The 72,089-nt window shown below is 41.3% G+C and overlaps 1 protein-coding gene and 1 pseudogene across 1 annotated transcript; one reads left to right on the plus strand and one right to left on the minus strand.

The window, feature by feature from the left end:
- Window positions 1-1,669: 1,669 nt before the first annotated feature.
- LOC148031366 (uncharacterized protein At1g03900-like) lies at window positions 1,670-51,444 on the minus strand. The gene is made up of 3 exons (XM_087684892.1): window positions 50,817-51,444; window positions 2,188-2,490; window positions 1,670-2,096 (listed from the first exon to the last, which is right to left on the minus strand). Exons 1-3 carry the CDS (start codon window positions 51,288-51,290, stop codon window positions 2,022-2,024), a joined length of 852 nt encoding a protein of 283 aa, XP_087541018.1. The 5' UTR covers window positions 51,291-51,444; the 3' UTR covers window positions 1,670-2,021.
- Window positions 35,497-37,781, plus strand: LOC148031367 (uncharacterized; annotated as a pseudogene).
- Window positions 51,445-72,089: the final 20,645 nt, after the last annotated feature.

Genomic DNA, 72,089 nt, shown 5'->3' on the forward strand with positions numbered 1-72,089 from the left:
GTGAATAGCGCACACATCTTGTATCTTAGCAAACTCTCATGAGGAATGTAGCCCATGATAACTTGTGATAAGAGAAGATATCATAGCTTCTTGCAAGCCATCCATGATTTGTAAGAGTTGCAATCATAGTTGCAACCCCATGTCTCGAATGATCCTCGGTGAGAATCTTATAGGAGCACCACCAAAGCCATCCATGAAATATCTATTGGAAATCTAAAAACCAAAAATCTTCTATTCATACTCACACAATCTCATCTTTCATGGCCATATCCACAAAAAGCCCATGCAACTTCATATGGACATCATTCTTTTTTCAAGTAACAAAGCCCAAGTCCATCAAAATATGATCTCCCACACCACATCCACACACAATTTATCTCCACAAGCATATGACAAAACAAGAATGTGGAACTACATAAGTAAACTAATCTTTTCCTAAAACATGTCACCTACCAAGCCATTGTTCATAATGAGCATCGCACATAACAAAGTATTGTACAATTAATCAATGCAAACCCTTGAACATTTTACGTGCAAAACTTTGATTTCTTCAAATACATTTTTCACTTTCTAGCCTTTCTTCCTTGGCTAGTCCATTTGAAGCCCTCATCAATGATCTTTGGCTTCCTCTCTCTTTCACGAGGGATGACTGCTCTAGTCCTATGTAAGTCATGCAGGATGGAGTGCTCTAGCCTATTTGTGTCAAATTGATATACAATGTCTTACATATAGCATACACATATACCCACAATGACATCTTACAACAAAGGAGTTTTAATATTAAATCAAAATAATTGTACTAATTATTAAAATGGTTGAGATTATGAGAAATAATCAAAGAAACAATGCAGCTGTGCTGTTGCAATTATGGTGATTCATAATCTCGATGTTACCATAGAATGAGCTACAACCATAGGATGATGATTATGATTATTTATTTTAAAGATGGGTCAATCATCTCATCCAATAACATGCTTGATATTGTAAATGTTAATGTGAACAATATAACATAATCACTTCTTGAAAAGGTGGCCTTAGTATTTCCTTTTTACATGTAACCCTGTGTCTTTTGAGCAAAGCTTTTATAGTGTTAACCTTTGTACTTCACAGTAGACTTTCACCTCCTTGGGGGTTCCCCATGTGGTATACCATCGCAAATTTATTGTGTTCACCTTTGTACTTCACAGTGGACTTTCACCTCATTGAGGATTACCCATGTGGTGTTCGGTCACAATTAGAACAAAGGAGGATCTCATAATTCAACTACTCTAGATTGCACACTCATGCTGCAAAGATTGTGAGTGTTAACTCCGTAGAGCCAGCCTAGAGCATCAAACCTTCTAGAGACATCTTGTAACTGATTGGTATCCGAAAGCATGTATCACTTGGAATGATGACAGAACAATACAGTCCACATTGGATAATGAGATATGGCTAGAACATACATGGCAATTTGACCTCTTATAAGGGGCAATCAGACATAAAAACTAGAACTTGGGCTAGGTGAAGAAAGAAGTATTTTATACAATACCAGAAGGTAAGAAACACACGTAACTTGAACAGGTATTGCCACAAACCACAGAATGACATGGGGAGACTCCAATGGATTATAGAAATTCACTGCATTACGCGTACCTCCAACAAGAGGACATTGAAGAACACTGAAAGAGATAATCAATGGATCACATTCAAATTCGAATTAAAACCCGCATATGCACACATAAACATCACCGATCAAAGTTATTTATGGTTTGCAAATCAGTTCTATTCACTATCCCAGGTCTCACAAATCCTGGAACACGACCAAACTCTCAAGCAATCATATACTTCAAAGGCAGCCACCTGTTTCATATTTCAAGTGGAAGCATGTCTTTGTTATCCCAAGCCTTAATTTACAGCCACCAAAGTGTAACCAGCATTAACCACCAAAGGGTGTTTCACTTGCAAATACAAGCCACAATCACCCAGTAGTAATCCTGTCAAACCATCATCAGGTGTAAGAATTTCACATAAGCTGCCTATTAAAATGCTGCCCACCCTGTATGACTGGTCTTGTTTGCAGATGCACTCGTGTTGTAAGAGGGTGGAAGGTTTGCCTGTAAAACCAATACAAAAAATACACAAATAAAATGCCCCTTCATACAAAAGGCCAAATAATGAGTCGCACACATACTGCAAATCACATACCTCTAGCTGAGAAAGATCTGCAAATGGATCACCAGGCCTACCACTTGCAGTGTCCAGTTTACTGGTTGTAGCAGATGCTGCAGAAATCCTTGTGAGAGGAGTTGAATTCGATACCCGATGATGTTTGATATCATTAGGTGGAGGAGGAAGGGGTGTACGCAGCCGACCACCTCCAGGTGGAGGAGCTAAAGGAGCTGCCATGTGCCCAGTGCTTAACAAACTACTTTTGCCACTTGCGTGTGACAGCATCCCTGTATTGGAAGAGGGTTTGTTCTTAACATTTATCCTGATGGTTTCTCCTTCCTGTCAAGATCAGATATGCAAAAGATCACATGTTACACTTAAAATGTAATAGCCCACATCACAAAAGAATGAACCACCTCAGTCGTGCTTGCTAAAAAGACAGAATTGTAAGTTGTGGCCAAAACTCTCTCTAGCTACTTCCTTTTTGCCAAAATTTGAGTTCTTTAAGATCAACCAGCAAACGGCTCAAATTAGCGGTCTTCAATCACCAAATGCAGTATAGCTTGGGGTCCAAATTCCAATGATTAATGAGGGACCCTTAATGAATAGTAGATGTACCACAGATGTGAAACACCCTGCAGCAAAACAAAAAAAGCACCTATACACCAAAATGCCTTATCAGAGAATGCAAACAAAGAAAAAGCATCACAACTCCTAGGAGGTGGTCATAGAATCAACTCTCAAGTTTGATTCCACTGAATGGAATCCAGCTCCTCGTGCATGGTACACCAAGTGTCATGTGTCCTCAGTGGAAGCAAGTGAACAGACACATCCCTGTCCCTGGTAATCATGCTGAAACCTTAAGATCTCCAAAGACCACCTATGCAAGGCTCTAGGACAGAGTGAGCCTCAAACTTGCTCATTAGAGTCCTAAACCACCATGGAACTGAAAAAACAGACTACTAAGGAGGCTCACGAGCCTCTAGCTCCTTGCGATTCACTCCAACCCCCTTTCACTCTATCATAGCTAGACATTTGAACCTCTAATTGAAGGAGACGAGCCAGCTGGTGGGAGTGGGGGTGGGGGTGGAGTGGCTAACATATTGTAAAGAGAGAAGCAAAGGTGGCAATCTGTTAGCATTACTTCTGTTTCATGCTGGTTGTTTCCTGTTTGTGAACTCCATCAAAGTCTGATGGAGACATTAGAACTCTGGCAACCCATGCATTTTTGTTTCAGCCTTACAGTTCTGTTTGTGTGTTTGAGTTCACACTGCCAAACTGTGATCCGGTCCCAGTGCATTTCAGTTTTGTGGCAATTACTGTCTGCATTCACATTGAAACAGGCTGGCAGCAGCAGTTTGACCAGGTCGAGGACTGCAATTAATGCAGCCACTCAAGCTGGTCGGCCACCTTGGGCCTGGTCAACCTGTTTTCAGGTTGGTTGCTGTTTAAAGCAGTCCCCCCTATTGCCACTACTGTAGGGACCGGTTAGGCACAGAGATCGATACAAAATGTCGCTGTGCGTAGTGAGAGACACATAGCAGAGTAGAGAGTGAGCCTGTTTTCAGGTACAATGACGAGTGTGTACCTTTAGGTTTTTAGATAGATATATATGTGTAAGTACAAGTGCTAAGGGTGTGTTCACACCCGAACACATTTAAAAGGCACGAGGCCTTTATTCCTAACAACCTCCCACCTAAAGGCAATGTGCCTTAAGAGGGGAAAAGAATCAGCTAAGTCTAGGTATGTACAAAGCTGAAATACATATATCTATCCGACTCCCATCATCTATCGGCAATGAGCAAACCGCTCTGTTGGAAGACCCTTCGTGAGAAGGTCTGCAAGGTTATCATCTATATGCACTTTGACAAGCTCAATGCTCTTATTGTCAAGTACATCTCTAATGAAGTGGTACTTCACCTATATGTGCTTTGTCTTTGCATGAAAGACAGGATTCCGTGCTAGCATGATAGCACTCTGACTATCACAATGGAGAACATGTAACTTTGTGATGCCAAGCTCTCCCACCAAACGTGAAAGCCATAAAGTCTCCTTGCATGCCTCAGTGGTAGCCACATACTCTGCCTCTGTAGTAGACAATGCAACACACTTTTGTGGCCTAGAGATCCAAGAGACTGCTCCTCCTGTGAAAGGAAACGCATACCCAGAAGTGGACTTCCTGCAATCCCCATGACCAGCATAGCCTGCATCCGTAAAGCAAACAACATATGCCTTCTGCTTTCCAAAGTAGATGCACAACTCCTTTGTGCCTTTGAGGTATCTCATAATACCTTTCACTGCATCCCAATGCTTCTTGCCAGGGGTTGCCATGTATCTACTAACCACTCCCACTGCAAAGGCAATGTCAGGACGTGTAACAACCATAGCATACATCAAACTGCCAACAGCTGAAGCATATGGTATCTTGGCCATTTCAGCCTTCTCATCATCAGATGTAGGGCTGTCCTCTGTGCACTAAGTTTCACATATGGAAGCAATGGAACCCCAATTGTTTTCCCTCCTCCATACTGAAACGCTGCAAAACTTTGGAGATATACTCCTGCTGAGATAGTTAGAGTAAGCCTTTCGATCTATCTCTGAGTGTTCGCATGCCAAGAGTGTAATTTGCATCACCCAGATCCTTCATGTCAAAGCTGCCATGAAGACTTTGCTTCAATGAATCCAAGGCGTAAGTATCCCTGCCAGCAATCAGCATGTCATCAACATACAAAACCAAGATAATCAAGCTGCCATCTACTGCCTTCTTGGTGTACAAACAGTGATCCACTTGACTTCTATGAAAGCCTTGGAATTGCATGAATGTATCAAACTTAAGATACCATTCTCTTGGTGCTTGTTTCAGCCCATACAAACTCCTTTTGAGTTTATATACCATATTTTCCTTCCCTTGTTCAACAAACCCTTCAGGCTGCTGCATATATATGTCTTCATGCAGATCACCATGTAAAAACGCAGTCTTTACATCCATCTGTATGAGCTCCATATCCTCAACTGCAACGATGCTCAAAATGGTTCTCAATGTAGTCATCTTGACTATAGGAGAAAAAATCTCATCAAAGTCAATTCCATGCTCCTGCTTGTACCCCTTTGCAACTAATTTTGCTTTGTACTTTGGTGAGAAACCAGAAGTGACCTTCATCTTGTAAACCCATTTGCATGGAAGGGTTTTATGCCCTTTAGGCAACTGCACCAAGTCCCAAGTGCCATTTTTTTCAAGAGATTCCATCTCTGACAACATGGCTTTATACCATTTCTTGTTGTCCTGTCTGTCCATTGCTTCCTTGAAGCAAGACGGTTCACCACAGTCTCTCAACATGACATAATCAGCCACATTTACTGCACCAAGAACAAACCTGTCAGGTTGTCTATTAGCCCTAGACGATCTCCTAACCGAATGGTCATTGTTTGCTGGCTGTTCCTGCAAATTTCCATTTTCAGCATGTTGTCCTGGCAATTCAGCCTGCAAATCAGCATTAACAGCTTACTGTCCTGGCTGTTCCTGCACATGTAATGGCTCATTTTCATGGGCAATAGCTGGCTGATCATTTCCAACATCATTTCCTACATTTACAAGTTCATTTGCAGCAAGTATTTGCTGCTGTACAACACGCACATTTTGCTGTCCAAAAGGTATTTCTTCCCGGAATACAACCCTACGGACCTCCTCGGTCTTTTTGGGCTGTTTGTGCATGCGATCTTCTCGGAAGATAACGGCATTGCTGTGTACTACTTTCCTTTTCTTGGAATCCCACAATCTATACCCTATTTCACCCTCGTCACCATATCCTAGGAAAATGCATTTATAAGACTTTGGCTCAAGTTTGCTACGTTTTTCTTTAGGAATGTGCACAAAAGCCTCGTAGCCAAACACTTTCAGATGAGCATATAAAGGTGGCTTGCCCGACCACGCTTCTTGGGGAACTCCCCCCTCCCCAAAAGACCTGTTTGGTGACCGATTAATTAAGTGAACGGCTGTCATAAAAGCCTCTGCCTGAAAACCATGGGATAATGCAGCATGAGACAGCATCGTACGAACCTTATCCTATATGGTCCAATTCATACGCTCTGCAACTTCATTTTGGAGCAGATTATCAGGGGCAATGAGCTCCCTCTTTATCCCTTTGCTGTCACAAAATGCCTGAAAGGCCTTGGACACATATTTCCCACCATTATCAAAGCGAAGACACTTAAGTGTCTTATCTGTTTGATTTTCAGCCAATGCCAAGAATTTTTTAAACTTGTCAAGTACTTCATCCTTGCTACGAATAGGATAAACCTATACTTTCCGTGTAGCATCATCGACAAAGGTGACAAAATATTTCTTTCTCCCTAAAGATAATCCTGGCATTTGACATACATCTGAATGTACTAACTCTAGAGGAGAAAATTTCAAAGAAAGAGACTTTTTATGAGACGTCTATGCATGTTTGCCATAAATACAATGATCACAGTGCTCAAAATCAGCATAACGAAAACAAGGCAAGTAACCCAAACGAGAAAGCACTTTCATTCCTATTTGACTCATATGTCCCAACCAGCCATGCCACAAAGAAACGCTTGGCTGCTCGGTCATGGCAACAACATGGTCACGCACACTAGATATATGAAGTGAATACAAAGTATCACTCTTGCAACCTCTGGCAATAACCCTAGATCCCTTACAGATCTTCCATTTTCCATCACCAAAGGTGGTATGAAAACCATCATCATCTGGCTGCCCTGTGCTAATCAAGCTCTTCTTGAGCTCAGGTAAATGCCGTACATGCTGAAGTGTAAAGACAGCCATGTTGAAACTGTAACTACACACTGCCAATACCTACAATCTCACATGCATAGTTATCCCCAGGATGGACAACACCATGCCGACCCCCTGTAGAGGCGAAGAACTACTTACGATGAGGGGTGACATGAAAGAAAGCACCTGAATCAAGAATCCTGGTATGCATGTCATCATCTGTATCTGCAAGTAAAGCAGTGCACCAAAGTGTGAAGAGACAAAGAGTACGTCACTCCCACTGTCACTGTCATGAGTGACTACATTCACCTCTTCAATTTTTACACTACTCTTCTTAGGCTAACTATCCTTCTTCTCTTCCTTGCTATCATCTATCTTCTTGCCTTTTCCTTTCTCTTTCTTCCATTTGTAGCAATCACATTTAAAGTGACCCTTTTTGCCACAATGATGACATTCAACATCTTTGCCACGTGATTTACTACGCCCCTTGCTATCATATTTGCCCTTTTGCTGTGATCTACCCCTAGTATGCAAAGCACTCGAAGACTTACTGGATGCGTTGTTCTCCGATTCATCTCTTCCATAAGTAGAGCATTCTCTACATCAACATACAAAAGGGTTACATTAGAATTACTCATAGCAGTCCTGAATGTATCCCAACTCTCTGGTAGAGTGCAAAGCAAGAAAGTAGCCTTAAATTCCTGATCAATCATGAACTTCAAGGCAACCAGCTGGCTAAAAATGGAGTTAAACTCACTCGAGTGAGTAGACATTGCTGTACCCTCTTTCATACACAAATCCATAAGCTTTTTCAGCCAATACACTTTGCTTGCAGCACTCTCTGTGCATACAATTTTTCCAATCTAGTCCATATAGCATATGCAGAATCCAAACCTTCAATGTTGAACAGCAAGGCATCAAAAATCGGTAACTCTATTGTTGAGCGTGCAAGCTCATTTAACTCATCCCAATCGTCCTGTTCCATATCTGCGGGCTTTGCCCCTTTGGTTTTGATCGGCTTTGCCTACTTCTTTTGCGACAGGATATTGTAGCACTGCTTTTGCCAAACTACAAAGTTATGTGAGCCTTCAAGCTTCTTTATGTGCATCAGATTACTGCTGTCATTGCTGCCAACCATGATTTTTAGCCCAAATGTGACAAAAAAAAAACCCAGCAAATGCAGGCCCAAATTGTCACCCAAGTGACCAAGGTACAAACAAGTACCAACCAGCAATAAATGACCACGTAGAAGCACAGATTTCAGATCTGTAAATAAATTTCACAAGCACCAAACCATGTGCTACAGCATTATCCAATTGATTACAGCTGTTCCAAGGGCATATACATCACATTACATGAGAAATCCCAAATTTTAGTTGCAATTTCTATTGTGTATGTACCCACGGGCATAAAATTTGACTCAAACGGTCAAAAGCCCCAAAATTTTTGTGCCCAAAGCATCAACTATACACATCTGCATTTTCTCTGTCATGCATAGAACAAGCCAATTTTGCAAAAATAGAGCAATTTCAGCAAAACCCCCAAATTTTACCAAGTGTTGATGTCCAAATTGCGTGGAATTCAACCTGCATGTACATAAATTGACCAAATGCTGCACAGATTTTGCTCAAACTGCAAAAGCCCCAAATTGGACGGGGTCCAATGTGCATCAATGTCAAGAAATTGGGTAAATTTCAGCCCAATTTGTGCATGTACATGAAAAGCCCCAAATTTTACGGATCCAATGTTGAGAAATTTCACTCAGATGTGCAAAATTTCAATAATGTTGGCGAAATTCCCAATTCAAATGCGCACAATGTCTGCAATTACTGACGCAGATGCCTCAATTTTGCATGAACAGTACTCAGTCTAAAGAAGCCCCAATTTTTTGGGCCAAAATTGCACAAATCTGACCCTTTGTGCTTGCGCGCACGAACCCCAGTTAGAGAAAGGAGTTTGAAAAAAGATTTTTTTTTAAAGAAAAAAAATTTTGGATGACGGGTCCGCCCCGCTGGTCCCGTCACGTGCCACTTCTGCACCAGTCAACTACCAACTGCTGCTCGTCGAGTCCACCTGGACCTACTGTGGTCCACGCTGGAGCATTCTGCAACTCACGACTTGCTCGCCTGTCCTGCTCGAACTCCGAGAGGTACGAACACCTGAACCGGAGCTCTGATACCACTTTGTAGTGACGGGTTAGGCATGGAGATCGAGACAGTCAGTCGTTACGTGCAATGAGAGACGGAAAGAGTGAGATAGAGCAGAGTAGAGAGTGAGCACGTTTTATAGGTACAATGACAAGTGTGTACCTTTAGGTTTTTAGATAGATATATATGTGTAAGCATAGTTGCACTCGTACATAGTACGAATTGGTTTGTACTATACGGTTCGTACCGTACCGTACCGTACAAATTCGTACCAAAAAACAAGCACCTTTTTTTTTCTTTTTTTCTTTTTTTGCCGTGGCTATTGTTGTTGGTGGCGGTTTGGGTTGTTGACTGTTGTGGTGGTGGTGGTGATTTTGTAGCCTTGATCGATCAACCAAGAAAGGGGGTGGAAGCTTGATTAGACTCCTCATACATGTTTTGTTATGATTTATCCTAGAGCCAAAGGCCATACATAAGGTACTCAAGCAGTTCTAAACGTTTCTAATTGATGTCCCATCATTTTTCACAATATGTTAGTATCATCAATAAATAAATTCAGCACCATTTGAGAATCATCAAGTAGCTTAATCCTATTGATTTTACCTTTGTTCACGGCTCATTTTGCACCACCCAACCCAAAGCATTAGTACACATTGCTAATAAAACTAGGCCAGAGGATAGCTTGGCCTAATGTACCTTCTGAGAGTACACGAATTAGTGAATGTACCATCGATAGCTGCTTTAGCCTTAGCAATGCCAAACAAAACCATAACAAAATTCATAAATCTTTTACCAAAACCTTCGGTGGTTTGTTTGGTGATTGTTGGTCTCACAGGTCATTTTGGCCTCTTGTAGACATTAATAAAGCATCTCATGTCATTTCTCTCTCTCTCTCTCTCTCTCTCTCTCTCTCTCTCTCTCTCTCTCAAGCATACATGCCTCTTATTTGTATGATCATTCATGTATGATGTATCCACTCCTATGTATGTACTTGTAAGTTGTAGCGCATGTTGCGCATGCGGCATATGCCATAGAGGTTTTGGCGTGTTACCCTCAAGTATTCATCTTATATACTCCAATAGCATTGCTATTTAGACTCTTAACATCTGTTCTATCATCTATAGTTCAAAATAATGAAGTTAATTTTTTTTCGTACTAATATCGTACCGTACCTTATAAAATCTTAAGGTACCATTTAGTACCATATTTTATCATACCGTACTTTTCGTACCTGACAACTATGTGTGTAATTACAAGTGCTAAGGGAGCGTTCACACCTGAGAACATTAAAAGGAACGAGGGCCTTTATTCCCAACACGAACATTATATAAACAAGTCACAAAAGGATGTTATGTACTTGTTTGCCCTTTGAGTTTGATGGCTGCCATGACTTCCCTTTGTTCCTATGGCTGGCTACAAATGCTTGATCTTCATACTTATATTAGAGCAATTCACCCGTGATTGCTCTTCTTTCAATAACAATGACACCAACTCATCAAATGCGTATACATCAGCATCTCCTTTTGCAAGCAAGCAAAGTGTAGTGGTGAAACTTTGATAAGACTCAAGTAGGTAAACCAAGACTATAGAAAAAGAAGAAGCATTTGAGATAATATCATCAATATATGCAGGCCGCTCCATTATGTCCTTGACCCATGTAATGTAGATATCCACCGAATCATCCTCTATCATATGCTTTACCTCAAGTTGTTTGCACAAATAGACTACATGAGCCTCATCACACACCTACTACAACGAAGCAAGTTTATCCCAAGAATCCTCGAGTGTTGTGCACAACTGAATATGCAAAATGATCTTTCTCTTGCACAAGAGTGCAATCAAAGCATGTATCTAGGCATCTCATGTCATGAGGACGTAAAAATTTTGAGATGCTTTAATCTTGCTAATAACATTTGATTAAGTTATTAATCAAATGTGCAAGGTTGTTTAAGCATATCTGATGCACATGGCAAATATTCCGTAGTAACAAGCCAAGGACCTCAAGGATGCAATGGGTATCAAAAGAAAAAGTTGTGATAAGTTATGCCAATTGGGTTTTGTTAGTAAATTGGAATCAGATTTGACCCTAGGACAATGGTTTGGTCAATAAGTGTTAATGGTGACACTAGGGACTAGCATCAATTAATTAACTAATGCCAATCTAAGGATCAACAAAGACTAGGGACCACTTCAAGTTGCAAATGGCCTAGCCAGTTTAATTATGGATCGGCACATTTAATTTTGGGTAGGGTTAGAAAGGCTGAATTTAATTTTTAAAACAATTTGATTTTTGAAAATTAATTAAATGGCTCGATAATGCTAGAAACGAGTTTAGAAAGCTGCCACTTGACAAAAATGCCTATGCAAGACTGAAAAACGTTTTTGGAGACTGAAGAGAGATTCATTTCATTCAAGCTGAGGAAAAGAGAGAGAACAAGCTATTGGTCTGAGTATTCTACTGTGGAGGACCTTCTAGAGGTTGGACAGTAAGAATCAAGACATCCGATGCAAGCAATAGCAATTCTCACATCTTTAGGAGCTGGCGATAGCTAACTAGGGTAAGTGATAGCAGTTTGAGGCCTCCTGGCAACTGGCGACATCATTAGATACTGTCTGATACAAGCAACAATCAAATTTCAGGCCTCTTGTATGAAAATCAAAAATCTCTCTCTTTTGGCATTCTCTCACCTTCTCCAGCTTGTGCTCAGTCATTCTTAGCATTTCTCAGCCTTTTGTATCAGATTTTAGCCAAATTTGGTGGATAGCAGAGAAATCTCTACTGTAAATCCTAAAATTCTACAAAAATTAGGGTTTGACAGACACCTCAGAACCCATGCCAATAGAAGAAGGCATTATACACTGAATTCAGCACCTGACATTTGTGTAATTTAACATATTTAGCAAGTCATTTTGGCATGTCATTGCTTGCTGTATAAAACTGAAGTTTCATAATAGTGACTACCAAATGAATATTTGTAGGTCAAGTAATATGAAGAACAAGGAAAAGCTCAAGAACTTACAAATTCGCACACAATCGACGACGTCAAAGAAAATTTGAAACTGAGAATGTAACTGGTCTATGACTCACATAAAGCGGTAGTTCCTTCAATTAATACCTGGTCTTTTCTCACACACAAACAAACAGAGACCTCACTTCCTCGCTCAACACCAGATTGGCCCCAAAGACCAACGCCCCTCTTGGTATTTCTTTATCAATTAAAAGATGGAAATTTACAAAAATAAGATGTTCCAAAATACATAACCTGTGAACAATTGGTTTTCATCTTTTCTAAGTAAATCCAAGCTGCATAACGACAGTTCAGCATGACCAGATCAACATCCCTTTTAGCAAAAGCATTTTCTGTAACCATAACTCAATGATTCATGTGCAGAATTGCACTCTACAGATCTCTGAATTCACTGTTCTTACTGTCCAACATGTCTAGAACAACATCCCTTTTAGGAAAGCATTTTCTGTTACCAAACCTCAATGATTTGTGTGCAAATTTGCAGTCTACAAAACTCTGAATTCACTGTTCTTACTATCCAGAACAGCACAAAATCAAAGCTGAAAAACCCTGTTCCTTTGCGGCATGGTCATTACTTTCTTTAGTTCCTGCATTGGAGAAGCCAACAGCTGCTCCTGAACCTAGACAGTGAGGCTCTTGCCTCAACAGAAGTGCAAAGAAAACACAGAACTGTACCTTCGATGGAATCAGCACATCATACAGTGCCTTTCCTTTGAGAATAGAGAGAGAGTTGACCAAAGGGAGCAAGCTCTACCTCCGTACATGAGTCAGAGTCGAAGAATTACTCTCCATAGCTAATGAACTTACAGAAATCTACCCTCGGCTCCTCAAAACTTCATTCTCAGATCTGCCCCTCATACCTATTACGTTTTTTTTTTAATGCTCTCTCTTTGTCTTTTGGAAATTTGTGCCACATGGCATACATGTAACAATTTTCCCATTTAAACCTTCCAATCTAAAATTCTCCATGATCGGTGCAAAATTTGACCTTGACACAAACCAGAGAATTAATCCTCGTGCAAAAACGAAGATAATGACACAAACAGATTCTGGGGTCCAAAAAAAGTAACTCCCTAAATTTTAGGGATGGTGACCCCTGCATTCCTCAAGTTGTTCTGAGCAAATTTTATCATTGCAACCACATCAAAAAGTATAATGTGGCTCAGTTATGGTGACTTTTATTCCGTGAGCATTCTTACATGTGCATCCTCTGTCTTGGCCAAGCTCATTGTCCTACACCATCTCCAATGGCTAAGCTCACAATCCCAAACCACTGGCATTTTATTCTTCAATGCCCATTCAATATGGAACCGGTCCTAAGACTTAGACAAACCATTAGTCCAATTTGTCCCAATGGCTGCCTCTTTTGGCCATGCAAAGATCCCGGATTATTCCAAGAGAACTCTGGGGGTAAAAAGCAACAGCAACTAAAGAAAAGAAAAATAAAATATTTATATATGTAAATAAGAAAAGCAACTGCAAAAAGTATCACCAGCTGGTGACATACCCCCCTCTTGAAAGAAGCAAGCGATCTCGATTGCATGCCACACATGCTAACGCATGACACATGACGATAACAAGATTCTCCATATTATTAGTGTCATCGCATATATCACTTGCTAACAGATGACACAAGGCGATGGTAGAAGTTTCCCCACTACCATTTGTGTCATTGCAAGTTGAAGTCTCACATAGGTGGAGGATCACATCCTGTATCCAACTATGATTACTAGGAGCCTTTCTACTATACATGTTTCCCGATGCAACACAGGGCGATAGCACGTATCTCCCAACTATTAGTGTCACAATATGTATAATCATTCAACTAAATTGTAACAAATACAACTTCAAAGCACTGAGATTTCATTCAATGATACACATGTTAATGCTAAGTGTAAACCATATATTGTGCATTATTCAATGAGATTCAGTATTCAACTATACAATAGAGAATGCACATTGCTTCAAAAAAAGCATTCTAAGTCACTATAGGCTCCAACAAGAAGTCTTCTCGGTAAAGTTGCAATAACTGAGGTGAATCTACCAATTCAGCCTCTTCCATCCATTTGGCATCCATTGATAAATAGTTCTTGAACTTCACCAAAAATCTTCTTATAACTCTACCTTTCACTTTCCTATCCTTATGTGCCAAGATCTGCTCAGGAACTAGAATCTCATCTAATTCCTCTACTTCAAGCTATTCCTCTTGAACCATATCTTTTGGCACTTCAATAATAAAGGACCTCAATAGGCTCACATGGAATGCATTATGAATTTTCCAATTCTCTGGCAATTTCAGCCTATGTGCCACGTCATATATCTTCTTTGAGACTTGAAAAGGGCCATAGTAATACATACTCAGCTTTGGAAACAAACGTTCCTTGCCCTTCTGTTTTCTCAAACATGCCTTTTCAAAACGCAATAAAACCCAATCATCCTTTTTGAACAAGAGTTCCCAACTATGACTATCGGAAGCTCTTTTCTATTTAGCTTGTGACTTTTCTAAGGCATACTTGACCTTTTTATATGCTTCTTCCCAATCTTTTACTTAACGATCAGCTTGAAAAATGTTATCTTTTGTCTGCAAAATAGGAGGCAGTTTCTTTCCACCTTCCACAATCTCAAAAGGTGCTTTGCCAGTAGATGAGTGCACTATATTATTGTATGCATACTCAACCAATGGCATGTAGTGTTCCCAAGAAGTCTTATGATCTGAAACACAACACTTCAGTATATCTAAAATAGTCGAATTTGCTTCTTCATACTGTCCATCAGTTTGTGGATGGAAATAAGATTAAAATTTCAATGTAGTGCCCATGTTTTCAAACAATGCTTTCCAAAACAAGCTAGTCATTCTTGGGTCTCTATCACTGACAATTGACCGTGGCATTCCATGGTACTTGAAGATATTATGCATAAATATCTTAACCATGTGTTCTGACTTAACCTTTTTCTTACAAGAATGAAATATGCCTGTTAGCTGAATCTGCAAATGATAGTCCAGATTCCATCATTCCCTGAAGAAGTTCTTGGAAGATCAAATATGAAATCCATGGCAATACTTTTCCATGGCCTTTCTGGAATAGGCGGTGGTTGCAATAACCCTGGTGCCTTCTATCAATCAAATTTGACCTTTTGGCATACAAGGCAAGATCTGACATATGCATCAACATTAGATCTCAAGGTTGGCCAATAGAAGAAAGTCTCTACTGCTTTGACTGTAGCATCTATACCACGATGTCCTCCATGCGGTGGAGCATGACTTTCTAATAAAACTTTCGGCCTTAGCTGTTTTGTAATGCATAGTCTTCCATGCATCATGATAAAGCCTTCTTTGAACACATAATGATCATAATGTTAGCATTGATCAACTGTTCATAGATTTCAGAGAAATCTTCATCATCAGCATACTGCTCTTTCATATCATCCAATTCATGGTGATAAGAAATTGAAACAACTGACACCTGTGGTTTGCGAGATAAAGCATTTGCAACTACATTCTTCTTGCCTTCCACATGCACTATCTGAAAGCCCGACACATGTGTTTCTCTGACAATTTAGCCTGTGTGAGAAAGTATCTAAGTGTTTGATGATCCGTTTGCACTACAAAATCAGCACCAAGCAAATAGTGCTTCCAACTAGAAAGTGCATGGATCACAGCTAATAACTCTTTCTCATAAATTTGACAAGTCCTTTCAACAACAAAAAGTACTCTACTCTCGTATGCCACAACTCGGCCATTCTGCATTAATACAACACCAATGTTATTTTCACATACATCACATTGCACTACGAATGGCTTAGACAAATCTAGCAAAATAAGTACTAGATCTGTAGTCATTTTTCCCTTCAAACATCTAAATGTTGATTTCTCTTTGTCAGTCCATTGCCATTTGACATCCTTCTTTTCAAGCACATGTAAAGGAGAAGCAATCTCTGCAAAGTGTGTTACAAATCTTCTGTAGTAAGAGCATAAGCCAAGGAAACTGCGGACATCATGAACGGTTTTCAAACCTCAATGATTCGTGTGCAAAATTGCAATCTGCAAAACTCTGAATTCACTGTTCTTACTATCTAGAACAGCACTAAATCAAAGCTGAAAAACCATGTTCCTTTGGGGCATGGTCATTACTTTCTTTAGCTTCTACATTGGAGAAGCCAACAGCTGCTCCTGAACCTGGACAATGAGGCTCTTGCCTCAACAGAAGTGCAAAGAAAACACAAAACTGTACCTTCGATGAAATCAGCCCATCATGCAAAGCATTTCCTCTGAGAATAGAGAGAGAGTTGACCAAAGGGAGCAAGCTCTACCTCCGTACATGAGTCAGAATCGAAGAAATACTCTCCATAGCTGATGAACTTGCAGCAATCTACCCTCGGCTCCTCAAAACTTCATTCTCAGATCTGCCCCTCATGCTCATTACGTTTTTTTTAATGCTCTCTCTCTCTCTCTCTCTCTCTCTCTCTCTCTCTCTCTTTTGGGAATTTGTGCCACATGGCATACATGTAACAATTCTCCCATTTAATCCTTTCGGTCTAAAATTCTCCATGATCGGTGCAAAATTTGACCTTGGCATAGACTAGAGAATTAATCCTCGTCCAAAAACGAAGATAATGACACAAACAGATTCTGGGGTCCAAAAATAGTAACTCCCTAAATTTTAAGAATGGTGACCCCTGCATTCCTCAAGTTGTTCTGAGCAACTTTTATCATTGCAACCACATCAAAAAGTGTAATGTGACTCAGTTATGATGACTTTTATTTTGTGAGCATTATTACATGTGCATCTTCTATCTTGGCCAAGCTCATTGTCTTGCACCATCTCTAGTGGCAAAGCACACAGTCCCAAATCACTGGCACACTATTCTTTAGTGCCCATTCAATATGGAACCAGTCCTAAGGCTCAAACAAACCATTAGTCCAATTTGTCGTAATAGCTGCCTCTTTTGGCCATGCAAAGATCCCGGCATATTCCAAGAGAACTCTGGGGATCAAAAGCAACAGCAACTAAAGAAAAGAAAATTAAAATATTTATATAAGTAAATAAGGAAAGCAACTGTGAAAAGTATCACCACCTAGTGACAGAGAAGATCTTAGGCCCCAAATTTTGTAGACAAATTTGATGAAATTTAGGCTCAAGTGTGTAAGCCCCAAAACTCTAACATGAAATTGTACAATCTTCAGCTCAAAATGGAAAATCCCCAAATTTTTAGTGAAATTTGATGATTTAGTGAAAAAGCCCCAAATTTCAAGTAAATTCAAGAGAGAAATTAAAGATTTTTTAGCAAATTTTGAATCTGTGTGTATGAGGCTTGAACAAGGGCTTGTGGCACTCAAAGGCTGATTAAAGAGTAATATCTAATAATATTTTAAATTTGAAATTTGTTGAGCTGAGCCCGATTATAACGAAACATGGAAGGCGCAAGCTGTCAGCAAGCAAAATGGGGCTGTTCAGGCCAGATTCGTCAACCCGCAAGCTATCAGCAAGCAAAATGGGGTTGTCGGGGCAGATTCGTCAAATGCGTGTGGCACAAGCAAGAAAACGTGATGTGGCTGTGCAGGGCATGAACCTGTTGTGAAGCGACCAAGCCTGCAAACTAAAGGAGCAGATGACAACAAGACTAGAGCAGGTGAGAACAGGTTTGAGATGTTGGGAACTAATGAGCATATGGTGAGAAGGCTGAAGTAAGCACAAACACGGTGCACAAGGTGGAAAGCTTCACAAGCAAGCTACGCAAGAAGATTTCCCACACAAATAGATCGCAAGCAACAGTGGCCAAGTTCAAGACTCAATGGCAGTTGAGACAATGGTGGCTCACGAGCAAAGTGGCACTCGGAAAGAGGTATGGCTCTAATATCACTCTTTGAACAACACGCACGCGCGCACACACTCACTCACATGAACAAGTGAACAGCAAGAGGAGAGTGCTCGAAGGTCACATCCACTATGTGAGAATGATCTTGAAAGCACAATCCTAAGTTACTAAGTGCCACACCAACTGATGGGTGTTCACGAAGGAAAAAACCTTCTTCAACTAGAAGGTAAAAAGTGTCCATGGATCAAGAAGCATTCACACCAAAACTACAGAGGAACACAATAAGTGTAACATTTTTGCCAACGTCCCCCACCACCCAAACTAGGATTATCTATCACTGTCACTCACATTCAACTTAATCTTGTTGGGTGTAAAGGCCCTTTACGCTCTCCCGTGTATCTCCCATGTATATATTACATGTGAACCCACCCTAGCAGGTGTAAGTGTACCGTACCCTAAGTATAAATACATTCTTGTATTCTTTGTGTACCACACTGATACACACCTATCGCTCGACTCTCACTCTCACTTTTCAGCACCTCGATTGATGTGCATGCTCTCTTTGCTTCTGCTCATGCTCATCAAACTGGTATCAGAGCTTGATGGTCCAAGCTAGTAGACATGACAAGCAACACTCACAGTTGATAGGCGCAGGTAGCACTCACAGTCGACAAGTGCAGGCAGCCAGCACTCACAATCAACAGGCGCAAGCAATAGCCGCAAGCTACAATCGCAAGAAGCAATCACAACTGACAAGAAGCAGTCGCAGGTGACGGCAACAGCTTTGCGACTGGCGCAGATAACAGGCGAGCGAACAATTGACAGGTGACCAAACAGGCCCAATTGACAGACAGGTGACAGGCGCCGGCGGGGTTTCAGGCCACACGGCAGACGGGTTGCACGATTGGCACGCAGGGCTAGACGGACTGACGAAGGCCAAACAGCCAGGTCAATGGCTCTCTTTTTTTTTGAATAAAAATTTTCGGTTTTTTTCATTCCTTCTCTTTTGGGTGTTCGCACATGCAAGCACAGAACACAAATCTGTGCAAATCTGCTCCTGGAAATTTGGGGCTTTTCCCAAATTTGGTATTGGACACATATTTCAGTGACTTCTGAACCATAAATTGCACACATTGAGTGCACAGACCTCGGAAATTTTGGGGATTTTCAAATGCAAGTGAAATTTTTGCTTGGTTAATCCAATTTCTTAGAAATTTGTGCACACTTGGACCCCGAAATTTGGGGCCTTTGCAGAATTCATGAAATTTCTGCAACATTTGCCCGCACTTGATGCTAGGGAAGATGTATTGATGCAATTGGGGGAAATTCACTGCAAAAATTTTGGGGCTTTTCACATTGGTGATGTATTTTGAGTTGATTTGAGACTGGACAGTGAAATTTGCAGCAGATTCACTACTGAGTGGGAGTTTTTTGAGCTTTGGATGCTTCAAATGTTGAAAAAGGGCAGCATCTCTTGGTATATGTATTGCTGAATACTCACTATGCAGTGAAACAGTGGTAAATACAGCATTTGGGTCATTGCATTTGGGCATTATGGTGATGTATTACTGAAGTGGGAGCTGTCATTAATGCAAATGTATCAAATTCGATTCGTGTATATGCTATAATCAGTACTTGAGACTGAAGTTGCATCTAAACATCTACTTCTTGGACACCTTGGAAGTACAAGAGTGTGTACTTGTTGCTACATTCAGCAACCTTTCTATTAGCTGAAAGCATTCAGTCTTTTATTGCAGTTGTTTATTGCTGAAGATGGCTGGTAGTGCACCTACATTTGACACAAAGAATCTCTTTGAGATTCGTAAATTTGATGGCAATGGTTTTGATCTTTGGAAAGATCGTATGCAAGGTATATTCTTTCTAAAGGATTGTGATGATGCTTTAGTAGAACATAAGCTTGTTGCTTTGTCACATGAGGATTGGGCTAAAATGAATAAAAAGGCCATTACTTACATTAAAATGGCCGTCACAGATGATATCTTGGCTGATATAAAGGGGCTTGATACTGGCCATGTAGTTTGGGAGAAACTCAAGGCTACTTATGAGAATACAACTCTTGTCAATTAGGTACATCTCATGCGAAAGTTGGTCAACTTGAAGCTTGATGAGTCTAAGCCTGCCTCAGAGCATTTGAATGCTTTCACTGGTATTTTGAGTCAATTACAAGATGCAGGCTTGCCAGCTTTTGACCCTAAATTAAGGGCTATCTTCTTGCTCATGACCTTGCCCGATTCATGGGAAGCATTGGTTGTGCCATTGAGCAATAACCCCAACTTGGCATTTGCTGGTGTGTGTGGTTCTATTCTCAATGAAGAGATTAGACGCAAGGCAAGTGGAGAAAATAGTGAATCGGCCTATAATGTAAGAAAAAGAACTGAAAAAAGATCTAATGTTGCAAATAAGAACAAAAATCATAGCAAAGAGAAGGAAAAATTGCAAGATGTAACTTATTATCAATGTGGTAGCAAAGGGCATAAAAAGCCTAATTGCAAGTACTTTAAAAAGGAACAAGAATGCAAGAAGCAGGCTAATGCAAAAAGCAGAAAGAATGACAAGGATGGCAGCTCTACCCCTAAAGAGAGAAAAAGCAAATGCGGTATCTAGTGTTGTTATTGAGAAATAGAAGAGGATAAAGATGCTGATTTGTTGGTTACTTTTTTCAAATCCACATGATATGACAGTGGAGGGCATGTATATCACTAAAACGGATGTGATAGATGCTTTGTTTTCAGCTCATGATGGTTTGTCACAATCGTGGATTGTTGACAGCGGTGCTTCATTTCATTTAACTCCATCTTTGGAGTGTTTTTCTTCCTATACAAAAGGTAACCTTGAAAAAGTCTATTTTGGTAACAATCATGCATGTGATATTGAAGGAATGGGCACCATACACTTGGCCCTTGAAAATGGTCAGGAATTGATCATTCATGATGTTAGGTATGTACCTGGCATCAAGAAGAGTTTGCTTTCTATTGGGCAGCTAGACAGCAAAGGTTACTTCACTACTTTTGGTGGTGAAATGTGGAAAATACAAAAAGGGTCTATGCTAGTCACTAGAGGTGGTAAAAAGGGGACTCTCCACTGCAAGGCACTTCTTGGAAAGTTTGTTGCAGTTGCTAAAGTGCAGTCATGTTGAGAGTCATTTCCAGTGCCACATGGCTGTTAGATATGATCAATGCCCCACCCTCATTAGGTGCTACCAATGATCCATGGTGCTCAAAGTTGTAAGGCCCCCATTATGAGGAGAAGCCAAATGTGAGCCCGGACATTGGTTGAGTCCTGACTTGTATATCAGATGAGGTCTATGTGACCGGATGGCAAAAAGGTGATTGTTGTGGGTCTAATCTTTGGGTTAGACGGAGTGGTTAAGCTGGTAGCAACTCGAGGCACATTGCATTGAGTTGCGTGGTAAGGGAGTTAAAAGGGGCCCCTATTGTGGGGTCCGGGGGCCGCGGAAGCGGCCCCTGGCTGGGGGGTCCCAGGGGGGCCAGCGGCCCCCCTGGCGGGGGTCCGGGGGCAGCGCCCCCGGCCCGATGGTAAAGGGAATATTCCCTGGAATATTCCCTGGCCGACTAGTGGAGGCTCATATGGTAGGTCGGTCAGCAGGCCGACCTAACGACCTTCGCGGGCTATAAAAGCTAAACCCCTTCGCAGCCATCTTACACTTATCTTTCACCCAGTCAGAGTTGTTGTTCCAGCTAGCCTTAAGCTCTTCACCTATCTTCTGTCTAGATCGCCATCTAAGCTTCATTCATTGGAAGCGCACGGGTGGACAGAGCCATCTTTGTATCAGTTGTTTGGAGTTAAAGAATTTTACTGATTCTCCTCTTATCTGTTGTGTACTCTCTATCTCTTTCTCAGATTCTGTTCGCTGCGCCGTGTAATATTTTACATGGTATCAGAGCCCAGGGGGCTCTAGAGATCGGAGAGCGTGCAAGAGGCAAAGGCTTCAACAGCAAAGAGAAACGATGTCGACTCCGGGAAGCAGTTCTGGCGCATCAGGAAGCGGTGCAGGAGGTGGTGCTGCTGTACCGGCTATTCAAACACTGAGGATTCGTCCACCAACCTTCAGCGAAGGCAAGTTAGATGGTACAAACTACACCTTGTGGAAGTTCAAAATTACAACTATCCTTGATTCTTATGAGCTTCTGGAGACTGTGCTGGGGACTGACGCAGAACCACAGCCTATCCCCGACCCATCAAATCCTAGTGTGATGATTCCTCCGAATGCAGATCTTCTACGAGCTTGGAAACGAAGGAATGCAGATGCATTGTGTGCCTTAGTTACAAGCTGTTCTGACAGTGTTTTGACTCTGATTCAGCATACAACCAAAGCGTCAGAGGCTTGGAATGTACTAAGGAGTCAGTATGAAACACGAAACCAAACAAGGATTCAAAACTTGGAGAATCAACTAGCAGCGGAGAAGTTTGCTGAAGGAGAGACGGTTGAAGCATTCATCACTCGGATTAAGAATCTGCGCGACCAGATGGCTGGCGCTGGGATACAAAAGACTAGCGAAGAGCTAGCTCGGAGGTGTCTTCGGATTTGTCCACAAAAGTTTGATGGACTAGTAACTGCCCTTAATACTCAGGTGAGACCTCAAGCTTTGACTTTTGAGGAGTTTTGTGCATTATTAATGGAGGAGGAGTTGAGGCTGAAAGCCCGAGAAGGAAGCAACAATGGAGATGCTGCATTCTCTGCCAATGCAAAAGGCAAAGGTGTTTCCTCCACCAAAAATGATGGTGACAAAAAGAAAAAGGGCGGCAAGAAGAGGTTTCAAGGAGAGTGCTTCTACTGTAAGAAGAAAGGACATGCAATTGCAGATTGTCGTGTCAAGAAGGCAGATGAAAAGAATGGTACCCTTAAAACTAAAGGGAAAGAGACAGCCAATACGGCTGAAGCAGAGTTGGAATTATTCATGGCGACCATTGAGGAAGTGTGCTCCTCGGCGCAAGAAGAATCTACCACTGACTCTTGGGTGTTGGATAGTGGGGCCTCCCGTCACATGACCAACAAGAAAGGTCTATACAGTTCTATGCAGCCTCTACAAGAATCCATCACTGTGACAGTTGGAAATGATGCTAAATGCCCTGCTGCGGGCACAGGTACTATTTCTTTTGTTGCTGCAAATGGTGAAGTCAAAAAGCTTTCAAATGTGTTGTATGTTCCCGAAATCAGGAGAAATCTCTTATCAGTTGCTGCCATAACTGATCTTGGTCATGAAGTGAGGTTCAAGAAGACAGGTGCAGAAATTATTGATAGTGCTGGCACAATTGTTGGCAAAGGAGAAAGAAGGAACAACCTGTATGAGCTAAGTGCTCTTACAGCCACCGCTGGAGTGGGCACAAGTAAGCTTTGGCATGAAAGGTTTGGACACATCGGATTTGCAGTATTGAAGGAGATGCAAAAGCAAGGTATGGTTGCTCACCTACCTACAATAACTGAATTGAAGGAACCATGTGAAGCTTGTATGATGGGCAAGCAACAGAGAAAGGCATTTCCACAAGAAAGCAAGAATAGAGCACATGCTCCTCTAGAGTTGGTGCATGCTGACTTGTGTGGTAAGATGCCTACACAGGCCTTGGGGGGATCTTCTTATTTTATGTTGATTGTCGACGACTACAGTAGGAAGATGTGGGTGTACTTCCTTCGTGATAAGGCTCAAGCTTTTGGTAAGTTTAAAGAATGGCTAATACTTGTTGAGAATGAAACAGGGAAAAGTGTGAAGAAATTTAGAACAGATGGTGGTGGTGAGTTCAACTCAAAGGAGTTTGAAGGCTTTTGCAAGAGCAAAGGGATCAAGCGTCAATTGACGACGCCTCACACACCTCAGCAGAATGGTGTTGTGGAACGCAGGAATCGTACCATTGTGGAGATGGCAAGATGCATGCTAAAGGGCAAGGGATTGCCTAACCATTTTTGGGCTGAAGCTGTTAATACTGCAGTCTACATTCTAAATCGGAGCTACACAAAGGCTCTCAAGGGAAAAACACCTCATGAGGCTTACACTGGTAAGAAACCATCTGTTTCACATTTCAGAATTTTTGGATGTGAATGTTATGCACATGTTCCAGATGAGAAGAGAAACAAGTTACAACCAAAAAGCAGAAAATGTATCTTCTTGGGTTATAGTGATGAGCAGAAGGCTTACAAGTTATATGACCAAGAGGCAAAGAAGATCATCGCGAGCCGTGATGTGGTGTTCAAGGAGGAGCCGCATACAGTGGAGGAGGAGAAGGCAAGGTCTTCCACTTTATCATCAAGCGAAGAAGTAGTCCACTATGAACCTGTCCCGAGAGCTATCCCTATCCTTAAGGAGGAGGAAGCATCATCTTCAGATGATGAGGAAAAAGTTCACCAACCTGACATCACCCCACCGGAAAAGCCATTGCCGCGCTGGGTGAAGCAGCTCTATGACCACAATAATCCTATGCCTGCATCTGTTGAGGAGAAGGCAGACGGACCAAGGAGGTCTCAGAGAATAGAGGAGCAAAGGAGGGCTTCTGCTCACATAGTCAACATGGCCTTGATGGTTGAGATTATGAGAGAAGTAAAGGAGCCAACTGACTTAGAAGAAGCACTTGCAGATCCATCATGGAAGGCTGCTATGCAGGCGGAGTATGACAGCATAATGAAGAATGACACTTGGGAGCTAGTGGATCGGCCAGCAAAGCGGAAGATTATTGGCACCAAGTGGATCTGGAAGGTAAAGTACAAGGCTGATGGTACCTTAGAAAAGTACAAAGCTAGACTGGTTGCTCAAGGATTTTCACAAGTTGAAGGGTTTGATTTTCAAGAGTCATTTGCCCCAACTGCCAGAATGACCACTATTCGCACGGTACTTGCAGTGGCTGCCCACAAGAAGTGGCCAGTGTACCAAATGGATGTTAAGTCAGCGTTCTTAAATGGTGACCTCAAGGAGGAGGTGTACGTGGCTCAGCCACCAGGGTTTGAGGCCCCCCATTCTGAGAACAAAGTGTGTAAACTAAAGAAGGCATTGTATGGGCTGAAACAAGCCCCCAGAGCATGGTACCAGCGGATAGATAGGTTCTTTTTAAACCTAAACTTCAAAAGATGTGCCTCAGATGCTAACTTGTATGTTTACAGGGATGGTAAAAAGTCTGTAGTGATTGTCCTATATGTGGACGACCTTCTTATTACAGGTGACTATGAAGATATGATCAACCAAACTCGAAAGGCTTTGAGTTTTGAGTTTGAAATGACAGACTTGGGCTTGCTGCACTATTGTTTGGGGATTGAAGTCTGGCAAGAGCCAGGAAAGATCTTCATCTCTCAGAAGAAGTATGCATGGGAGATCTTGAAGGCATTTGGCATGACCGAGTGCAAGGAGATAGCTACACCTATGGAGGTGAATGCAAAGTTATCCGTCGAGGATACATCAGCATTAGCAGACATTGGGAGGTATAGGAGGTTGGTCGGCAGTCTGATCTACTTGTGTAACACCAGACCAGATATCAGTTTTGCTGTTGGTGTTTTGAGCAGGTTCTCAAACAAACCTCATGAGAGTCATTGGAAGGCTGGGATGCGGGTGCTCAGATACTTGAAGAAAACTCTTGACTATGGTATCACATACAGTTTCGGAACTTCTCTTGTGGGGAACTGTGACTCAGATTGGGCAGGAGACATTGATTCCAGGAAGTCAGTTTCTGGTTATTGTTTCTCTTTGGGTTCAGGAATTTTCTCTTGGATTAGTAAGAAGCAACCAACAGTGGCATTGTCTTCTACCGAAGCAGAGTACAAGGCAGCTTGTTTTGCTGCATGTGAGGCCGTATGGTTGAGAAGGATTCTATGGCATATGGGAGTGCAGGATGAAGAACCAACTGTGCTGAGATGTGACAATCAGAGTTGCATCGCCATTGCCAAAAATCCAGTGTTTCATGCACGCACCAAACATATAGAGATCCAGTATCACTATGTGCGTGATTTGATGGAGGATGGGATAGTGGAATTGGTCTACTGTCCAACAGAGGAGAATGGAGCAGATATCTTCACCAAAGCACTTACGAAGGATCTGCTTCAAGTTCATCTTCAGAGACTCGGCATTGGGCCGAGGAGATAGTTCACCTATGGGTGGACATTGAGGGGGGGTGTTAGATATGATCAATGCCCCACCCTCATTAGGTGCTACCAATGATCCATGGTGCTCAAAGTTGTAAGGCCCCCATTATGAGGAGAAGCCAAATGTGAGCCCGGACATTGGTTGAGTCCTGACTTGTATATCAGATGAGGTCTATGTGACCGGATGGCAAAAAGGTGACTGTTGTGGGTCTAATCTTTGGGTTAGACGGAGTGGTTAAGCTGGTAGCAACTCGAGGCACATTGCATTGAGTTGCGTGGTAAGGGAGTTAAAAGGGGCCCCTATTGTGGGGTCCGGGGGCCGCGGAAGCGGCCCCTGGCTGTGGGGTCCCAGGGGGGCCAGCGGCCCCCCTGGCGGGGGTCCGGGGGCAGCGCCCCCGGCCCGATGGTAAAGGGAATATTCCCTGGAATATTCCCTGGCCGACTAGTGGAGGCTCATATGGTAGGTCGGTCAGCAGGCCGACCTAACGACCTTCGCGGGCTATAAAAGCTAAACCCCTTCGCAGCCATCTTACACTTATCTTTCACCCAGTCAGAGTTGTTGTTCCAGCTAGCCTTAAGCTCTTCACCTATCTTCTGTCTAGATCGCCATCTAAGCTTCATTCATTGGAAGCGCACGGGTGGACAGAGCCATCTTTGTATCAGTTGTTTGGAGTTAAAGAATTTTACTGATTCTCCTCTTATCTGTTGTGTACTCTCTATCTCTTTCTCAGATTCTGTTCGCTGCGCCGTGTAATATTTTACAATGGCATGCCACCACATGGCAGTAGTCGGATTGTCCGACTGCAATCGGCTGCATTTAACGCAGCTAACCCGATTATTTCAGGTATTTTTCAAGCATTATTTTTAGCCTTTATAAGGCTGAGTTTCCAGCAGTCTTGGACATTGTTTTTAACAAATTTCAGCTTGCTAGTGACGGAGATTGCTCTCGGGGCTGACGGAGATCGCGATCCTCAAGGTAGAGACATACGCAGATATTTTCTCTGCACTTGAGTATAATTTTGCATCCTTATACAGCATTCTTCACTGCAAATTTTCTGTGTTTCACTCTCTTTCTCTCTCTATGTTCATTCTTTGTCACGGTCATTTGCTTCTGCATTGCTTCACTCTAACAAGTCACACATGGAGTTATGGCACAAGTGTCCTGGACACATGAGCCAAAAGGTTTTGCAGGCACTTTCTTCACTTAGAAGAGTTGATGTGCAAAACTCAAAGCTTGACTTTTAATCTCATAGAGGCATCTTCATGGGTTATGGAGATGAAGGTAAAATGGGCTATAGAGTTTAGGTTCCAAGTATGAAAAAGGTACTGTGCAGTCGGGATGTGGTATTTAATGAGTCAAAGCTGCTGAAAAATGTCACATCTAATGACTTAGACAAAAAGAAAGTTAAATTTCAGCATGATCAGTCACTTCAGCAGCCGTCAGCTGCTGAAAATTCACCTCCTTTTGATGCTGATTATGACAATCAGCGTATCATTATTGAGCCAGATGAAAATGGGTAGCAAGGGGATGCTAAACATCAGCTAGAGCACCAAAATCAGCATGATGAGAATGAATTACAGCAGCTTGAAATTGTATTATAGCAACCTGAACATGCAATTCAACAGCCAAACAATGAGGTCATTGACATTCCCTTGGATGTGGATCCATTAGCTGATAACACACATCATTGGGTAAGAAGGTCTACACATGTCAGAAGACCTATACAAAGATTTGATCCTTCTTTGGACTGCATTTTGCTCACGGATGAAGGTGAGCCTCTTACGTATAAAGAGGCCTTATCATGTGAATTAAAGAAAAATTGAGAGCTAGCTATGCAGGAAGAGATGAAACCATTGTATCAGAATGATACTTGGGATTTGGTTACATTGCCCAAGGATAGGAAAGCCATTCCTAACAAATGGGTCTATAAATCAAATATGCGGATGGCAAACCTAAATACAAAGCCAGACTTGTGGCTAAGGGCTACACACAAAAGGAGGCCATTGATTTTTAGGAAGTGTTTTCTCATGTTGTCAAAATGACCACTCTTTGAGTGTTATTTGCCATTGTAGCATCTATGGATCTTAAACTTAATCAAATGGATGTTAGAACAACATTCCTACATGGTGATCTGGAAGAGGAGCTATACATGAAACAGCCCGAAGGTTTTGTTATACAAGGAAAGGGATATTTGGTATGTAAGCTTAAAAGAAGCTTGTATGGTTTGAAGCAGGCTCCTAGACAATGATATAAAAAGTTTGATGCCTTCATGCTCTCACATGGATTTAAAAGGAGTAGTGCAAATCACTGCTTATATATTAAGAAGGTTGATAATGGAAGCCTTATTATACTTGTGCTTTATGTGGATGATATGCTTAGTAGTAAGCATAAAAGCCAGATTAATGCATTGAAAGACAACTGAATTGAGCCTTTTTCATGAAGGATTTGGGTGTAGCTAAACATATTTTTGGCATGCGTGTGACATGAGATAGAGAGCAAAAGCTCTTATTTCTCTCACAAGAAAAGCATATCAACAAAGTACTTGATCATTTTTCTATCACTGATGCTAAGACTCTTGGTGTACCTTTTTCACCTTATCTTAAGCTTACCAAGGCAGATTGCCCAAAAGATGATAAGACAGCCAGCTCTATGAAGGGTGTTCCTTATGCTTCAGCTTGAACACCCTATGCTTCAGCTTGTGGCTCACTCATGTATGCTATGGTTGCTACTAGACCTGACATTCCTTATGCAGTGGGAGTTGTGAGCAGGTTTATGTCAAATCCTGGCAAAGCACATTGGGAAGCAGTGAAATGTATCTTACAGTACCTTAAGAGCACACAAAGAAAATGTATTTGCTATGGCAAGGGTATGTTAGATCTGCAGGGGTATTGTGATGCAGACATGGCAGGTGACTTAGATACTCACAAGTCTACTAGCGGATACATCTTTACCTTGACTGGTGGGGCAATTTCTTGGTGCTCTAGATTGCAAAAGATAGTAGCACACTCTACCATTGAGGCTGAATATATTTCAGCCACTGAAGCTTCAAAAGAAGCAATTTGGCTTGGTCGTTTGGTCAAGGATTTTGGGCTGCTCACCAAAACACATATACTTGAATGTGATAGTCAAAGCGTTGTATGCTTGGCTAAGAATGCCATGTTTCATGCACGTAGCAAACTTATGGATGTTCAGTATCATTTTATCAAACAAGTTCTAGATGATGGTCTAGTCACACTAACTAAGATCAAATCACAAGATAACCTTGCAAACGTTCTCACTAAAAGTCTTGCAAAAGCTCAATATGAGCATTGCATTAGACTTGTGGGAGTTGGTTAAAGGTTCGCTTAGGACCTTTAAGTGGGAGGTTGTTGGGTGGAAAGGCCCTTTATGCTCTCCCGTGTATCTTCCGTGTATATATTACTTCACACATGTGAACTCACCCTGGCGGGTATAAGTGTATCATACCCTAAGTATAAATACATTCTTTTATTCTTTGTGTGTACCACACCGGTACACACCTATCAGTCGACTCTCACTCTCACACTCTCATTGTCCAACACCTCGATTGATGTGCATGCTCTCTTTGCTTCTGCTCGTGCTCATCAAATCTCACATGTGCACAACTTTAAGTGTCCCAACTAAAGTGTCCAAAGAGCATAAAGTTAAAAATTCACGTCCTCATGACAGAACAAGTTAAAAATTCATGTCCTCATGTCACCAAGTGGTGATACTTTTTGCAGTTGATTTCCTTATTTACTTATATAAATATTTTATTTTTTTCCTTTTCTTTAGGTAATGTTACTTTTTACCCTCGGAGTTCTCTTGGATTAAGCCGGGATCTTTGCATGGCCAGAAGAAGCAGCCATTGGGACAAATTGGACTAATGGTTTGTCTAAGCCTTGGGGCCGGTTCCATATTGAATGGGCATTGAAGAATAGAATGCTAGTGGTTTGGGATAATGTGCTTAGCCACTAGAGATGGTGCACGACAATGAGCCTAGCCAAGACAGAAGATGCACATGTGAGAATTCTCACGGAATAAAAGTCACTGTAACTGAGCCACATTACACTTTTTGATGTGGTTACAATGATAAAAGTCACTCAAAACAACTTGAGGAATGCAGGGGTCACCATATACCTAAAATTTAGGAAGTTACTATTTTTGGACCCTAAAATTTGTTCGTGCCATTATCTTCGTTTTTACATGAGTATTAATTCTCTGGTTGTGCCGAGGTTAAATTTTGCACCGATCATGGAGAATTTTAGACCGGAAGGTTTAAATGGAAAAATTGTTACATGTATACCATGTGTCACAATTTGGGCACAAATTTCCAAAAGAGAGGGAGAGCTTTTTTTTTTTTTTTACATAATAGGCAGGAGGGGTAGATCTAAGCGTGAAGTTTTCAGGGGCTGAGGGCAGATTGCTACAAGTACATTAGCTATGGAGAGTACTTCATCTCTCATTCATGTATGGTGGTAGAGCTTGCCCCCTCTGGTCAACTCTCTCTCCATTCTCAAAGGAAATGCTCTGCATGATGGGCTGATGCCATCGAATGTACAATTCTATGTTTTCTTTGCACTTTTGCTGAGGCGAGAGCCTCACTGTCCAGGTTCAGGAGCAGCTAATTGCTTCTCCAATGCAAGAACTAAAGAAAGTGATGACCACACCACACGGGAACAAGGTTTTCAGCTCTGATTTAGTGCTGTTTGTGGGACTGATTTACTACTAGAATGATGCCAGGGTCAAAGGGTTTGTAGTCCAACTATTATGGAACAGATTTAGAATGGAATAAGACTGAGAACAGGTCAAGAAACACGTGAAAAACAATAAATACAAAGTTCTGCATATTGCAATTCTACACTTGAATTATTGAGTCATGCTCACAAAAAGTGTATTCCTACTTGGAATGTTGTTTTGGATATGTTGTATTGTCCTTACGCAGCTGAAATTTACTCAGAAAGGGATGTTGTTCTGAATATGTTATACTGTTCTTATGCAGCTGAAATCTACTCAGAAAATATGAAAGCCAACTGTTCACAGGTTTTGTACTTTGAAACATTTCTTTTTTTTTTGTAATCTTTCATCTTTTAATTGATAAAGAAATACCGACAAGGACGCATCTTTCATCTTTTAATTGATAAAGAAATACCGACAAGGACGCCGATCTTTGGGGCCAATCCGGTGTTGAGCGAGGGAGTGATGTCTCTATTTGTGTGTGTATGTGAAAAGACCAGGTATTAATTGAAGGGACTACCGCTTTATGTGAGTCATAGACCGGTTCCATGGTTCCATCCCCGGGATTTGAATTTTTTTTTGTAAGAAAAGCTCGGACAGTTTTGGGTGAAAAGGCCATACACACAGGTTTTGCAAAGATTACAGGTGAGAAAGACTACGATATTTTTTCTTGGATACAATATTTGTTGGATACAGGACTAAAGTGATGGCAGACATGGACAAAGGCAAAGGAAAACTCCCTCATGAAGAAGAGAGTTCTTCTTTTGCTCATAGACACCGAAGAGAGAGTATTGGTGCATAGGTGTCAGCGCCTTCTAGAACCGAGATTGAACCACAGGATGAGGAGCAAGAACAAGAGGACTTGTTTATGGCACAACTCCCCAGTATGGTTGGCTCTTTCCAACAGCTTATAAAGAATCCTTGGATGCAAAAAAAAAAAATTGAAGTTACATAATGAGGATTCTCAGGCTGAGTCATCACATCATACCATGGAGCTCTCAAAAAAGGCAAACCTCTAATGTGCATGAGCATATGGAAAAGACACCAAACATGGAGACAGGTCCAGTGCAACAAGAAGCACAAGCACAGGACCAAGGAGTGAATGGTCAAGGCAGTAATGCACAAGTAGCACAGCAAACTATTCCTCCTCAGTTTGCTACCTATCCTAGTTACTTTAGTGATGGGTCAGTTTTTCAAGCAATGGCTAGATTACCCACCGGTTATCAAGGATACTTGCCCAAAGGGCCACCAAGAATGATGCCTATTGAGGCAATGAATCCACTTTATGCTAATATTGGTCTACAATCCAGTTATCAGACTATACAGAGTCATTATTTGATGCTTGGAGTACAAAATGCAGCAGCTGGTTTTTCTCAGCCTAGTGGGCATATGGCAGCTAAGACAGGTGAAATTAATGCTAATAATGAGCCTAAGGGACTCCCCTTTTTACAGCCACTTGTCTATGACAACTTGACACCAAAAAGTGCAAAGACAAAAGATTATAAAGAGGGTGGTCAGGCATTAAAGTTTGAAACCTTTGGTGGTATACAAGATGAGCTGAAAGCTTTGACATTTATACAGCAGTTTGATGCAGCTTACATTGGAGGGAATTTTATTGAGACTTCTAAGGTGCGGAAGGCTGCAACTTTTTTGAAAGGTAATGCTTTGCAGTGGTGGAACATATTGTTGATGCAAGGACATGCATCTACCACTTGGGTCCATTTTAAACAGTTGTTTGCATTTTTATGGTTAACTACACGTGTGAAGTAAATATCATGACTGCATGGCATAAATTGGATGCGGCAAATTGTGCAGATTTAAAAGAGTACAATAAGAAATTTTGGGAAGCACCTTAGCCCGTGAGTTCTTACATGACAATGCCCCTATCAAAACAAATTGAAAGGTACTATTGCAGTTTGCCCAACGCCATCAAGGATTAATGTACCAAGACCAGGGTTACAAATATGGTACAGTTAATTGAAAATGCTAGTGTGGCAAATGCATTGTTGAAAGGAAAAGCTGACAGCTTTAAAGGCATTGAAAAGAAATATTCTCACTTTAAGCAGGATCCTAGCAAGAAGAAGAAGAAATTTCCGGAAAAGACCAGCTTTACAAAGAAGTCTCTTTGGAAGAAAAGTTTTCAGCCGCAGCCTCAAACTTCTTTTAAATAGGGCAAAGGGTAGAAGAGGCCACTTTTTGGCAAATCATTTGAAGAAAGAAAGGCTTTAATGATGGCTGGGAAATGCTTTATATGTGAACAAAAAGGCCATATTGCTTCTAAGTGCCCTCAACAATCTTCTAAAGATGCGGAGGATAAAGATGCGCCAAGTAAAAAGAAGCCCAGCATTAGCTTAGTGTCTGATATGGTAGGAGATCAATCAGCTAATGATGCTACAGAATTGTGCAGAGCTTGGGGAAAGATCACAGATTCCACAGTGCTTATTTTATTTGATCATGGAGCTCGTGCAAACTTTATCTCACCGGCATTGGCAGCTAAGTTGGGTATACATCCTGAGGAAATGGGACCAGTTGGACAGGCTGATTTGGCATGCCCGGGACATATTGAACCTATCACCCCCATTCTTGGCAAACTCCATATGCACATTCAAAGCTATGTGGACACAGAGGAATTCCATATTATGCCTTTAGAGGGCTGTGATGTTCTTTTGGGTATTTCATGGTGCCATAGAGAGCATGGTTTCTTGGATACTTACAATAAAACGATTACTCTTGTACATAAGGGCAAGACTCATATGTTAGATGTGAAGCTTAAAGGAGAGTCTAGCCCAGTTGTTTCTACTTCAACAATTACTTCTGTAATGAAAAATCATATTTCTGCATACTTGGTTTTTGCAAAGCAAGTTAATGAAGTTGACAGTAATGTGTTTGTACTAGATGAAAGTAGAAGGGCTTTCTTGGATAAATTCAGTGACTGTTTCCCAAATTTGTTACCAAGAGAGTTACCCCTTGAGAGGCTTGAAGATCATACCATAGATCTTATTCCAGGGACTAGTTCGCCTAATAGGCCACCATACAGGGTCAGTGCAGCACAGCAGAAGGAGATTATGACACAGGTTAATGAGCTTTTAGAGAAGGGACTAATTCAGCCCAGTAGTTCTCCGTTTTGTTCACCTATGTTGTTAGTTCAGAAAAAGGACGGCTCTTGGCGAATGTGTATTGACTACAAAGCCTTGAATAAGAACACGATCAAAAATAGGTTTTCGATTCCGAGGATAGATGACATTCTTGATTGATTACAGGGAGCAGGAATGTTTAGCATGCTAGATTTGAAAAGTGGATACCATCATATCATAATCATGCTAGAGGATATCCATAAGACTGCTTTTAAAACGACATTTGGTCTCTATGAATTTTTAGTCATGCCGTTTGGATTGACCAATGCTCCTGCTACATTTAACAAGATGATGGATAGAATTTTTCGCCCTCATCAAAGTTTCGTTAGCACATTCTTTGATGATATGATTATCTTTTCAAAGAATGAAGAGGAGCATAGAAAACACTTAGTTACAATCTTTAATGAGCTTAAGCGTAACAGATTGCTCATTAATGGCAAGAAGAGTGAATTCTTTTTGGAAGAGATTCACTTCCTTGGGCACGTAGTTTCTAAAGATGGTGTGAATATGGATCCTGCAAAGATAGAAGCAATTGTCTCTTTGCCAGACTTGAAAACCATTCATGATGTCCGCAATTTCCTTGGCTTATGCTCTTACTACAGAAGACTTATAACACACTTTGCAAAGATTGCTTCTCCTTTACATGCGCTTGAAAAGAAGGATGTCAAATGGCGATGGACTAACAAAGAGAAATCAGCATTTAGATGTTTGAAGGGGAAAATGACTACAAATCTAGTGCTTATTTTGCTAGATTTGTCTAAGCCATTCGTAGTGCAATGTGATGTATGTGAAAATAACATTGGTGTTGTATTAATGCAAAATGGCCGAGTTGTGGCATACGAGAGTAGAGTACTTTTTGTTGTTGAAAGGACTTGCCAAATTTATGAGAAAGAGTTATTAGCTGTGATCCATGCACTTTCTAGTTGAAAGCACTATTTGCTTGGTATAGATTTCATTTTTGATCTTCCAAAAACTCATAGTGACAGGGGACAGAGGGGACGGCAGCGTGGGACGGGGAGACGCAATCCCAGGGACGCGACCAGGTGGGGACGTCTCGTCTCCGAGTGGGGACGCCGGTGAGCCAAGCGGGGACGCGTTCCCAGAACGCCTGCGTGTCAGGGACGCCGACTAGGGACGGCCCAGGGAGCCATTGGGCGATTTTTGAAAAAAAAAATTTGACTGTTTGGCTGCCAACGGCCATTTCCGCCATGCTCTTGCCAATGTTTCCTATATAATGCTCCACTCTCAAGCTACACTCACACTCCAAGGCCAAGAGTCTCAACTTCTCAAGGCTCTTTCTCCCCCTCTCAAGTCTCAAGTCTCAAGGTTGAAGGCCGACGTGCTCAAGGCTCTTCCTCTCCCTCTCAAGTCTCAAGTCTCCACTCTCTCCTCCCTTGGGCCTTAAGCCTCAAGGCTCAAGGCTACCCTCTACATTGTACAAGCTTTCTCTCTCTCTCTCCCTCTCTTTCTCTCCCTCTCAAGTCTCTAGAGTCTAGACTCTACTCTCCCTCCCTTGGGCCTCATAATTCATTGCTCAAGCCTCAACTTTCAAGGCTCAAGGAGTCAAGCCTCAAGGGCAAACTTCAAAGGCTACTTCTCATCAAACTTTCAAAGTTTCTATCATCTATGGCATCTTCATCGGCTTCCCCGTCTACAAACCAACCCACATCTACCGCGGCATCCACCTCTTCACAAAATGATAATCATGAAGGAACCACCGGCCCCACTCGAAGGAGAAGACCCGCGATACATCAATGGTCATGGTGGGATGAGGTCGATTGCCTTATGTATGGTTTGGGAGGCGGTGCTAGAGCATGGACATGCAAACTTTGTGGATACAAACGTAGTGGTGGTGCCAACAAGGTGCGAGCTCATCTCTTGAGCAAACCCAGGAATGAGGTGAGATATTGCACAAAGGTGACCCTGGAGAAAAGACGAGCTTCTTGATAAGCTCGCAATCTATGAGGTGGCCGAAGCGGCAAGGCGATCTCCACAAGTGGCCATTGATCCCAATCTCATGGTGGGGTCATGAGGACGTCCTATGGAGGCTAGCGGTAACTTGGGTAGAGGTGTGCCATCACATACCTTCCCATCGACACCTTTTGCATGTGGCCCATCCGCATCGACCACCCCATCTTCTCGTCCTCGTCAAAGTACCCTCAAGGAAAATTAGAATCCTCGCTTGAAAGAAGAGACGGACATGGCCGTGGCTCGTTTCTTCTTTCATGATCACATTGCTTTCCGTGCGGCTCGGTGAGTTTCTGGTGTCAAGTGATAAATAATAAATTATTATGTTCATTTAACATTATTATTTATCATCATATTGATTCTTAACATGCTCTGTTTGATTTATGAACATTGAATAGATCTCCATACTTTAGAGCCATGGTTACGAAGATTAGGGAATATGGTTCTTCCTATGTTCCCCCCTCTTCGGAAACCCTTCGCACCACCCTTCTCGAAAAGGAGAAGAGGAGTGTTGAGGCTGCTGCGGCAAATATGAAGGAGCTATGGGCCAATAATGGTGTCACACTTGTGGTGGATGGATGGAGTGACACCCGCAAGCAGTCTATTCCTGGAGTGGTGGCCTACTCTCATGGAGAGATGTATTTTGTTGACTCACATGATGCCTCCGGCTCTGGAAAGTCCGCCGATGTGCTTGCTACGGAGTGGGCAACGACTTTAGAAACCATGGGAGCAGAGAATGTGGTGACCATTTGTGCAGATGGCGAACCGGTAAATCGAGCAGCAGGGAACATACTTCAAGCCACATATCCTCACATCACCGTCTCTTTTTGCATGGCCCATTGTCTTAACAATCTCATCAAAGACATTGGGGCCCTACCATGGATAGCTCTTGTCATGGATGAAGCCAACAAAATTGTCACCTTTGTCCTCAATCATGGGAGGATTCGCCATGAGTCCACCAAGAGGTCAAACCTCTCTCTGCTCAAATATTCAGAGACATGGTTTGCTTTCAACTTTCTCATGTTAGGCCGCTTGTCCACATGTAGCGGGGCATTACGAGGACTCTTCCTTAGTGATGAGTGTTCCAGTATGCCAAAGGCTTCCATAGCAAGGGGGCAAGAGTGCAAAGCACAAGCAAATGAAACGTCATGGTCGGAAAGTGTGAAGCGCATTGACACCATGATCAAACCAGTCATGGACCTCTTGAGGGTTGTCAATGACATGTTGCCATGCATCGGCAAGGTATATGAGGCCATGGATCGAATGATAGAGAGCCTCAAGGTTTATGTTCCCAATGAGGACTACGATGAGATCAAATCCATGTGTGACAAGATGGGATGCCTACTACTCCCCTCTCCATGCAGCAGCCTACATGGTGGATCCCGAATTTCAAGGTTGCAAGCAGGAAAAGGACAGAGAGGTTAGCAATGGCTTCAGGATTATCTTGGATCGTCTAGTGCCAGACGCAGGTATCATGCGCAAAATCAGAGATCAATTGCAATTATATCGTGAGAAGAGGGGTAGTTATGGATTGCCAAATGCACAGACGGATCGCTTCAAGATCGGCTCAGCACTTTGGTGGGAGGATTATGGTGCAGATGGTCCAGAGTTGCAGCGATTTGCCATCCGCATTCTCTCACAGTGTTGTAGCTCCAGTTGCTTGGAGCAACTTTGGTCAGTGTAACTGCCTTGGAGTGCATCGTGCCAATGATTTGGGCTTTGTGAGTTCCAACTTGCGAATGCTTTGCAAAGGTATGGTGAAGAAAGTAGATTTATTCACTGAATGGGAGCAAGCACAACAGGATCTAGAGGTTGACCCACTTCACACAACTGAGATTTTGGAGGACCTTGAGGGCATAGGCGAGGAGGAGCCACAAGTTGTCGAGGACTTCACAGAGTCCGTGGAGATTCCGCTTCATCCCACTGTCCGACCCACTACTTAGTCTCGACTCTCAACTCTCTAGAGCACTCTAGACTCTTGAGTCTTACGATTTACACTCATACTTAGCATTTGCCATTATGTCATGTGGCATTTTGACATTTTGTATTTATTTTTGGCTTTAGTATTTACACTCTCCTCCCATCTTCTATGTAAATTTGTCATTGTAGTTTGAGCCTTGGCTCTTGACGCTTGAGTGACGAGTGGTCACGAGTCTTTTGGATTTCCTAATATGATGCTCTATTTTCTTCTATTTGGTGCAAATGTCCCCTTCAAATGTTCCTCTCTTAGAGTAGATTAAGTGTGATTTTAAAATACTAAAAAAAAACAACTTTTTAATAGCCGTTTTTCCCCCCGTCCACGGAACAATCCTTTACCCAACCCCGTTCCCGTTTTCCGTCCCCGTCCCCGTCCCCGTTCTCGTTCCCCGTCCCATGTTACTATGCAAGAACTTCTTGAAGGAATGATGGAATTTGGACTATCATTTGCAGATTCAGCAAACAGATACATTTCATTCTTGTAAGGAAAAAGGTTAAGTCAGAACACATGGTTAAGATATTTATGCATAATATCTTCAAGTACCATGGAATGCCACGGTCAATTGTCAGTGATAGAGACCCAAGAATGACTAGCTTGTTTTGGAAAGCATTGTTTGAAAACATGGCCACTATGTTGAAATTTGTATCTTATTTCCATCCACAAACTGATGGACAGTATGAAGAAGCAAATTCGACTATTTTAGATATACTGAAGTGTTGTGTTTCAGATCATAAGACTTCTTGGGAACACTACATGCCATTGGTTGAGTATGCATACAATAATATAGTGCACTCATCTACTGGCAAAGCACCTTTTGAGATTGTGGAAGGTGGAAAGAAACTGCCTCCTATTTTGCAGACAAAAGATAACATTTTTCAAGCTGATCGTTAAGTAAAAGATTGGGAAGAAGCATATAAAAAGGTCAAGTATGCCTTAGAAAAGTCACAAGCTAAATAGAAAAGAGCTTCCGATAGTCATCGTCGGGAACTCTTGTTCAAAAAGGATGATTGGGTCTTATTGCGTTTTGAAAAGGCACATTTGAGAAAACAGAAGGGCAAGGAACGTTTGTTTCCAAAGCTGAGTATGCATTACTATGGCCCTTTTCAAGTCTCAAAGAAGATATATGATGTGGCACATAGGCTGAAATTGCCAAAGAATTGGAAAATTCATAATGCATTCCACGTGAGCCTAGTGAGGTCCTTTATTAGTTAAGTGCCAGAAGATATGGTTCAAGAGGAATAGCTTGAAGTAGAGGAATTAGATGAGATTCTAGTTCTTGAGCAGATCTTGGCACATAAGGATAGGAAAGTGAAAGGTAGAGTTATAAGAAGATTTTTAGTGAAGTTCAAGAACTATTCATCAATGAATGCTAAATGGATGGAAGAGGCTGAATTGGCAAATTCACCTCAGTTATTGCAACTTTACCGAGAAGCTTTCTTGCTGGAACCTACAGTGACTTAGAATGCTTTTTGAAGCAATGTACATTCTCTATTGTACAATTGAATATTGCATCTCATTGAATAATGCACAATGTATGGTTAACACTTAGCATTAACATGTCTATCATTGAATGAAATCTCAATGCTTTGAAGTTGTATTTGTTACACTTCAGTTGAATGATTATACATATTGTGACACTAATAGTTCGGGGATTCGTGCTATCAGCTTGTGTTGCATCCAGAAACATGTATATTAGAAAGGCTCCTAGTAACCATAGTTGGATACAGGATGTGATCCTCCACCTATGTGAGACTTGAACTTGCAATGGCACAAATGGTAGTGGGAAAAACTCCTACCATCGCCCCGTGTCATCTATTAGCAAGTGATACATGCGATGGTACTAATAACATGGAGAATCTTGTTATCATCGTGTGTCATCCGTTAGCATGTGTGGCATGCAATCAAGGTCGCTTGCTTCTTTCAAGAGGGAGGTATGTCACCAGGTGGTGATACTTTTTGCAATCGCTTTCCTTATTTACTTATATAAATATTTTAATTTTTTTTCTTTTCTTTAGTTGCTGTTGCTTTTTACCCCCAGAGTTCTCTTGGGTTAAGTCCAAATCTTTGCATGGCCAGAAAAGACAGCCATTGGGACAGATTGGACTAAAAATTTGTCTGAGCCTTGGGCCCAGTTCCATATTGAATGGGCACTGAAGAATAGAATGCCAATGGTTTGGGATTGTGTGCTTAGCCACTGGAGATGGTGCAGGACAATAAGCCTGGCCAAGACAGAAGATGCACATGTGAGAATGCTCACGGAATAAAAGTCACCGTCACTGAGCCACATTACAGTTTTTGATGTGGTTGCAATGATAAAAGTCACTCGTAACAACTTAAGGAATGCAGGGGTCACCATCCCTAAAATTTAAGGAGTTACTATTTTTTGACCCCAAAATCTGTTCGCATCATTATCTTCATTTTTGCACGAGGATTAATTCTCTGGTTTGTGCAGAGGTCAAATTTTGCACTGATCATGGAGAATTTTAAACCAGAAGGTTTAAACTGGAAAATTGTTACATGTATGCCATGTGTCACAATTTGGGCACAAATTCCCAAAAGAGAGGGGGAGCTTTTTTTTTTTAAAACGTAATATGCACGAGGGGCAAAACTGAGTGTGAAGTTTTCAAGGGCTGAGGGCAGATTGCTGCAAGTACATCAGCTATGGAGAGTACTTCTTCGTCTTTGATTCATATACAGTGGTAGAGCTTGCTCCCTCTAGTCAACTCTCTCTCTATTCTCAGAGAAAATGCTCTGCATGATGGGTTGATTCCATCGAACGTACAGTTCTGTGTTTTCTTTGCACTTTTGCCAAGGCAAGAGCCTCACTGTCAGGTTCAAGAGCAACTGATTGCTTCTCCAATGCAAGAACTAAAGAAAGTGATGACCACGCCACACGGGAACAAGGTTTTCAGCTCTGATTTAGTGTTGTTTGTGGGACTATTTTACTGTTGGAATGATGCCAGGGTCAAAGGGTTTGTAGTCCAACTGTTATGGAACAGATCTGGGATGGAATAAGGCTAAGAATAGATCAAGAAACACGTGAAAAACAGTAAATATAGAGTTCTGCAAATTGCAATTCTACACTTGAATTATTGAGTTATGCTCACAGAAAGTGTTTTCCTACTTGGGATGTTGTTCTGGATATTTTGTACTGTCCTTACGCAGCTGAAATTTACTCAGAAAGGGATGTTGTTTTGAATATGTTGTACTGTGCTTATGCAGCTGAAATTTACTCAGAAAAGATGAAAGCCAATTGTTCACAGGTTTTGTACTTTGAAACATTTCATTTTTTTTGTAACCTTCCATCTTTTAATTGATAAAGAAATACCAACAGGGGCGCCGGTCTTTGTGGCCAATCTGGTGTTGAGCAAGGAAGCGAGGTCTCTATTTGTGGGTATGTGAAAAGACCAGGTATTAATTGAAGGGACTACCGCTTTATGTGAGTCATAGATGGGTTCCACCTTGTGACACGGCAGCAACAAAATATAATCCTTCATGCAACAAGTTAGCTGATTTTGGTGGAGATGAGCCATCTATAGGTTGTTTGCCACAAAACACAACTTCTGTTTCTTCCTGATCTAAAGCAGTCGAACACCAAAATGCAGCATATTTCTTTGTGTATGTTTGTGCAAATACTCCAAAAAGATACAATCAATTTCATTGGCATGATGATTCTATCAAGGCCCCAAAGCCCAAATCACGGTTCTCATCAAACACATCGTCGCAAACATTGACATGATCGAGAAGATTGCAAGGATCGACACGAAAAAGACCAAAGATCAAATCACTGATCAAAGAAAGATCAACAATCTCTCAAGGAGAGACTATACAAGTATTCTCGGTCTCATTCAACCCCCCCCCCCCCCGCCCCAAAAAAAACCTTTTTTCTCTCTCTTTTTTTTCCTACAAGGGCTCTTGCTAAAGGACCTCACTTGGCCATTACGGCACCATCTTTGCACATGCCATTTCTTCCTTCATTACTTGAGAAGAAGCATTTGGATGGTTCCAACTACTCCCTTTGGTCTTGCAAAGTGGAGTGCATCTTAGATACCTTCGATTTATTGGACTTCATCACTGCCCACGTCCACCATCTAGTGGTGGATCCCTATATTGGATTGATATCGATCAAGCAACTCTTTGCAATAGGATCAAGCCCATTCCTTTCTCTATGTGAGTTGCCATAATTTAGTCCTTGTTTATATCAAAAGAATCTGCTCCACAACAAAGGTACACACCAAGCTGCTTCTTTGTATTAGGGGTAGACCTTTGGAGATCACAAGGTTGGCACCCTTGTAGTATTTATATTTATATATCCTTATTGAAAGATCGGTACTACTATTCACAGACTTGTGCTTTTGCACTTGTCCTCGATTGCTCTCACCAACCAAGACCAAAAGCACAAAAAACTGAGCCAAACTCGCTGAGATACCACACAGGCACAGAGACCAACCTGCCTAACACTAGATCTTGCTAGGAAAACATGATTTGACAAAATCTATTGCCACAAAATCTCTTCAAAAAGCTCCAAACCTCAACCAAACTAATAGAAGCAGTCCCAAAACAACTTGGCCTATTAGTGATTATCAGTCCCTGTCGGGCAGGCAGCCACGTCACCAGGCCACGTGGCAGTCTGGTCGGACTGACCAGTCGGCCAGCCACGTGGCAGTCCAGTCGGACTGACCAGTCGGCTGCATTTAATGCAGCCGACCTGCCATTTCTGATTGCATTATTTCTGGCTATTTATAGCCGGCAGTCAGCACATTCTTTCACAGTTCTGTTTGCAGATTTCAGGCTGGAGATTCGTGCAGACTGCAGCGTACTTCGAGGTGGACAGCAGGTTGCATCGTCGAGGTGGAGACACGCAGTCCCGCGCACTGCGCCCGAGTATATATCTGCATATCTTTGAATACAGCACACTTTATACAGCAGATCTTCATCCTCCACTGTCTCTTTCTCTCTCTCTCTTCTCTCTGCATTCACTCTCTCTCTCAGTCTTGGTCCCACGCTTCCGCATCGCTGCACTCTGACATGGTATCAGAGCAGTGAAGAAGGGCTGACTGAGTGAAGAACCTTCTTGAAGAGGAGATTCCACTGCGACACAAGGCTGCGTTTCCAGCATTCGAGGGCGAGCAGGAGGGCTGCGCATCGGAACAAGGCTGAAGCGAGCGTGGACGCGCGGGAAAGGAGTCCAGTTGGTGGATTTGCTGCTGTTTACTGCTGTTTGAAGAGGAGGAAGGCTGTGTTTTCAGTTTTCAAGTGCAAGTTTTACTTTTTCATCGCCTCCGACGGGTGAAGAAGGTTCGGGACGCGGAATAAAGAGCCCTAGCAGGCTGCGTTTTCACAATCAGAGGGGGCTACTTTTGCGTTTTTGCAAGCATTACAGGTGAAGATGTCTACAGAGATTGACTTGGAGTTCCAGGCGATCATGGATCGGAAGGTGCCTGTCTTATCGGCTCTTCCCTCAGATCAAAAGCTTGATGGCGACAATTACCGCATCTGGCGTGTGATGATGTTGGCCATCCTTGAGTCTTACGATTTGGCGGAGCTTGTACAGGAGGAGATCGACCGGCCCTCGGTGAGAGATGAGTCCAAACTCTCTTTTGACGCTCGTGCGGAGTTGGCCAAGGCACAGTCTCACTGGGACAAACTAAATGCCCGGATTCGTTCTTTTCTTTTTCTATCTTGTACTACAGCCGTAATAGCCCACATCGAGCACTTGACGGTGGCTCGGGAGATATGGCTGGAGCTTGACCAAATGTATAACCGGATGACCCTTATGAAGAGGGTTTTTTGGAGATGCAGATATGGACCTTGTCCGTGAACAAGTCTTCTTCGTTGCGGGAGCACATCAACAAGCTTAGACAGCTTCAGATGCAGGTTCAGAATGCGGGAAAGCCGATTTTCTCCAAAAACATGGCGATCACACTTTTGTCCCAGTTGCCGCCACGATTCGGTGCTTTTTACTCCGCCCTTATTGCTTCAAGGCGTGAGTCTACTCTTCAGTGGGAAGAGTTGGTTCCTATGGTCTTGGACCAAGAGGAACAACTGAAGGGACAGCATGCTTCCAAGTCGGAAGCTTTGACAGGTCAAGCCTCTCAGAAGAAGGGGAAGGACCAAAAGAAGAAGAAGGAGGACAAGAAGTCAAAGAAGGACAAGGACAAAGAATCAACATGCCATATTTGTGGTAAGACCGGCCATTGGAAGAAGGATTGCCCCGACAAAGACAAGAAGGACACCAACAAGGACTCGAAGGATTCTGGAGCGGTGGCTGCATCCTCATCGGCTGCATTTCTTCACCTAGCATTCATTGAGGACTCTACACCGGAGGCTTCTGATGCTGCGATGACAGCCCCCCAGGCTTGAGAGTGGATCGTTGACAGTGGTGCCTCCCGGCACATGACTCCTTCATCAGTTAGTGTTGCCCAATTGCGACCTTCGCGTGGGCAGATCCTCATTGGAGATAGCTCTTCGGTGTCTATTGCAGGACGGGATGAGATGCAGCTTATTCCAGATGGACGTGGTGGTACCCATACCTCAGAGGTCTTTCATGTGTCAGGTATAGGGTATCATCTACTTTCGGTTCATAAGATTTGTTCACTTGGACTTTTGGTGAAGTTTGACAGTGATTCGGTGCGAGTCCTTGATCGTGGATCAAGGAAGGTTCTCTCATCAGGATATGAGGAGAACGGCATCTACAAATTGACGTCTTCTACCGCTCTTCCTACTCTTCTTCTTACTACTCAGACACAGTCAGAGCTATGGCATGCTCGGTTTGGTCACCTTAACTATGATTATCTTTGGCGGGCTTCACGTGGACAGCTTGTTCGAGGGTTGCCGGACATAGTGGTGAGCCAGCAGCCATGCGTCTCCTGCATTCGTGGAAAGCAGCATAGGGATGCGATTCCCAACAAAGCTTCGCGGCGGTCTACTTCACCGATAGAGCTTGTATCTACGGATCTTTGTGGCCCTATGAGGAACGAGTCCCTGAAAGGGAGCTCGTACTTCATGTTGATCGTAGATGACTACAACAGGATGACTTGGGCCTATTTCTTGGCGTTGAAGTCGGAGGCTTTCTCCCACTTCAAGGATTGGCTTCTCTTTGAAGAGAACCGATCGGGCCGGCGATTGAAGACCTTGCGATCCGACAAGGGAGGTGAATTTGTTTCTAATGAGTTTGCTCATTTTTGTGCCGATAAAGGCATTCACCAGGAGTTTGCTAACACCAACGCTCCTCAAGAAAATGGCATTCTTGAACGGAAGAACCGAAGTGTGATCGAGATGGCGCGCACCATGATGGAGCACCGACAGACACCTCAGTTTCTATGGGCCGAGGCTGTGGCTACTGCAGTCCACATCCTTAACCGATCCCCCACTTTGGCCGTTGATGGGATAACACCTTTTGAGGCTTACTTTGGGACTAAGCCCGATGTTTCTTATTTCAGGGTTTTTGGGTGTGATGCCTATGTTCACATTCCCAAGACTCATCGTGATAAATTTGAAGCGGCTTCCCGGAGATAGGTGTTTGTTGGCTATAGCTCTCAGTCCCAAGGCTATCGTTTGTATGATCCTGTAAAGCGGGATGTGTACACCAGTCGAGATGTGCGGTTCGTGGAGGTTCCGGCCATAGCAGCGGGAGAGGAGCATCCCGTTCTTGGAGATCCAAGGGAGAGTTGGGCTCCCGAGACAGTTCCTTTGGAGCCCGCGCCTTTTGATTCTGATTCTGTTTCCGATACAGAGTCTGTTGTTCCACCGGTCACCCCCGAGGAGTTACCACCGGTGGATATCCCAGAGTCTTCAACTGATGGAGAGCGACGAGGAGAGGTCCGGCCTCCTCCTCGTTGGGCCCGTGACACACTCTGAGATTCAAGGATCGAGGGGGTCCCTGAGGAGTGGGGACCGCAGGATGGTCCGCGGCGGTCACGGAGGCACAATGCACATTCTATGGAGCTTGTTTGCTCTAACTATTGTTTGATGACCCGTGTTATTCAGGATCGAGAGCCCACCTCCGTGAAGAAGGCTTTACAGTCCGCACCATGGAAGAAAGCTATAGAAGCCCAGTTGGAGGCTATTGAGAGGAATGGCACTTGGTATCTCGTACCTCGCCCCTCGCATAAGAAGGTGATTGGCGTCAAATGGGTCTTCAAGACAAAGTACCTTAGCGATGGTTCTTTGAACAAGCACAAGGCTCGCCTTGTTGCTAAAGATTTTGTTCAGCGCCCCGGGATTGACTGTCATGATACTTTTGCCCCCACTGCTCATATGGCGACTATTCGAGCTGTTCTTGCCTTAGCTAGCCATAGGAGATGGCCTATCTACCAGCTGGATGTGAAGTCAGTCTTTCTCAATGGTGATTTAAAGGAGGAGATCTATGTAGAGCAGCCTCCTAGCTTTGGATCTTCAGATGGGCAAGTCTACAGGTTAAAAAAGGTCTTGTATGGCCTCAAGCAAGCTCCGCATGCATGGAACGAGAAGATTGACTCGTTCCTTCAGTCACAGTTGGGATATCGGTGTTCCAAGGCCGATCCGCAGCTTTATGTACACACTTCCGAGGCTGGTTGTGTGCTTTTTGTGTTGTATGTTGATGATTTGATTGTCACAGGTGATCATGCACAGAAGGTCAAAGAGACGAAGGCAACTTTACATCAGGCCTTCGAGATGACGGACTTAGGTCTACTCCACTTCTTCTTGGGCCATGAGATTTATCAGTCTCAGAGGGGGATTTTCATCTCTCAGCAGAGATATGTACAGGAGCTCTTGGTTTCTTTTGCGATGGAGGATTGTCGGACCATTTCTACTCCTATGGATCCGAACTGGAAGGCCACTTCACATTCAGATTCTCCCTTGGCGGATGCTTCCCGCTATCGTCAGTTGATTGGATCATTGATTTGGCTCCTCAACACTCGTGTTGATCTTTGTTTTGCTGTAGGTCTCTTGGCGGGGTTCATGAGTGAACCTCAGACGGTGCATTGGCAGGCTGCTCAGCGGATACTTCAATATTTGAGAGGGACCTCTGACTTAGGGCTTCATAATCCAGCAGGCACAGGTGGTTCAGATCTTGTACTTGCCGGTTGAAGCGACTCGGATTGGGCTGGCGATGTGGACCACAAGTGGTCTACTACAGGCTACTGTTTTACCTTGGGCGCAGGTGTTATCTCATGGAGTAGCAAGAAGCAGCCCACGGTCGCCCTTTCGTCTACTAAGGCGGAGTATCGAGCCGCGTCTTCCGCCACATGTGAGGCTGTGTGGCTTCAGAGATTGTTGGAGGAGCTTGGCTGCCCCCAGACTCGTCCTACTTTGCTGCAATGCGACAATGAGAGTTGCATTGCCTTGGCCCGGAATCTTGTTTTCCATGCCCGGACGAAGCACATAGAGATCCAGTACCACTTCATTAGGGAGAAGCTTTTGGATGCGACCATAGCTGTGGAGTATTGCAAGACGGAGGACAATCTTGCAGATTTATTTACGAAGGCGCTTCCCCAGGCTCTACTTCAGAGACATGCCAGATCCCTTAGGCTTCTGCCCCGTCCAGGCTCTGAGAGGGGGTGTTAGCGATTATCAGTCCCTGTCGGGCAGGCAGCCACGTCACCAGGCCACGTGGCAGTCTATTCGGACTGACCAGTCGGCCAGCCACCTAGCAGTCCAGTCGGACTGACCAGTCGGCTCCATTTAATGCAGCCGACCTGCCATTTTTTATCGCATTATTTCTGGCTATTTATAGCCGGCAGTCAGCACATTCTTTCACAGTTCTGTTTGCAGATTTCAGGCTGGAGATTCGTGCAGACTGCATACAGCAGATCTTCATCCTCCACTGTCTCTTTCTCTCTCTCTCTTCTCTCTGCGTTCACTCTCTCTCTCTGTCTTGGTCCCACGCTTCCGCATCGCTGCACTCTGACATGGCCTTGCTATAGATGGCTCCACCCATCAACTAGATGCCTTCGCTAGCCGTGATCAGCTCTACCAAGCCCTAAACAACTCTACTCGGTTGAGAAACACCTCAGCCCTATCTTCAACAACTTCATGTAGGCTAGTTTCAGCTTCACTAAGCTGTATAGAGCTCTGCCGTATCAATGTAACCAAGCCCTAGAATTGCACAAACAACAGTAGAGCACTTTGGACCCACTTCTACATGCAACAATTTGCTTCTATTGGCACTAAATCCTTCTAGACAATCACACCCCATCTTTATTATGAACTGTGCAAGAGAAAATTTGCATTTTGCCTTTTCTTTTTTGTCTTCCAACTTTTCCCTACGTTAACACTGCTTTACAAAAGAAGAATTAAATTAAACATTATAGTCTAATTATTTGCCTTGAATTTATTAATCTTTTTAATTAAAAAATTGAATCTATAGCTTAAATTTTTCATGAGAAATTGATTAATATGTGCAACAAATCTATGCATTGGTTAATTGTCTTTTTTTATTAACTTCTTAATTACTAATGAACCCAACACATATCCAAAAATTGATTAATATGTGCAACAAATCTATGCATTGGTTAATTGTCTTTTTTTATTAACTTCTTAATTACTGATGAACCCAACACAACTTGTGCAATTTCTTGGGGTTGCCATCTGAGAATACCAAGAAAAAGCACATCCTTATGATAGTAGACCTTCCAAAAAAGGCTTTCTACATTGCTTGGCTTGGATGTAATTTGAGAGAAGGTGCTAGAAGGCACATCCCAAAACCTAGTTACCCTCACCCAAATGCACAAGGTTGTATTGTTGTAAAGCCTCAATGTAAAAATGTCCATAGCAAGAGTGCCATAGAAGACTTATAAGCACCCGACACAACATAGCATGCTTAACAATAAAGATATTTGCTTAGCTTCGTGATTTAGCATGCCAACAAAATGAAAGACGAACACTTGAGTCAAATACAAACATTCAAAAATGATACAACAATAGACAACAAATTGAGAAAAATCTAAAAGAATTAATGCTACAAACATGAGCATTAAACATGGGCATGTTTGGACCTCACATGACTTATAATTTTGTCTTTAGCCTAGCTTGAGATTTGCATTGTTCAGCTTCTTGTCTTTAGGAGAAGATCCATCTTAAGCAATCCTTATAATTGAGGGTTCCAAGGTCGAGGATTATTGTTTTAAAAAGTCTAATTACAATCCCTCACATGGTGGAGAATTAATGCTCACCCTAACGATTAATCATCCTCGAATCAAACTATTCGGTCACCAATGGAACCAACCATATCTCAAACAAAGGAGCTACTCAACCAAATATCAAGATGACAAATCTATGCCTTTTTCATCTCTCCCTTGGCTTACTGAATTTTTCACCTTAGAGTAACTACACCTCACGATATAGATATACCTCCAAGAAAGTTTTTGCATGGTTGGGGCAATATCAATTTCTCCATAATCCAACAACTTTGTTTTACCTTGGATTCAAATGCCATTTTATGAAGACATAGTATACTATTGACAAAGAAGTATGAAATGTCCCCTAGGATCTAGCTTGCATATGAGACACAACACACGCTATATCCACAACATAGAATATGAAGGAAATAAACATCATACTCGACTCCCAGTCATAAGGCCAAGTTGGCTCACCCAAGCCTGGGAGCTAGTAGCATATTAAGCTAAGCCACAACCATATCCAAAGAATTAGTGTCCCATGCCACTAACCCACACCACCCCAGTGGGTGAACGTGTCAACCGATGAGCCTAAAGTCCAAGAGTAGTGATCACACAATGATGTACACAATAGGGCCTTGAGTCCTATAAATACTCCATTTCCCTAACCCTAAAGTGTCCCTAGTGCATTCACACTAGGTAACTTTATGACCATTGTGACCAATATTACTAGTGCCCATCCAACTATCCAACAATATAACAAAGGAGCATAAAAACTACACGTGTAACAAATCGAATGTTGTGTGGTTGGAGAATTTGCAGCAAATTTGCCTTCCATAGTGGCACCAACCAATAATTCAAGACACAAACCTCAAAGCTACTAGCCATAGCCAAGAACTCAATGGTTCACACTCACACAAAGCATATTTATTTTTCTTCACCGCCTTTGCCATTTTTCTCTTGTTTCTTTTATGCACCCTCATGATCTTCTTTTAGGCATTCTACCATAAACCTAGCAATACACACTATTCTAGCTGCATGCCTTTGCCACTTTTCACTTGTTTCTTTTCTATGCACGCATCTGGTCCATAAACATGCAAGTGATCCTCTCCTATATTGACACATGATGCCTTATACTAACTAAAAACTAGGACTTCTAGTTGATAGGTTGGGTATACATCATCAGCTTATTGTAGTACATGAGGAACAAGGTCACATTGAGATAGATCTTAAAATCAATGTGGGTGGAAAAATACATCTTGTGTGACAATGGAGGGTTGTCAAAAATATGAATGGCAGCTGGGGTGTTGGAATTCTACTAGGCAAAAGCCCTTGTGATTCAAGCAAGATCCTGCATCGATAAATGTGGGTGGAAATATACATCTTGTGTGACAACGGAGGGTTGTCAAAAATATGAACGGCAGCTGGGGTGTTGGAATTCTACTAGGCAGAAGCCCTTGCGATTCAAGCAAGATCCTGCATAGATCAATGTGGGTGGAAATAAACATCTTGTGTGACAATGGAGGGTTGTCAAAAATATGAACGGCAGCTGGGGTGTTGGAATTCTACTAGGCAGAAGCCCTTGTGATTCAAGCAAGATCCTGCATCGTTGAATTGAAAAGGTGATACTAGCAGTTGCACAATTGTGGACATCTATTTTTTGTACCATCAGTAAACAAGCTAGCCTAGCTTCAAATCTTTGCAATTTAAGACGCTGCACATGGTCCATCGATTCTGCACATGTGATGATGATAAAGGTAAGATTCAATAGTCTTACATGGCATACATAATCAGCTAATAAATGCAGACGATTCACTTTTACTGAGGAACCCAAAACAGTCTTTTACGAGTATCAAGAAACTCAACAGCTAATGCATGTCAAGGAAAATACATAAACTTACTTTTAATCTCAGATCCAGTGATGGGATCGATTCACCTGCAGTGACTTCATCGGCTTCTGAACTCTCTTTATGAGATGCATGCTTCTCATGATCGGAGAGAGCCACATTAAAGTCGAATGCCTCATTTCTCTCCGCAAATCCCAGGCCGATGAACGCATGCCGACCCTTCCCGTCATCAATGCGAAGCACAAAATACCGTGAGGAGTCAGTGGCAGGCTCAACGGCGACATCACGCGTGCCCGGGTGGACATGGCAGGCAGCGAAGAGGTCACCGGTGTTGGAATCCTCAAGGCGGATCTCGCAGACGTCCTTAACAGAGACGACCCTGAGCCTACCGGACCATATCTTGTCGGATTGCAGCCACTCGCCGCACTTGTAGCCGCCGCTGTTGCTTCTGGGAGGGATTTTGTAGACGAAGACCTCTCGGACGACCAGGAGAGTGTGCTCGAGGGACTCCTCGTCCTCAAAGGACATGGTGGCGAGAGGCAGGAGCAGGGGCGCGGGAGAGGACGGGAGGTGAGCTCTCAATTCAGCTGTTGAGAAAGGCCTTTGGAAGAAGAAGAAGAAGATCGACGCAGTAGCTCTCTCTCTCTCTCTCTCTCTCTCTCTGTCGGGTGTGCCGGGCCCAGATTCACACTCCGTCAACGTGCAAGATATTAAGTTGATGGTTTTTTTTAACTTAATGGTATTTTATGTGTTCTTTTTTGTTTCTTTAAGTCTCGGATCAGTCGGATACATATAAATAACAGTATAGTAAACATCAAAATTTGCATAATTATTAACTTGATTTCTTTAAATATCGTTTCCTATTTAGTCATTTATCCAATACCAAGAGCCATAACATGCATAAGTCGAATTCGCCTACGTAAGTCTACTCAGTCAAGTCAAATGCTCAAAAGATCGATGACTTCAACTTGGATTGCATGCTAACTGAGACTTTGTAAAAGTCCATAGAGTACTCTCCAAAAAAGGGGAGTACTTGATTAACTTTGTGCAGTTTACAAGCTTGTTCATCTCCCCTTGGATTGTTAGACATGCTTTCTCCAACTTGCTCTTAATTATCAAAACACTAAAATGGCAGGTTCTCTACTAGTTTATATTGTGCCATCAATCCACCACAAATATTGGAATGCATGTGGACGGCATTAGCTTTGGTCCATGGGTCAATTGCGCAAGCAAATTTGTCTACTGTTAGAGCTTTCTCAAGCTCAATGCCAAACTTGATGGAATGTCTACTATTTCAAGCAATTCTCCCATTTTGGCATTAGCTACCTCTCACATAGCTGATACATCTCTCCTTCTCCTCAAAAGCAAGAACAAACAAATTGATAAGGGGGTAGTGAGCACACCATCTTACCTTCTCCTCGACGCCACAATATGAGAGCTCAATATTGGCTCCACAATTCATGTGATGATCCTCAATTCACCTCCACTACTCCATGGCTCCCAATCTGATCCACAAGTGCTCAATCTACAAGAGGAAACATAAAAAAGAAGAGAAGTAACACAACCTCTCCTCTAATCCACCTCTCACCCAAGATGAAGGGGAGGAAGAGAGAATCATAAAGTAAGAGAGAAGCTTCATTTCCCAAGCCCCTCGCTCTCTCCCTCACCCTCACACTCTTACTTTCCCTCGCTCTCAAGATGAAGCACAAGTAGATAGAGTTAGAAGTAAGAAGGAGAAGAGAGCTCTCAAAATTACATACCCCAAGAATGAGCTTATCCATTCAGTCTATGGTCTTTATACATGGGCTTTGAGTTGGGCTTCCACTATAGTTGGTGTGCTTGTCTTTCCTATTTAGTTATAGGCTAGCCTTTTTTGCTTGTTGTTGCTACGAATGTGAATGGAAGCTATTGATTGCATCCTTGCCAAGCTATGGGTCTTCCTTTTTGGCAAGAAATCTATTATATGACCACTGATATTAACAAAAAATAATTGCATACCTTGCACCTTTTGCTTGACTTGCGCTTCTCTTTACTCTTTGCTATCTTTATTTGTCTTTGCCTATTTCATCACATTTGTCTATTCCAATGCTTTTCCCATTTTACAATTAACATTATCCCCCTCCTAGCCAATTGCTAGACCCACGGCAATCTTCATTAGAGGTAGCATGCTTCAGTTTGCATTGCAAAAACAAAGAATGTTGGGGACAATGATGTGGCTATTTGGAGAAAAGCAGTGGTAAGCTTGATGTGGATGTTGGCCTTACTTTGGATGTCGAATATCAAGTGAGAGTGGTGATTAGATAGGCTTCTTAAAATTTGGGATTTGTTGTTGTTAGGCTAGTTAGATTTAAATGGAATGGTGGAAGCTAGTCATGATTGAAGATGTTAACGTAGAAATCGCAAGCCACTAGATGCACTTATACCTACAAGGAAAAACCTCTTGTACTCTCTCCTTAGGGGGAGTCCTAGTTTGCTTTATGTGCACAAGGCATGTTGATGGATGGGGAGATGGATCAAACTCCAAGCAAGCTGGAGTGTTGTTCCACATTCAAGGACCCAATTTGTGTGTAAGTTACGGTGCAATTATTACGTGAGTGCAGGTGCTTATATAGGCTATTATTTGGTTGGAAGATAGTTTTATGGTTTCCTTTTGTCGACATTTGATGAGATAAGGCATCCATTGAGAGATCAAAATGGAAAGTATTCTTGTTGCTCAAGGACAAAGAAATCGGGGGAATCGTGAAGAGAACCTTGAGCTAATCGAGTACATTGGAGCTCACAATCATGGATGCAATGAATGAGGCTCTATTACAACTGATCAATGCATAAAGATTGTACTATTGAGTGAGAGTACAGTATTGAGTGATTCCCAATCGACTTGCTACTCGTTATACTTCATATGAAGGAAATTGTGCGAATGGCTCAAAAAGGTAGCTCTAATTATAGGCAAATCAAGACTCTCTAGGTGTGTCTTGCCCTTAATAATGGGCCTTGAGTTTACATAGGAAAATTGGAAATAGGTTTAGGGATGGAGGCCAACTAAGGTCACTAAGCACACCTAACTTAAGGACCCCTAGATGTGGTGCCATGTCAATGAGTGCATATTTCTTTTTTTCTTACTTTCTTTTCTAAAAAAGGTGGTTCTAATGGACCTCAAAGATTGATATCATGGATTATCTAATGCATTATCTCATTACTCCAACCTATTGTAGAATAGTGTAGTTCAATAAGCATTATGGATCTAGAGATATTAACTCTTGGATCTAAGGCATCAAAAATTCACATATACTACTTGAAGAAAAGTATATTGAGTGGTATCAACAAAGAAGATTTACAAGACTAAGTATGTTCTAGAGTGAATAGGCATATACATGAGGTCAGGGGGATTAAAACATCCTAATTACTAGAGAGGAAAAAAAGTGCATTTGCGGTTCTAAGTGTATTCACATACATCACTTCCACCCCGTAGGAGTGAGGTGGTAAATAAGAGTGAGCACTCATGTATAAGAAAGTGTTGAGCCTTATGGACTATAATCAATCCACAAAGGTAAGTAAGCCTAAAGATTCGCAAAAGCTTCAAACTTCTCACAAGACAAAGCCTTTGTTGAAAGATTTGCAAAAATTATCCTAGGCCAAGTTGATCTCTCCCATAGAGAGTCTCTCCCCTGATGGGGACAGTTGCTACTTGTAGTATATAGGTATGTGAGCATTGAGTGTAAAGTAAATAGAAGTGGCTAGGTATACATGTGGCCTTCAAACCCCAACAAATTTCCACTTAAAGGGGAATTCACCAAGAGTGAGGAGAAAAATACACTATATACATATAAGTACAATTGGATGAGAAAAGACATCATCTCATCCTATGCCCATCATCTTCCTAAGGAAGGCATAATGTTCCATTAAGAGACTTTTAATGAGTAGATCAAGAGGATTCTCACCTCTAGAGATCTTGACAAGCTCTATCTACTTGTTCTCAATCTCTCATTGATAAAGTGATAATGCACCTCAATATACTTAGTATTTGTATGAAAGACCAAAAGGCATACCAATAGGATGGGGTTCACAAAATCTGAATGCAAGGTAGGAGTCATAGAGGTAATAGTAAGGTCTCCAAAACTAGCCTACCCATAGGGTTTCCTTGCAAGCCTCAGTAGCTGCAATGTACTCAACCTTAGTAGTAAACAAGGCAATGCATTTCTACACCTTAGACATCCAAGAAACAACACCTCCAATAAAGATGAAGTCATAACCAAACGTGGACTTCCTATTATCTATATGTCCTACATAATCCAAGTTAGTGTAACCAATGACTCTTATCCTAGCTACCATAGTAAAGGCACAAGTCAGCAATGCATTGAAGGTATGACATATTACCCTTCATAGTGTCCCAATGTCATCAGCCAAGTGTCACCATGTAATAAGCCACAACGCCTAGTACAAATGCTATGTCAAGTCTAATGGCTATCATGGCATACATCAAACTACCCACTACAAATACATATATAAACTTGGCCATCTTGCCCTCTCATCATTTGACTAGGGGACAATTTGCTTAGCTGGCCTTCATATGAGAAGGGAAAGGGATACCTATGCATTTACTACCCTACATATGGAACCGCTCAAGTATTTTGTAAATGCACTCCTTGTGCTATAAGTGGAGGAGTCCCTTAGAGAAACTGTGAATAATGTGCATACTAAGTATATGAGAAGCATGCCACATGTCCTTCATTTGAAATATTCTCTTGAGCTAAGTATTTAAAGTATCTAGCTTGTCATGAGCACTTCCATCAATCAACATATCATCAATATAGAGTACTAGAATAGTAAGGCTACCATCAAGGGCCTTCTTTGTAAAGAGACACAGACCCATAGCATTGCAAGAGTAAGATTGTAAATGCATAAAAGCATCAAACTTATGATACCATTCCCTAGGTGCTTACTTAAGTCCATAAAGACTTTTCCACAACTTGCAAAGTAGGTGTTCCATGCCCTTTTCCACAAATCCCTTAGGCAACTGCATACAAATATTCTCATGTAGGTCCCCTTATAGAAAACCAATCTTAACAGCCATCTAATATAAGTCTAGGTCTAACTGTGCAAGCAAGGCCAAAAAAGAAGCAAAGGGTAGTCATTTTGACCATATAAGAGAAGATCTCATCAAAGTTAACTCATTTTTCCTATTGAAAACCCTTTGCAACCAAATGAGCCTTATATGTTGGCTTAGGACAATTAGGGATACTCTTCAACTTATACACCCACTTGCATAACAATGCATGTTTTTCACTAGGTAAGGAAACTGAATCTCATGAGTGGTTTTTTTACAATGAGTCAAACTTAAACTGCATAGCCCTTTGCCAAGAAGAATAGTTGCCTTTGTGCATAGCATCCTTAAAAGTAAGGGGCTCAAAATTGGCTAGGGAGCCAGTACATCCTATCCTCTCTATCTAACTTCTATATAATCTTGTACGATAGGTAGGTCTTGGGCCATTGGAGCATCAACAAAAACTCTAGGCAATTTAACAAGGGCTATCTATCAGTTACATGAGGCTCCTCTTGAAAGATTACCCTATATACCTCAATCACCTACTCGAGTTTCTTATGATTCTTATTCTTATAGAACACAATATCATGGCTATGGATAACTTTCCTAGCTTGTGGATCTCAAAGATGATAGCCCATCTCACCTACATCACCATATCCAAGAAAGACGAATTCAACAGACTTTGGATCCAACTTGTTGTATTTGTCTTTGGGAATATGGCAAATTGCCTCATATCTAAAGACTCTCAAGTGTATATATGAAGGAGATTTAATAGAACATACCTCCTCTCCAAGTCTAACATAAAGAGCAATGCATGGGGATCAGTTAATCAAACGAATTGTAATAGTAATTATCTTAGTCCAAAACATATGGGGTAAGCTTGTATGACTTAGCATACTACATATCCTCTCCTATATGGTCCTATTCATGCACTCAAAAATACCCTTCTGGGGTAGGTTATAAGAAGCAAACAACTAATGGTTAATGCCTTAATTATCACAGAACTACCAAAAATCATGGGATATATACTCACCCCCATTATCTGATTGTAGGCATTTTAGTTTATGCTCAGACTGGTTCTTCTCAAGCAAAGTAACAAAGCATTATAAAGTAGCTAAAATATGAATTTCTACTTTATGAGATAGGCCCAAAATTTATGTGAAAAATCATAATAAATGTGGCAAAATACTTAGTACTACTCAGAGATTGATAGGGCATGGGACCACAAACATCATAATAAATAAGAGACAAGAGACAAGGGCTTACATATGCATGCAAAGCTAGATTTCTTATGAGCATTATGAGTCTGTCTACCATATAAGCAATGATCACAAGAATCAAAACAAGAATAGTCCAAGGGTGGAAGATGCTGCAAAGGAGTCAAAACTTTCATTCCTTCTTTAAGCGACACGTACCTAAGGTAACAATGCCAGAGACATACATGAGCAAGATTAGTGATGACCAATACATGATCCATAGATCCAAAAATAAGCAAGGGATAAAGACTACCAATTTTGGCACCTCTAGGAAAAATGAGGTTCCTACTAGTAATCTTCCAAGAAGCATCACCAAAGGAGACATGATAACTAGCATCATCCAAATGTCTAGTAAAAATAAGGATTTTCGTCAAAGCTCAGACATGATGTACATAATGCAAAATAAAAGAAATATGTATAGAAAACTACAAGTGAATATTATCGATGCCAATAGTATGACATACATTATTATCTCCTAGTCGTATAGAGCCTGAAATGGTGGTAGATATAAAGCCAACTACAATGTAGGGTCATATGAAAGGAAGCTCGCAAATCAAGTAACCAACAATGAGAGAACCACCATTAGTCAATTGTGTAGTACCAAGTGAAGAAACATCCAATATATAGTCATTTGAACTATACTCCAATGCATAATATCTTTAATTTCTAGAGTGGATTTAGTAATGTGTTGATCATTCAATGATTTACCATTATCTTGCATTTTCCCTTTACCTTTATCATGCCTATCTTGGCACATCTTATGACACTATGATTGTATTTGTCTGTGCTATCCACAACAATGACATGTAAGTGAAGACTTAAGACATGGATTTATTGCGAACCTTCCCACCACCAGATCTAGATTTAGACCTATTTTTCTTTATTGTGGGTCTCTACCATGATAGTCATAACTGCCTCTAGCATCATACCTACCTCAAACTGTGAGAGCATGAGAGCATCATTCCTGCCTCATCAATGCCTCTAGCATCATTCCTACCTTGAACTGTGAGAGCATGAGAGGCATGGACTACATCAATATTCTTCATGTTAACCTCTTTAGTGATGAGTAAAGCTTTATTTTTAAGCATGTAAAACCACCCTCAAGAGCATTAGGACTAATGATAGTACAAAATGTGTCCCATGACTCAAAGAGAGTGACAAGTAAGAATACAGACTTAATATTGTCATCAAAGATCAATTTTCACGATATAAGTTGATTGTTGCAACTCATTCAAATGAGTAGACATCGAAGTTTCTTCCTTCATATAAAGGTCCACAAGCTTCTTAAGCTAGTATAATTGTGAAGCTAGGTCTAATTATTATAAATATCACATATCTTTTCCCATAACAACCATACACCACCGATAGTGTCGATGACATTAAAATAGACTTGCTTACACAAAGAGAAAATAATCATAGACTTGCATAGCTCATCAAGTTCCTTCCAAGTATCAATTTCAAGATCTTTTCAGATTTATACCTCTACATTTCAATGGCTTAACTTACTTCTTTTAGACCAAGACTTGCCAAATATATGTCTTCTAGTAGTAAAATTGCCAAGACTTGCCAAATATATGTCTTCTAGTAGTAAAACTGTTGCCATCAACTTTTCAATGTTAAATATAGCAATCACCAGAAGCACTAGAAGCACCTACCATAATGACTACAAAATAAAGAGAAAATGGGCTATTGTAATTTCAGTAAAATAGTCATTGAGCCAAAAGTGTATGCAAAAGGAGGAATACAAAGCAATGTATTGATATCCACAAAATAGAAATACTACAGTGCCCAAAACAAGTGTTTGCCCTCAAAAAATAGCTCAAGGATGAAGTACATTAGTGTTATCCATAAAACTTTAGTAAATGAGAACTCAACCACCATAGGCAAATGTCCAAAATAAAATGTTCACATTGCCAAGAAAGTCCACATACTAACTAGACTCACAGTTCAACTAATAGTGACCAATAAAGAGCATATAACTGGGTAGATATTTAACTCAAATGATTGAAGATATGGCTTCCATGGAAATCATGGTTGAAGTTCTCTTTTCTAGGCTAAAGTGGAATATATGAAGCTCCTTGAATTCCCGCTTTGATACTAGTTGAAAGGGTGAGTAGGAATGAGAGAGAAGATGAGCACAAGGGGAAATAAGAGCAAGAGCTATGGAGGTTTGAAGAAAGAGAGCAAGATAAGTGTGTATAAACTCTAACAATCATAATATGTGACTAGCCTTACCTATGTTATATTATTATAGTAAAAAATAAGTAAATATAAGTGGCTAAGTATATGAAACCTTTAACCTCCAACAAGTATGAGCATGGAACATTGGGTTCCCTATAACTACCAAATGCACTCTTTTTATTGGCAAAGATGGTAGTGGTAGATGATTGTTCAACACTCAAATTAGTCAAATGCATATGATCTAAACACACTTAATTGTAGCTATGAATGTTATCATATACTCAACTTTCACTACAAGGATACAGCGGCATAGCGACGGCGCTTTCTGACGTAAATTAGCAACGTCACTATTTGCGTCGCAAATGCGACGCAAATAGTGATGCAAACAGCGACAGTACTCAGAGGAGAAAATGCGGGCTGAAACCGGAGGTGTTATTTGTGAGAACGAACGAAAGAGAGAGCGAAAGGAAGAGTGAACTCCATCTTGCGTTTGAGAGGGAGAGGGAGAGAAAGAGAAAGAGAGGGAGAAGGAAAGCTTCTCACCGCCGCTGCCACCGTTTGCAAAGAAGAGGAGGAAGTATACAGAGAGTGAAGATGAGCCATCAAATCCATCCTCGGGCCTTTGCGGTGAGTGCATTGTTCCCTCTTGCTTTGTTTTTATTTTTCTCCTTTTCTTTTACTTTTTTTTTGTTAAAAATCATGTGTATTGAGAGAGAAAGAGAGGAAATGAGAGAGGGAGAGGAAGAGAGAAAAGGAAAGAAGGAACGAGAGAGAGAGGGAGAAAACATTAAACATAATAGGGAAAGAGAGAAAGAGAGGGAGAGGGAGGAAGGGAGGGAGAGAGAGAGAGGGAGGGAGAGGTTGTTGTTATTGTTGTTGTTGTTTTATTTCTTTATTTCTTTTTTTCTTGTTTGCTGTTGTTGTGGTAGTGGTAGTGGTAGTTGTTGTTGTTTAATTTCTTATTTTCTTGTTTGTTGTTGTTGTGGTAGTCATGGTAGTGGTAGTGGTAGTGGTAGTGGTAGTAGTTGTTGTTTAATTTCTTCTTTTCTTGTTTATTGTTGTTGTGGTAGTCGTAGTCGTGGTTGTAGTCGTCGTAGTTGTGATTGTAGTAGTAGTACTAGTAGTTTTCTTGTTTGTAGTAGTAGTTTTTTTTAAATACAATTTTCTTGTTTATTGTTGTTTAGTTTTCTTGTTTGTAGTAGTAGTAGTAGTAGTAGTAGTAGTAGTATTCTTATTTTTTGTTGTTGTTGTTGTAGTAGTAGTTTTTTTTCTTTTCTTATTTATTATTGTTTAGTTTTCTTGTTTGTTGTTGCTATTGTAGCAGTGGTAGTAGTAGTAGTTTTTTCTTCTTTTCTTATTTGTTTGTTGTTGTTGTTATTGTAGTAGTAGTAGTTATTGTTGTTGTTTTTTCTTATTTTCTTGTTTATTGTAGTGGTAGTGGTAGTGGTAGTGGTAGTGGTAGTGGTAGAGAGAGAGAGAGAGATGTATTGTTAAAGAAAATTGGTAGTAGAGAGAGAGAGATGTTTTATTAAAGGAGATGAGAGAGGGAGAGGAGGAGAAAAAGAAAGAAGGAATGAGAGAGAGGGAATAAACATACAATATAATAAAGAAAGAGAAAGAGAGAGAGAGAGATGGAAGGAGAGAAGAGAATGAATGGATAAAAAACAAAGAGAGTGGTGGCGAGGTCCGGTGCAATACCACGAGACGGGAAATACTCCGACATACGTTAATTTGTGGGTGGGTGGAGACTTTACATACATTAATTTTTTTGAGTTACAAGATAAGAAATCCCTTCTCAAACAATTTAAGAAAGGAAAAAAGAATGATAACAAAAACAAATTGTTTGTCATAACGTAGACCAAATGGAAAATGATGAAGGTCGTGATGTTCAAGATCGTGTATTTTAATCAGCATATCCCATGTCCTTGCTCTCAATGTAAGTTGGCAATTAGACAAAAACGTTGATTGTCTATAGAACACGTATGACGCTTCGACGGGTTTCAATTTGAGATCATTGATCATGCGATCTCAGATTTTGAGCAAACGATAAGAAAAGTGTATATCAATCATGCATTGTATTCGCAAGCTAATTGAATACTATATATAAAAACATTGTGTGTGGCTGGCAAATTTTTTATCCAGGGAGGTGACGTCTCGTCCTAAGGAGGAGTGCACCCTTTGCGGCCAGTTAGAAGAGTTCGTGGGCGTGCAATGGATGGAGTGCTTGAGCCAATCCACCACTTGGAAGGTACTACCTAATCTATACCATCAATACCAGCGGAGACATGTAGCCTTCCAGACTTACCTACAATCTTGGAGCCTGAGGTGGAGGCAATGATCGATGCATTGATGCCCATGGATGTCAAGACTTCTGATCCGCTTAGAGAGGAAGCATCCATACCATTATATGATGGGTATCGAGTATATCGCCTGAAGACACTACTTACACTTCTAAGTGTGCAAGCAAAATACGGGTGGAGCGATGTGAGTGTGACCGAGTTGTTCGGGTACCTTGTACGTATGTTTCGTTGATTTCTTTTCGGCACTATCATTAAAAACATTTGTGTTTTTTCAAGGTGTTTTATGATTTTTTTTCAGGTTATTGAAGTATCATATATTACTACTTGCAAATATCATGCCTGAGTCTCGTGATGGTACACGACACGTTTTAGGAAAGCTTGGCATGGACAACAATAGCATCCATGCATGTATCAACAATTGCATACTATTTTGAGGAGAATATGAGACTATGGAGACATGTCCAAAGTGTGGCGCTCACAGATATCGACAGGACTTGCAAGGGCAAACCATCCCTCAAAAAGTTCTTAGATACTTTCCACTTATCCCCCGCATAAACCACATGTTTCATACGTCTGGCATGGCGAGCTTGATAACGTGGCATGTGCAGAATAGGTCCACAAATGGAGTTCAACGAATATCAGTGGATTCATGTGCATGGAGCCACATTGACTCTACCTTCCCAGGCTTTGCTCGAGAGCCAAGGAATCTTCGACTCGGTCTTGCTATGGATGGCGTGAACCCATTCGGTCTCTACGCTCAACTTCTTACAGTGTGTGGCCTATAGTCCTTGTTAACTATAATATCCCTCCATGGCTTTCTACAAAGAAAGGACATCTCATCCTTAGCTTGCTCGTTCCCAGCCGTTACAAAGTCAAAAATATGGACGTGTATCTTCATTCATTAGTTGATGAGCTTAAGATTTTGTGGGAGGAGGGGGTCACCATGCAAGATATGAGCAAGTGCGATGGTCGACGGTCCGCCAATATTAGAGCCATTCTCATATGGACCATGAATGACTTTTTAAGATTCAGAGAGTGCTCAGGAAAGTAGGCTTTCGTTCTCATTGGTAATATCTATCATAGCTCGTTCAAGTTTGTATTCACTAGATAGAGGTGTTGGGACAGGTCTGGTTACCTCGGGTTATCATGCATATCCATTGTGTGGGTCACAGTTAGACTCTCGAAGGTCACGAACCATAAAGAAGATGGTATATCAAGGACATGCCGCTTTCTTGCTAGAGGGTCATAAACTCATGGAAGGTTTTCTTGGACGACCTCCAGCACGTATGAATGCCCAAAGCTGGTATATGGTCCACACGGAGTCACATCCAAACGGAATGCGATGGTTCTCAATTTTCTACGAGTTGCCATATTATTGAACCCACTTACAGATCAACCTCTTGTTGGATCCCATGCATATTTTCAAGAATGTGGGTAGCTTGCTATGGGACCACATCACAGGAAAGAGACACATTGTAGGGGCATGAATGGATTTGAAGGAGGTAGTTAAGATGTAGACACTTTGGCCACAGTCGAGTACTGATGGTTGCTTGCAGCTACCTCGCACTCCTTGGGTTTTGTCCACTAAAGAAGAGCGCATTGTGAAGCAAATAGTCAAGTCTATCCGCACTTTGACGTGTATGATGCGTTCTCTTAGGTCCGTGTTTTCTAAAGACGACCAATTATCAGGGCTAAAATCCCATGATTGGCATAAGATTTGTCAGGTTTGTACTATGAATGGATTGTAAGTGGCCTATGTATTTTGCTATTTGGAGTGTAGTCGTTGTTCATAATGCTTCCTCGTTTGTGGCAGTTTGTACTACCGATTGCGATCGTAGGATGCCTTACTCCAGAAATACGCGGGGCGATTTATAGGGTATTGACTTTAGTGCAATGGTTCTCATAGAAGGAGATTAAGATGTCCTCTATTGAATCCGCAAGGCAGTGAGCAGTGGAGATGGTCTGTCTCTTTGAGAAATACCTGCTTATCAGCATGCTCATGATACAAATCCACCTTCTTATGCATCTTGTAGATGAAGTGGAGATTGCTGGACCTGTCTATACACGATGGATGTTCTTCTTGGAGTGCTTCATGAAAACCTTGAAAGGCTTTGTGCGACAACGAGCTTGGCCAGAAGGTAGCATGGCTGAAGGTTGGTTGGTGTTTGAGGCGTTAGTGCATATTTCACAATGGCTACCAATGATGGATTCAAACAACAGTATGCTATGGTCACTGAAGGACAATGATAGACTGACCGGAGATGTGGTGGTTGGAAATGGGGTAGAAAAAATAATGGATGCTGCAATGGAGGAGAAAGTGAATCACTTTTTGTATGTTGCACCATGACTCTATGGAGACGTGGCTCGTTAGGTACCAACAAGCTAGAAAAGATCGAGAGGAAGCGCGATTTGAATTTCGACGTAGTATACACCTTTGATCGATTTGATATCCTGAGGGCATGGAGGAGATGCCACGGTTTATGTCAATGCGATGGTTGTATGGAGCTTTGACCGCAGTATCTCACGAAGGGGCGGAGGTCTCAACCGAGGAGTGGGAATTCTCGAGGAGATGTAGTCCAAAGGTGATGACGTGTTTAGGATTTGTCGTATCTATATTTTATATACGACAACTAATTGAGTGTTTCAATGTACATTACAAAATATATAGTACGGCATGGTCACGTGGACGGCATTTCCGCATGGAGCGTATTGACAAAATGCGCTTCACAACAGATTGTGGTATCATGGCAAGGTTTGAGCAAGAGAGTCGATGATGAGCAACAGATCCAAATACGGTTATAGATGAGATGGAGTATTTTGGGAACTTGCAAAGTATTGTCACAGTGGATTACCGTAGCTTCTCCATGATCCTATTCGATATGCAGTGGTTCAAAGTGGTACTTAAAGGAGCTGGAGCAACAGTTCGACGAGGTCCATTTGGATTTCTCAAAATAGATTTTAAAAAAAATGAATGGATCTGTGTGACACATTTGTCTTGCCGGTCCATTGTGAACATGTGCATGAACTCATGTGTTTTTTAATTGTATTACGACATGGTACATGCACAATAGTTAAATCTCTCTTATACGTGATTGTGAACATGTAATTTTCTATCCCAACCCCCAACAACCTCGATGGTGATATGTTATACCTTTAGCACCCCGAAGTGCGAGAGTATATGATCAAAGCCATGTTCCTAGCATAGATAAGGACAATATGCAAATAGAGGGGTCAATATTGCAAGGGGTGGAGGCCACCGAAAGCTTGGAGCATGTAGAGGAGCCAACATCGGGTAACAATGATGGAAATATAGGAGTCCAAGAATTCTTTGAGAACAAGATGGACTCATCCTTTTGTGGTGACATGTCTATCGACCTTCCAGTGTATGCAGAGTTGTGTCAGGAGATTGATATGGGATCATAGGGTACTTCATACTTGGAGCATCCACCTATTCAATTCGTTGACGAATCGCTTATAAGGATACATAATATATGCATTTTAAGTAAGATTATTTTTAAAAGATTTATATTACCATGCTTTGTATGATTTATATTGATTATGCTACATCAATTTTTGTTTGTGTAGGTGACCTTTGTGGATATTTAGATCATCACGATGAGTCGAGGGATGAGCGACGAGGAGCTACCGGAGATCTTCACGTGTAAGTCTTCAGATCAGATGGCGAGATTCAAAGATATGGCGGACCAAGAGCTGTCTCGGACACCATCAGGCCGTTCTATTAGATCTACTTCGGTGCGCTCTGATGCTTCAGTTTCCAGCAGACGAGGTCGATGCTCTAGACTTGGGCCAGATGGAGGGAGTGGTTCAAGGGGATGCTGCGAAGATCTAGATGCAGTGAGCCCGCAGTTGGCTCGGGATACAGGTGCTACTCCTCACTCTCATGGCGGTTCGAGAGAGCGGGGCTCAAGTGGTTGCTGTGGAGGTGCCGGTGCAATGTCTTCGTCTCGTCGTTCTGCTGGAGTTGTGTCACCTCCGGGATTTGTCACACCTGTGGGGACATCTACTCCAGTCACTCCGGCTTTTGCTCAACCGTCTCTGCAGCACCCCTATGGGTGCTACTCCCAGAGATACTACTCCTGTAGGTACACCAGATGTATAGGGGTCTCTTGGATATGGCCAGGAGCGTGGTCGTAGGTGGGAGAGGACCCATCTTAGGCATACCCCAGAGGGGTATGTCTACCTTGTAGATACAATAAGTTTTTCGGCACAACATCTTGGATCATTGGAAGAACATACCGGAGGGGAGCAAGGACTACATAGTAGCATCCTTACATGAGGAGTTTCCAGTACCAGCCACAATAGATAGGTTTTTATTCGGCTGGATGATGGAGTGCATGTGTGCATACATGTCACACAAATGATCGGACACACACAAGGCACTCAAGAGTGGGGCTTCAGAGCCCAAGTGGCTAGACGCGAACGATTGGCGTCGACTTAGGGAGGAGGCTACAGATTCTCTAGGACGTTGGAGACAGTAGCGCGAGGCGGCGAGGGCAGGACTAGAGGCCGGAGTGATCCATCATCTTGAAAGTGGCGGCCACAAGACATATCTGGAGGACTTTGTAAGTTTTTCTTTTGTTCTGCTTGCTTATTTTTTTGCAATATCCTTTGTACTGACAATCGTGTTTCTAACAGTTGTATTTTGTTTTCTTTGCAGCACTCCAACCGCGATCCCACCATCCTTGAGACTCAATATCCAGAGAGGCACGGTCTCACTGCATTAATTAACTGATTGTATGGACGCGGCGACCCTATAAGTAACTCATCTTTTTTGTCAGTAGTTACTAAGTTTAATTAAAATGCATTATTGTATGGTGGACTGATATGTAGTTGTTTCTTTTTTTGTAGAGTCCGTTCGATGCTCCTTTGCGATGGGACGAGGTTTTATATGGCGAGGATCTATAGCTTGCCCTTGGATCCCTGGAGCTCACATACTCTTTTTTTTTTGTCACGTGATATGTGTAGACATTTTCCATGTAGTAGTAGTATATTGCAATGATTGTACCGATTGCTTTCATTATGTGATCATGTATTTATTTCATGTATCAATGTTATGATTTAAGTACACTTTGCCTTTATTTACATGAGCATTGTACACATTACTGAAACTATTTTATATGGCCCAAATAAAGCACCATGTTATTGTCGCTATTAGCGTCGCAAATTTTTTGCATGCATCGCTATTAGCGTCACAAAATGTGTCGCAAAGCGTCATTATCAGCGTCGCTATTTGCGTCGGTATTTGCGACGTTGATACCAACGCTAATAACGATGCTAATACCGATTGTTCTATGGCATCGCCAATAACAATGCTTTTTGCGATGACGGGGGCAAATTTCTTTATGAACATTTTCGTTGCTTTTAATGTCGGTATAAGGCCTATATCTTGCAGTGTTTACAACTCGAAGTGGCTACAATGGGCTGCTTTTTGCTTAGCCACAATATGCATGAGTTGCCAAGCATGAAGCAAAACCACTCATGGATACACAAGTGTCATAGCACAACTAGCCTAATCAAAATCTAAAAAAGCATGTAAATCTAGCAATAATGACCTCCCTTGTTGGAATAAAATAACCCAAGGTACTGAGTACCACTCAAATGTAAAAGACATGTTTTATTGCTTGCCAATGCTTGGTACCTAGTCTATGCATAAGCCTTCTCATTACTGAGACTATAGACTAAATGATAGGTATCATAATGCACTCATAAATCAAGCATCCAATAGCCTACTAATACAAAAAGACATCAAAATAGTCTTTGGCATCATGAAAGCTAAACTTTAAAGTTGTCTCCACATGAGTAGCAATATGCCTGCAATCCTCAAGATCAAATATTTGCAATGATGTCTCAATATACTTTGTCTAGCACAAAGCAATATCCCATCACACTATGTTGAATTAAATGCCCAAATAATTATGCAATAGGCCCAAATCTTAGTTGTTAAAATCTAAATTCAACTTATGTTTGAAATTAGCAATATGTGTCTCGTTAAGACTAGTGAGTAGTAAATCATCAATATAAAACACTGTGATTGAAGGCATATCACTCTCATGTCAGCATATAAGGTACTCTCAATTAGACAATTTTGAAAACCACATGTAGGCAAGTATGCATACATTTTCTTATACAAAGCTTTAGGTGCTTGCTTTAGACCATACAATGTCTACTAGTGGGGGAACTTGCTTGAGCTAGTATGCAAAACACACATAATATATGTAAGAAGAAGCTCACTCAAGAATATAGGAAGATGCAAGTCAAAACGCTTTCTTGTTGGTTTTTCTTTCTTCTTTTTCACAAAATAGAATATAGATAAAGTATAGATAAGATACAACGTAAAGAAAATTGGCCTACAAAGTCAAACAATACATAATTGAAACTAGTGTTGTAATTACGCTAGTCGTAGGTGGGTGTAAATAACCAAATACAATGTGCGAGTGGCCATGTGGGAATCATAATGACCACCGGCATGCTAAGTGTAGATGTATGGATGCATCTAACTAGTGGTCCATCATCAATGACCATAGGTATTAAGCTTGCCATCTCAACACTCCCCCTCAAGCTCAATTGCATATCTACAACTCCAAGTAAGCTTCAAAATCCTCAAAGCTTCTTTACACCTAATGCCTTTGTGAAAATGTTAGCTACTTGATCTTATATATTGATATACACCAAGTTGATCTCACCTACAAGTATCTTTTCTCTCACAAAATGGTAATGCATCTCAATATGCTTTGTCTTAGTATGGAACACATGATTCCTAGCTAACTATATACTGCTCATGTTGTCACAATAAAAGACCATTGAACCATCCCCCTATACATCCAACTCACCTCATAACTTTTGTAGCGATACCACCTCACATGCTACCATAGCATCTCTATATTTAGCTTCTATACTCGATAAAGCAAATGTTGGTTGCTTTCTATTGCTCCAAGTAATCATTGCACTACCAAGAGAAAACATGAATCTACTACTAATAGATTTTCTATTGTATATACTACCAATCCAATTTGCATTTGTGCACTCAAATACACGTACATCCTTATTTGCCTCATAAAATAATTATAATGTAAGGTGAACTTCACATTCGTCAATATATATTCGATTGCATCAAAATGAGGCTTTCTAGGTAGATGTAGTAGGGTCTTCTATCTCATCCCCAACATTAGCACTCAACTTTACATTTTCTCTAATGGCACTGAAAGAGGCTTACAAATCATCATGCTATACTTGGATAACATATCCAAGCCGTATCTACCTTTGGGATAGCCATATGCCATCAACACATCTAATCACCTTAATACCAAGAATGTATCTCAACTCACCTAAATCTTTCATATCAAAATTGTGCTTTAAAAGGCCCTTGACATTAGCAATTCCACTGTCATTATCACCTATAGTAATCAAGTCATTCACATAGATGACTATGATGATTAAACTTGCTTTACTCTTCCTCACATAAAGTGAGTGATTTGCATGAAAAACATCAAAGCTAATGTTGACAAGATACCCCCTAATCTTATCAAACTATGCTCTAGGTACTTGCTTTAGCCCATAGAGCATCTTCTTTAATTTGCACACATATGTGGGATGCTCTAAATTTGTATAATCTACTCGCTACTCCATATATACCTCTTCTTGTAAATCACAGTGCAAGAAGGCATTATTCATATCCATATATTGCAAACTTCAACCTTTGGCTATTGCAAAGCAATCACACATTTGATAGCTGCCATCTTAGTAACTACAATGAATATCTCTTCATGGCCTATGCCATATGTCTTTGTAAAGCCTTTTGTAACCATCCTAGCCTTATACCTACTAATAAAACCATCTATATTATGCTTTATTTAATAGACCCACTTACAATCAATAGCTTTCTTGACCTTATGCAATGGTACTAAATCCCAATTCTTGTTGACCTCTAATGCATCTATCTCTTCATCCATTGTTACATCCTAATGAGCATGACTAGTAGCCTCCTCAAAACAAGTAGGCTCTATATCCTCAACTACCTTTGCCATATAAGTATAATGGTGAGGTACATAATTCTCAAAACCAAATATTCTAACAAGGTATCACCTACTAGACCTATGCGCCACTAGATCACTCAATGGAGGCATTGCATTACCATGTACTCTTTGTATACTTGGGGTCTTGACTAAAGGAATAACAAGCTCATCATCCAAACCTTGTAATCCATTAGAGTCTCCATAAAAAGTAGAATGACTAATGAATGCATCATTACTATTTAGCACTTTTTTCTTCTCATTATCATTACTTACAACACTCATAGATATCCTTGAAGACACGGGGTTACTCCTTAGTCTCCTAGATCAAGGAGTGATTATAGATTTACTACTAGATGATATATGTAGTCCATTAAGGGTGCGTGCCTATTTCTATAGATCTACTACTACATGATATCTTTGGTCCATTAAGGGTTCAAGATTCTTACTTTTCTATTTGTACATGACTATCATGATCATCAATATCATCCAATGTATCTCCATTAGTGCACACTAACTGCTCATCTCATCAAAAGTAATATGTTTGCTCACTCTAAACTCACCATTGACAATGCTATAATAGCAATATCCTTTTTGCTCAATAGAGGATCCAATGAAGATGTATTTTTTAGCCTTTGGGTTATATTATTAGATGCACATGAATTGACATATACATCATTACATATTCCCTTTTTTGTAATAGTATTCATCATATGCTACATAATTAATAGACACTCATTTTTATCATCATAGTGTCTTAAAGATGATGCATAATTTCCTTGTTGCAATTTACCATTACAACTATCATTCTCTTCATTATAACAATGGGTTACAATATGAATTGTTTTTCCATAGCAATGACAGACAATATCAAAATTGGTAGAACCTATATTTTTCCACCCACCTCTTCCTCTAGAGCTCTCATTGCCTCTAGAATTATTAGAGCCTCCTAAAATTAGCATGTCACCAAACTATTGATTTAATATGTTTTGCTTGTTACTATCCACATGACCCATACCACGGCTTCTTGAAGAGGATTTGCCACATCCCCTCCCTAAACTTGAGTAAAAATCTCACCACTTCTTTTTGACGATTCACTATGCATGTTGATCTCTTTAGTAATGAGAGAGAATATCCTATTAAAAATCTGGAAATGGCTTCTAGACATACATAGAAGTAACAAAATATTTCTAGACTTTCTCATTATTATTAAGGCCACTCAAAGTAGATGAAACCAAATCATTATCCTCATGCATTGCATCAATAGCTACTAAAGCGTATGCAATGCTCCTCACCTTCAAAACATACTAATTTATAAACATCTTTCCTATCTTCAAAGTGTTCAAACCTTGCTTAAGCTAAACCTTTCATTCATTTGTATCTACTTAAAACATATTTTTGAAGGTTGTCCAAGTTGCATGTAAGTTCTCTACATTTTTTATATACCCCATCATAGTGTTGTTAATGACTACAGATAACCAATACATTAATTTTTGTCTTTTGCATTCCATTATTTTCATGCCTTTATTTCTTTTACAATTGTAGGATCACTTAGCTTGGGTTCCTTTTCTTCACCTAAAATAAACTTGTAGAGGTATTTTCTAATAAGGAAATTTGTCACGCTAAACTTTCGTGATGGGTAGTTATTCTTGTCTAACTTCTCAATATTAGGATTTCCAATGTTCTCAGCTATTATGATAGAACTAGGTACCAAATTTCTAAGCAAGTCTTCAATAATCTTTCACAAGATGTTCTCAGCTATTATGATAGAACTAGGTACCAAATGGCAAGCAAGTCTTCAATAATCTTTCACAAGATGTGCACAACAAAACTAGATAGTCTTTTCAACTAACTACTCATTAATATATTCAATCTATAACCTATTTGCATATAAACCTTGTGTTTGCTTCCTAATAAACACAAGGTTTATATGCAAATAGGTTATAGATTGAATATATTAATGAGTAGTTAGTTGAAAAGACTATCCTAGTTTTGTTGTGCATCTTGTGAAAGATTATTGAAGACTTGCTTGCCATTTGGTACCTAGTTCTATCATAATAGCTAGAACATCTTGTGAAAGATTATTGAAGACTTGCTTAGAAATTTGGTACCTAGTTCTATCATAATAGCTGAGAACATTGGAAATCCTAATATTGAGAAGTTAGACAAGAATAAGCTACCATCACGAAGTTTAGCGTGACAAAAATATGAGAAAATACACTTAAATCCTTGATCCTTCTATTATGAAATTATATTTATTTAGGAAATTTAGATGATTTTGGTTATTGTGGATTTTGTCTATTTGTTGCATAATCCATGACTTATTGCATGAATATATGCGTGCGATATTGGTTGCATTATGCTTGGTATATAGATGAAAGGATACTTATGTATTTTATGTTGTGGTGAGCATATTTTTAGATAGAGTTAGGTATAATTATTATTTTGGATTGTATATTTTAATGTGTAGAACTTATATACTTCATAGCATTAAAAATATTATTAGAAATATTACACTT

Source organism: Lygodium microphyllum, chromosome 9 (genome assembly GCF_053477565.2).
Source record: "Lygodium microphyllum isolate KBCC chromosome 9, Lygodium_microphyllum_v1.1.10, whole genome shotgun sequence".
Classification (NCBI taxonomy): Eukaryota; Viridiplantae; Streptophyta; class Polypodiopsida; order Schizaeales; family Lygodiaceae; genus Lygodium; species Lygodium microphyllum.

Coding starts and splice junctions, on each gene's coding strand:
- LOC148031366 (XM_087684892.1), bottom strand. CDS start 51,290: ATGTCCTTTGAGGACGAGGAGTCCCTCGAGCACACTCTCCTGGTCGTC. Junction 2,491..50,816: donor CACTGGATCTGAGATTAAAA/GTAAGTTTATGT, acceptor TGATCTTGACAG/GAAGGAGAAACCATCAGGAT. Junction 2,097..2,187: donor CAGATCTTTCTCAGCTAGAG/GTATGTGATTTG, acceptor TTGGTTTTACAG/GCAAACCTTCCACCCTCTTA.